Source organism: Quercus robur, chromosome 11 (assembly GCF_932294415.1).
Source record: "Quercus robur chromosome 11, dhQueRobu3.1, whole genome shotgun sequence".
In the NCBI taxonomy this organism is placed as follows: Eukaryota; Viridiplantae; Streptophyta; class Magnoliopsida; order Fagales; family Fagaceae; genus Quercus; species Quercus robur.
In genome coordinates, this window is record NC_065544.1 from 37,132,277 (window position 1) to 37,204,365 (window position 72,089).

At 35.2% G+C, this 72,089-nt stretch overlaps 4 protein-coding genes across 5 annotated transcripts in view; 1 reads left to right on the forward strand and 3 right to left on the reverse strand.

The window, feature by feature from the left end:
* The first annotated feature begins 399 nt into the window (after window positions 1–399).
* Window positions 400–4,677, forward strand: LOC126705676 (DNA-directed RNA polymerases II, IV and V subunit 3-like). Its single transcript, XM_050404797.1, has 3 exons — window positions 400–952; window positions 1,314–1,551; window positions 4,047–4,677. The coding sequence occupies exons 1-3, from the start codon at window positions 510–512 to the stop codon at window positions 4,317–4,319; spliced, it is 954 nt and encodes a 317-aa protein (XP_050260754.1). The 5' UTR covers window positions 400–509; the 3' UTR covers window positions 4,320–4,677.
* Window positions 4,678–23,379: 18,702 nt separating this feature from the next.
* On the reverse strand, window positions 23,380–25,509 carry LOC126706198 (cyclin-D3-1-like). Its single transcript, XM_050405529.1, has 4 exons — window positions 24,755–25,509; window positions 24,455–24,656; window positions 24,201–24,331; window positions 23,380–24,055 (listed from the first exon to the last, which is right to left on the reverse strand). Exons 1-4 carry the CDS (start codon window positions 25,289–25,291, stop codon window positions 23,765–23,767), a joined length of 1,161 nt encoding a protein of 386 aa, XP_050261486.1. The 5' UTR covers window positions 25,292–25,509; the 3' UTR covers window positions 23,380–23,764.
* Window positions 25,510–31,906: 6,397 nt separating this feature from the next.
* On the reverse strand, window positions 31,907–35,721 carry LOC126706071 (leucine-rich repeat extensin-like protein 1). 2 transcript variants are annotated; one of them, XM_050405333.1, is made up of 8 exons: window positions 35,554–35,721; window positions 35,316–35,420; window positions 35,054–35,180; window positions 34,876–34,947; window positions 32,852–32,897; window positions 32,568–32,734; window positions 32,365–32,531; window positions 31,907–32,277 (listed from the first exon to the last, which is right to left on the reverse strand). In XM_050405333.1, exons 1-8 carry the CDS (start codon window positions 35,594–35,596, stop codon window positions 32,240–32,242), a joined length of 765 nt encoding a protein of 254 aa, XP_050261290.1. In that variant the 5' UTR covers window positions 35,597–35,721; the 3' UTR covers window positions 31,907–32,239. The 2 variants fall into 2 exon arrangements, with proteins under 2 accessions (XP_050261290.1, XP_050261289.1); XM_050405332.1 differs by having other exon boundaries at window positions 32,365–32,734.
* Window positions 35,722–67,691: 31,970 nt separating this feature from the next.
* Window positions 67,692–72,089, reverse strand: part of LOC126706716 (phosphatidylinositol 3,4,5-trisphosphate 3-phosphatase and protein-tyrosine-phosphatase PTEN2A) — an 8,765-nt gene continuing 4,367 nt past the window's right edge. The window contains exons 6-13 of the mRNA XM_050406250.1: window positions 70,981–71,157; window positions 70,777–70,863; window positions 70,582–70,646; window positions 70,429–70,505; window positions 69,259–69,305; window positions 68,991–69,121; window positions 68,826–68,895; window positions 67,692–68,601 (exon numbers count right to left, since the gene is read on the reverse strand). Coding sequence (XP_050262207.1) covers window positions 68,059–68,601; window positions 68,826–68,895; window positions 68,991–69,121; window positions 69,259–69,305; window positions 70,429–70,505; window positions 70,582–70,646; window positions 70,777–70,863; window positions 70,981–71,157 — 1,197 coding nt within the window. The 3' untranslated portion in view covers window positions 67,692–68,058. The remainder of the gene's footprint in view (window positions 68,602–68,825; window positions 68,896–68,990; window positions 69,122–69,258; window positions 69,306–70,428; window positions 70,506–70,581; window positions 70,647–70,776; window positions 70,864–70,980; window positions 71,158–72,089) is intronic.

The following is a 72,089-nucleotide window of genomic DNA, read 5'->3' on the forward strand; positions in this document are numbered from 1 at the left end:
TAACTGAATGATAATTATGTTAAAAATGGTAATCTATATTATTAGAAATAGAATATGTATTTGTAATGAAATAACTATTCTTATTTATACGTTTGTTTGTAAAATTGAATAAAACCACAAATCTACATTTCCAAAATAACTTTTTTTTGAAGTTACATTTCTAAAATAACTTGCTTATATAATTTACAATTATTGTGTAATTCAATTATCCTAAAATTACAAATAAAGAATTTTTGCATACTATAGGATAAGTAGTTGTCTTGTTTTTGAATTATAAAGTTTAATTTTTACACCTTTATTGGGTTTATTTTTTTTTTCTTTTTTTCTTTTGGGCCAGAAGAACTACTAAAAGAATTTGAATAATAAAACGGAGCAACCAAGCCCACTAGATACTGCGAGAGAGAGAGAGAGAGTACTGAAAAGAAGAAGCTGAAAAACAAAAACCCCAAATTTTGGGTTTTATCACTTTATAGTTTGAGAGAGAGAGAAACCTCGGAGACAGAAACATCATGGACGGAGGAATGTCGTACCAGCGATTCCCGAAGGTGAAGATCAGGGAAATGAAGGACGACATGGTCAAGTTCGAGCTACGAGAGACGGACGCGAGTGTGGCCAACGCGCTTCGGCGCGTGATGATCGCGGAGGTCCCGACCGTCGCCATCGACCTCGTCGAAATCGAGGTCAACTCCTCTGTCCTCAACGACGAGTTCATCGCTCACCGACTCGGTCTCATCCCACTCACCAGTGACCGAGCCATGAGCATGCGCTTCTCGCGTGACTGTGACGCTTGCGACGGTGACGGCCAGTGCGAGTTCTGCTCCGTCGAGTTTCACCTCCGTGCAAAGTGCCTCACTGACCAAACCCTCGATGTTACCAGCAAAGACCTTTACAGCTCCGACCACACCGTCGTTCCTGTTGAGTTCTCTGATCCCAATGACCCTGGCGAGCAAAGGTACCCTTTTTAGCCCCAAAAAAATACGAACTTTGTTTGTTTCTCTTTGAGTTTTTCAGGGTTTAGAGATTTAATGAAGACCCATTTGGTTGTTTAGTTGATTGGGTTTGAAATTTGTTTGTTTCGGATTTAGAAATTTGTGAAAATGGTTTTGAAATAAAGCCCCAGTTGGTTGTCTGGCCAAAATGAAACCATATTATGATTTATTGATGTTCTTTTATGTCTATGAAACTCTGCATGTGCCTGTGCTTAGCTTAGTTTCATATATTTTGCTCATAGCCTGGAAAAAAGAGGGTTTGGGTAACATTTAGTAACTCTATTTTGAGATTGTTATATTTGACTTGGTTTGTATTGCATTTAGGGGAATTATCATTGTGAAGTTACGTCGTGGACAAGAACTGAGGCTGAGGGCTATAGCCAGAAAAGGGATTGGTAAAGATCACGCAAAATGGTCACCTGCAGCTACTGTCACATTTATGTACGAGCCAACGATTAGAATCAATGAAGACTTGATGGAAACTTTGTCACTCGAGGAGAAAAGAACCTGGATTGACAGTAGTCCTACCAAAGTTTTTGACATAGATCCCGTTACCCAACAGGTTCTATTTTTTTATCCAGTGTAGTAGTGTTATTTTTTAGAATAAAATATATTTGCTCAATCTTATGTTTCTTATGCCTCTTTGTGTCTAGTAATATGCTTGAAGCTTTGAAATGTGGGTTGTGTACTTGACTTGTTCTTTAAGTTTATTTCCTTAGAGGGATTACGCTTTGAGGATGCTATGATTCACTTTTATTTTATTTTAATTTATTGCCAACAAGTTTTAGCTCAAATGCAACCTTCTTCCTTGATAGAAATAAGGTGGAGGCTGAAGTTTGTTGGTCTAGGCATCCTTGTGTTACTTACCAATAAAAACAGTATAGTTTCACTCTCCTGTATGGACCTCTTATAATTTTTCTGCTCATAGGGAAAAAGGTAGCAACAATGTTCTTTATTGGCTCATGTTTGTGCGGCCAAAGCAATATTAATGGTTACTTGGTTAGATAACATTAGAAGCCTTTGGTTATATTATTGTTCACTGAAAAGGCTGAAATGGGTAAATTTTGTGGATGTGCTCTGTTGTTTGGACCAATGGTTTCTCCTTTTTAGTACTGAATTTTCACAATCCTCAAATTTCAGCTTGGTTAGGGATATCTCAATGTTGTCTGTTAAAGGTCTGCAGTAGTTATTGTGGCATCTGGAACTCTTTCCTGACTTTTTTCTTGTGTTGCTGCATGTTGTGCTTGACAACTTCATTAGGTTGTGTGTTGCTTGTGTGTGTGTGTTTTTCAATGATTTATTTCCTATTATCATTGGGTCTCTAGATCATAGTGTAGGAAATATTAAATATTGATGTAATTGGACTTAATAATCCATGAGTATGAGAACTTTGTAAGAAGCAATATCTAACTACTGGGGGTATAAGAATTTTGACTATGGAGAGAGAAGGAGAGAGAGTTTTCGAAAAATTCTCATTCCTGGTATGTACAATGTTTAGAATTGCTGGACAGCAGAATTGGGTGTCTTTTTCTTTTCCATTTTAATGATATAATTGGTGACTTGTTACAGCTTTTTTTTGACATATCAATGCTGCAACAAAGCACACTTTTGCCAAAAGAGATGGAAATTTAAAAGAAAAAAAAGTTTATTTTAAATGGACAGTCCTAGGTTTAAAAGATTTGGAATATTTTCCAGTCTTTTACTTATATAATGTGACGGAACTATTGTTTGGGATTGTTCATATGTATTAGAATCCATATCTCATAAGGATTTTTGTGTGGTCATCTATTGTAATTCAGGTCCTAACATGAATAGGTATTAGGTGAGATGTCTTCTGGTGTGTCTAGGGCTGGCAAATAAGTTGATAGGATGGCTCAGATTAGGCTAATAATGAAAGTCTCAAACTTCAGTGTTAAATAAAATACCTTTGTCCTTTCTCTCTCCCTCTCTCTCTTAATTGCTAGCTGGTTCGTTGATATCTTCTCTGTTTCTTCCTCCATAGACTCTTCTCTTGTTATTTCTTTCTTAAAATGAACATATGTTGAAGTGTTTCTTCTTTTGGGGATATGGACAAGTATTGTTCTTGACTATAGACTTTTGGATAAGACTTTTGAGCTTCCTGCTTGGGGCTGCTATCAAACGCAATTTTTCCTGGTTTGGTGCCATGCTTGTATTAAAAGTAAAATCAAACAAGAGCTATTTGGGAAATGAAAATGTAGGAAAAACTGTGAAAGTTTACTTGATTCTTTGATCAATTAATTAATACAATGAAGCTCTGTAGGGTTGTACAAGAAACCGAACACACCAACACCACTGACAGAAACCAACCCAAACTGGCCTCCAACAACAGCTACAAAAGGTGTGGGAGCCGGTGATCAGCCGAAAACTTGCTCACTGAAGGTGGTGAGGGGTGGTGTGGTAATAGGTAGCCATTTATTGGCTACAGTGATAACAGACTTTCGATCTTGTAGCTAACTCCCCACTAACCTCCTGAGCAATAAGACAAAAGCACATGGCCACTAATCTAACAATCAAGGATTCAAGATACAGAACTGCTACTATTTATAACTGAGAATGCTTTGTAGCTCAACAGCAGCGAGACTTGTGATGGAACAAGCCCAGTGAACAAATTGTTGTATAGAGTAACTACGTCTTGTGTAACTTGTTCACTTGTCTTCTTCAAGCTTTTCACCTTGCTGTTTAACAGCTTTTGACTTCTTTCTTTAATTTAAGTGATTTTCCATCTTTAGTTGAAGATGACTGACAATACTGAAGTCTTAGTTATTTCATTATAATATATGTTTATTGAGTAGAATTCTTATATGAGAGTGGTAGTGCTCTTTAGGTTGCTGACGCACTAATGGATTATTTAATCTGATTTTGCATTCCTAGTGATGATGCCCCTGCAAATGTGCATGAAAGGGTTCATTTTAATAGTGAGAACTTTGTGCATTGGTCTAAGTTCAGTCAGATGTGTACTACATTGCGTGATCCTTTCTTTGATTGCATTGTTTGTCATTGTTGCATGACTAAGTTTATATTGTTCTTTTTTATTAGGTAGTAGTGGTTGAACCTGAGTTATACACTTATGATGATGAAGTGATCAAGAAAGCAGATGCTATGGGGAAGTCAGGGCTTGTGGAGATTGAAGCCAAAGAAGACAGTTTTATATTCACTGTAGAATCTACTGGTGCAATCAAAGCTTCTCAGTTGGTACTCAATGCCATAGAAATCCTCAAACAAAAGCTGGATGCAGTTCGCCTGTCAGATGATACTGTAGAAGCTGATGATCAGTTTGGTGAACTAGGTGCTCATTTGCGAGGAGGATGATGCTGTTTGTAAAAAGAAGATGAATCAATTGTTCCTTTTAGGTTCTAGGAGATCAATTGAATTTCATTAGGTTTTTGGGACTTGGTCATGTGCTGTACTAACTACATCTTCCATTTTTCATGTTAACTTGTGCTGTGCTAGTTACTCCCCTCCAAAACAGAAACCTTTGCTAATCTGTTTAAAGCAATGTATGTCCTTGGATCTCTGGAGAAATTTTCCTATATTTTCTTTGTGAACCTGTCATGTCATGAGACATTACCTACAAGCAAAACCTGTACACTCTGCTTACTAGTGGTCATGGCATTTAGCTTGTACTGCACTGCATATTACTTAACATGTATACTTGTGCTTATTGTAAGATACTGTCACTTCCCCAGTTTGTACTCGTTTTATCACTTGCATAATGCATTTTACTTTGCTGATCACTTGCATTGGTTGCTCTTAGAACTGTTAGGGCCAAAATGATCATAATGTTGGTAACTAAACATTGTAGAATATTTTTCAGTGCTAATGGCTGAGGGGAGTTTGGTTTGAGGGGAGAGGAGGGGAATAGAGTAAAGTTGGTCAAAAAATTCTAATTTTCAGGCAATTCTACTTTACTCTCTTCCACTCTCTCTTAATTCAAATAGACCATCAAGTTCCCCTTGTTCACTTTGTTTTTTTGTGTGGGTATATTTTTTTTCCATTTTTTTAGCGACTTAGAAAATATCATATGGATAAACTGGGTAGGGATATTTTAAGTTGAAAGCTCTATCATGCAATAGTTCAATGAATATGGGCTCTGATAGAGCCAACTATATAAGTATATGATATTTGTTTGCTCTAGGATGTCCTTTGTCTTGGAGGATATTATTTAAAATTTGGAATGAAGATCACTGTTAGTCTGTTAGTGTACATGCTGCTAGTTTGTGTGAAATTTCAGATGATTCCTCGGAAATCTGGTTGAAAAATCAGGACAAAATCATAGCATTTAGTTAATATTTCCAATCTATTTAGACTTGGATTTGGACCGAATCTCTTGATCTGATTTCAGGTTACTTTAGGTGGTCAAGCCTGGTTGAATGGACTTGAGTTGCAACTGCTTTAATGCCCAAATAAGAAATCAAGCAGTGTGCTTGGTTATCAGGAAAAGCATACCTTGGAACTCGTTTTCAAACGTCCACTTATTTGGTGTTTCCAAACAAATTAATAATTTTCAATAGGGAAGGATATCATTTTTAGACAATTCAGCTCTGAAAAAGACTTATTTACGTTAATTTGTTTATCAAAAAAATCCAAACTCAAATCCAAGTTTAGGCTAGTCTATTATACAAGTAAAGCTCAAACATAGTAATACGTTTGTGAATATAATACTCAATTTAACTATATATAATGTTATATTTTTATAGTTATATATGTCTAAAAATATGCTTATATGTATAGACCTGAAATTGGATTATATAAGTTTGTAAATAGGTTTATATTATATCAATTTTTTATTTGTAGTTTATTGATAATATAAATAGTCAACTTGTAATAAAATTTTTATAGATTTATGAACAAGTAAAAAAATTCTAGTCATAGTTTTATACTAGTCATAGTCGCTAAGTGATCCATGGAAAAATTTGATCAATATAGACCGAATTGAATCAAATAAACCAAACTAGACCGTGGTGGACAACATGGACCAAAATGTACCAAAATAGACCAAATTGAATAAAATACTATGCTGATGTGGCTCAGTAGGAGCATAGTAACAATAAATGTTTCAATTAAGCTTTTGAATATTATATAGATATAGATAAATGGAAAAAAAAATAAGTTAATCAAGTAATTCATAAACAAGTTCAAGTTTATTTGACTAGAAAATGAATCAAGCTTAAATATGTAATCTTATTTGGTGATGAACTCTAGTTTGACTTGTATTTGAAATAAAACTAAATGATCATGTCTGAACTTTTAACACTCGACTCGACTCAGCTCATTTACTGTCCTAATTCAATTTTCCCACCTCCACAACATACAAATTAAACACCCTTCATTATCATACTATGCTAACGCTTAAATTATCAAAGCTTTCATTAGGTAATTTGAGCCATTTCACACCACCATATTAGTTTAACAACACGTTGGCGGAAATGCTATTCCTATGTTAGATTTATTCCACCAATTGCTGCGGGGTTTTCAATTCCAGTTTCAATTGTTTTATATTTCAATTGAAATAACAGCACTATAAGTTACAAATTCTAGCTGTGTTGCAACATGTTCACCTGCGTGTGTACTATAGGAAAAAGTCACGGGTTCTGTTCCTAATAAGAGAATATGTGGGCCAAATACCAATTTATCTCCATTCTAGGCCAGGAAGTGGTCTAGAGCTTCTCAAAAAAAAGGAAGTGGTCTAGAGCCAGAACAAGCAAAGGTTAAAAAAAGAACAAACTCTACGATTCTATGGTTTCCCTGATGTTATCACTTAATTTTGAAATCCTATGAGATGAGATTTGAAAACATGTCACCATCATCTACATCCTCTACATGCAATTCTGATCGTGATACTGCTCCCTCTATCTCTTTGGACTAATAGACTAACACCTTGTTTTTGGCCTCTACATCCTTATCGGTTTGCTGTCCTTACTGTGTAGGCCCTTGCAATCACAATTCACAAGAAAGTGAATTTCATGTCCTAGCATTGAGGTCAATTTTTGTAGATTTTGACAAGATAACGATTATGGTAAATGTCTAGAACCTATTATAGATCTTGAGTCACATAATAGAAGGTAAAAACTTGTACATAATTATGCAGTATATCATACTATGACAACAAATATACCGAGCTCAAAAGTATTATTGTGAACCCGAAATGAATTATTTATCATATTTAGGATCTTTTTAGAAACAATTTATTTAGTTGAAATTGAAAACTTATCATATTTAGAGTCCTTTTAAGAATAGTTTATTTAGTTGAAATTGAAAACTTTTTACTGAAAATGTGCTAAAGTATACTTGTACCTTAAAAATAATTTGAAAATGTGAGAAACTACAGAGAAAAAATAAGGTTTTAAAAAATTATATATAAAAGTTAAAAAAAACTAAAAACTAAAAACTGAATTTATAAAATCATACCAAACACACTCTTGATGTCTTGTAGGTGTTATTGAACCGGGTAACTTTGAACAAATGTGGCCTTTTGTTTTACTTGTCACCTTTTTTTTTTTGAGAAACGTTTTACTTGTCACCTAACACTTCAACTCAACACACTGTTTAAAATTCTAATAGTTGTTGATGATAGGGGTTGGTTTATTTTAGCCTGTCAAAAGATACCCAAATCTTTGTCTGCGAAACTAGACATACCTGCAGTTTGGCAGCTAAGCCTTGGGTTGGGACATACATGCCATGTCTGACCCTCAAAACATCTAAAGCTGCTATTGCCCTTTGTTTTTTTCCTGACCCTCTAAAAGGGGCTGTTGAGGCCTGAAAGCAACCTACCAAGCTTAGAAATCAATTTCACCCCTTAATCAAAGGGAAAAGAAAGTTTACTAAAAAAAAATGTAACATTTTTCGTAATGTAATTTTTAATTCAATATAATATCACTTTTAGATTAGTTGATTTTTAGGACAAGGTTTCTCCCAAAACTAATTTGGAAAAAAAATTCTTTAAAATTATTTTTATATCTTTTTATTTGACATGAATCTTGAAAATCTAACGGTTGAATTGCATTTTCTGTATATTTTTAATACGCATGTCAAATTTTGTTCAAATAGAATGTTAAACTATTCGATCAATAAACTTATTTTTTATACATACACTTATATCATAAAAACTTAAAATTTAAATATTTGATTAATGACATAACTATTGATCTTTAATCTTTTTGAAAATTTTACAAGTATAGATAATATAATAAAAACATTAAATCTAATAGTTAAATTTTCAAAATTCAAATTCAATATAAAGATAAAAGAAGCGTTTGAATAGTTCCTCTCCAAACATTTTCCTAATTTGTATTACCATTATTATATATAGATCACAACAAATCACATCAACAGTTTTTGCATCGCTAAGTATTTATCTGCTTTACAAATCAAGGACCACAAACATAGCACTGGCTTGGCCACTTGATAAAAGAGTAAATTCTGAATACATTGAATGCTACTTGGATGACATTTTCCTTTCTACATATTTGACATTACATTTGACATTGTGGGGCAGCCAGTTGGGCTCAAGCAAGAAAATAATTTGAGGTCCCAGTCGAAGATTTTGAATTAATGGTTTAATTGACTTGCATATTTATTGATTTTGAGGACAATGTCATTCAAGTTAGGTACACAAACCCAGATGTCATAAACAGCTTGAGCTAAGTTCATTTACTATTTTGTTTGCTATCAACAATGCTTATCAGTTTAGACTTTAGACAACTCATCCTCACCAATCAGCTTTTCCTCTATTGGCAACAAGTCTGGGAGGTGGTTCGTAAGCTCTTAATAACTTGATAAGAAATAAAAGAGTTACATCGAACATACTTCAATTCTTTTGCTGGGCACCTAATTAATTGCAGGTCAATGGTTCAGTCAACACTGGGCTTCACGGGGTTAGGCTCATGAGCATGCAAGTTTTGGTTTCATATAGGCATATTCATATAGCTTATTTCCTTAAAATAATGTTATATATATAATCTTTGGCAATAATTTGTCACATCAACGGATATGAATTTTTTTTTTTCCCACTTTTGTGTGTTTATAGACGTTCTCCTCGAAATATAATGTAAATTATACCCACTTATTTTTTAGATTCTACAAAATGATGTCCAAATGATTTTTTATAAAATGGCACTCTACTTGAAGTTTGTATAAATATGATAGTTAAATTTTGTGGTTTTTGAATTGATTTTTTTTTTTTTTTGGGGGGGGGGGATACTTTCTCTCTGAGATTTTTTTTCTTTTTTTCTTTTCCTCAACATGCAAGATGACAAGAAAGTTTGAGGTTTTTTATTTTTAATGAGGATTTTTTTTTAGTATGAAATTTCAAAAAATTGTACATAAAAAAGAGAGAGAGAGAGAGAGAGAGAGAGAGAGAGTCAAGCTTTGATCGATCGTGAATATGAAGAATGAGTATTGCCAAGCTCGCAACAATTTGAATAATTATGCTAAAGTACTAGGTCAACTTGTGCTTGGTTTGAAATGAATTATTGGCAAAGCTTTAGCAACCTAGTACTTTTGCTCAAATTTTTTTTTTTTTTTAAATCCCTTTAGCACAAATCCAAGATTTCAACATTCGAACAGCATAATTGAGTTTGGACCACATACATGTCAAAATTTTCCCAAGATGACACCTAAGATATACGAGATCTATAGCATATATATATATATACATGCATCTTGTTGATGATGAATTTGATTGTACAAGTTGAAGACAATTCTTCAGTATGTCATGGTGGCTAAACGGTTTAGGTTTTTGGCAATACATGAGTTGTGACCACCTTGAATAAGATCCATTCCTATCACATTGGATGCCGATTGTGTAGTATCAATATTAACTGTTCACCAGACAATATGAAAAGAAGTTTGGGACAATAATTCGATTCACGCATTGGATGTGCAATGCAGGCAAGTTGACAGTCGTTTGGGGCCTCCATTCTGATTTTCTTCAACGTCCCTTTGCCTTCTGGGACCCTATTGGATATATCATATATCATATTGGATTGGTTTTTAGAGTTTTTGAGTCCTAAATATTAACATGTAATGTAATAATGGTAGAAACTTCCATCAAGTAGAAACATCCAACGTTTCCCCACATATGTTTCAGAGAAAAACATTTTACTTGTTTTAGTTAGTAGTTTCACCATGAAAAAAAAAAAAAAAAAAAAGAGGGATTAGTCGGGGTCAATTTCAGTAATACTCTTATCAAGTATCAACTATGATTCTCAAACATATAAACCGTTTGAATACAAACCAGTTTTTATGCTCAAGGCAGATTGGCTCACTTCAATAAAGAGGATATGTGTTTGGTGCAACTAGGAGCGGAGCTAGAAATTTTAATTTGAGGAAGCCAAGTTGTGATACCAATATATTAATTAAGAGTTAAGACAAACTTCTACACACATATATATACAAATTAATTTACTAAGAGAATTCATCATCTTCTAAATTTTAATGAGTATATTAAAGTTATGTATTTCTTCTATTAGACATGTACAAAAATTTATCATTTTATACATAATTTAATTTGTTAAACCTCTTAAATTATATGATTTTAATATAATTTTTCTTACTTTTAAGAGTACTATCGAAACAACTCAAAATTTGGAGGGGCCAACTTCAATTTTTACATGCTACATTTTTTAAAATGTAAATAAAATGCATACTATAAAATAATTTTTTTAAATTTTGGGGGGCCTTGGCCCCCCACCCTTGTGTGTGACTCCACTACTATGCAGCCTAACTTAATACTACTTTAATATGAAAAGCACAAGTTAACGATGATAACAACGACATTAAAATACTTCCATTAGGATGATGGATATGCTTGGTGTTCCCATAAAATGTAGGATAAATGTGGTCGCGTTTAAATTAGAACATGTTTTAAACTTTCTTGAATCTGTTAAGTTCATTTTGAGAGTTGAGTAATCTCAACACTTGGCCTCATTTTGTTGCCTATAGTTCCCAACATTATAGTGTTTCCATATTTCATTTTATGCTTCCTTTTTCCATGTTGGCTTTTAGCCCATTATAGTCTGAAGTTTAGATCCTCAAGATAGATTAGACACTTATTAATGAACTTACAATCAAATTCACTCTTTAGCCCTAGGGTGATGGGTGTATTAATGGGAAAGTAGATGAGTGAATGAGACTTGTAACTCTTAATCCAAGTCCACATCAAAGAGAGTACTATAATCTTCAATATAACTTTGGGCATTTATAAGCATATATCTTCAAAAGGAGACATAATACATTCAATGACCTTCCTTTGAGTCCCTTCTTGTTTGAGGAAATAAAGGCCCCCTACAACCTAAGGGCCAATCATGTAAAGAGCTATTACACCATAGCCAGTCATATATACCAATTCGTACCTCCAATCACTTCGATGTCTCTAGAACATTGATTCAGATTTTAGGATGTCATTTTCCAAGATTTTTAAATAATGTCCCCTGGATTTTCATAAAATGATATGCAGTGTGTGCTAAACAGCAAGTTTTAATGGGAAAATTAGTTTCATATGGTTAATATGTTTTACCTTTAGGTATCTTACATATGAATTAATTATGTACCATTCAATCGATTATCCAGTATTGCTTTCTTTTATGAGTCATTGATGTAGACAACTTATGATTTTGTCTTGGTCTAGAGTGAGATTGAAAATCCTAAAACGTCACTCTCTCTTCATAAGCCATACTTTAAGATCATAGAGTGCATTAGAGTATTATTTTAAGATACAAGAAAGCAATATTTTTTTTTTCACTGGGGTGTACTTCCCATGTCAAAGTTCATTTTTGGAGGACATAATATTGAAAGTTTGGGATCATAACATTTTGAAATGGCTTCCAGTCAAAAGGACAATTGATTGCCCAAGAGCTGAAGATGGCAGGGTCTATAAAGTAACACAATTGTATGTTCTTACTTTAAATGCCCATTGATGTTATTTCCATCTTCTACAAACAAACACACCCTTCTGAAAAATAAGACTGTGTAAGAGACACTAGAGAGAGAGAAAGGCCTATGGTCCCATATGGTCCTCTTCTTTGTTGTCCTTCAAAGCTTTACAGCTGTGAGCAAGAAAAAGATAGAAGAAATTTTACTTGAAGGTTTTGGTGCAAATTGATTTCATGTGATTTCATTAATGAACCAATAACAATGATAGGAAAAAGAGATGTGACCAGGTCAAAAAAGAGGGTCTTCAGATCACCAAAGCTTTTTTGTAAGAAAATAAATTAAAACAACATTTATAAAAAGAAAACCCCATCATATTATTATTCTGCAATTATTGGAGTGGGGGCAGACTGACCTCATGAGCTTTGGTCTTTGGGAGCAAGCTGTTTTCCTTTGAAAAAACACACCATCTCTCATGAATCATGATCGTCACTAGCAATAGCATGCATCTTCTGCCCTCAATACTCTTCCAACCTTTTAAAGTAGAGAACCAAAAAATAAAAATAAAAGACCAAAGACAATCTTCCCAAAAAATCAAAGATTTTGTCTCCCATATTCAAAATCCCACCTCTTGCCTTTTCAACTTTTGAAGGTTTAGTGCCTATCAAATGAAATCAGAAACAAAGTCTCTCTCTTTGCCTTTGTTTAGTGGGAAGACTTTCCGTTTCTTAGGTAAAATGTCATTGCTTATGAGATTTTATATAAGATTTTTTATATTAATGCTATAGATATAACAAATTTTATAATTCACAACCTAAAAATGTCACTTAATGATAGGAAGTTTTTGTGACTTATCACCATACAAATTTAAGGTTGTAGGTTTGAGTAGTGGCAAGTCCTACTATTACTTGAGTGGTTCCATACCATATCAAATTCGGGTTTGAATGGGTCGGAATAGTGACCACACCTACAAATCAAAAAAGAAAAAATATAATAAAAAAAATTACACTTTTTTATAATTTGTTGGAGTAAAAGTATATAATTATGGCAATATCATTTTTATAAGAATCATCACAAACATCATTTTTATTGTACAAACATCACAATTTATCATTCCAATAATTATGAATTTTTTAAAATATTGGCTATGTTATTAAACTTATTGATATTTTTACACTATTACAATGAATAATTGAAACGCGTTACAAAAGAAAAGTTTAAAATATGTTACCTCTTTAGACTGCCACCATTTTTTTTTTAATGTGAATTATTTAATGAGATAATTATTTTTTGAGAAAATCTTGTTCACCCTTAATGCCCACAATAATTCTTCTTCTTCTTTTTTCTAGAGTAATCACTTGATCAAAAATTTAATTGACATAATAACTTCCTAGTACACATTGCGTAATTTAGATATGTGTGTTTAGCAATAACTATTGCTATCTAGTAAAATTTACAAACAAAAAATTGTGTTTAGATTAAACTTTCAAAAAAAAAAAAAAAAAAAACTTATTATTCTTGTGAGACCATACTATGAAAAATTCTTTAAACATACCTTTTATTATTTCGGTATATATATGACAAAATAAATATAATTATTTGAGTAAAATAGTTATTATCAAAATAATTTCAACACGCGAAAAGCTTATTCAATATAAATTATTCATAAGCATGGTTGTGTTCTATAATAGTGACAAAATTTGCTCTAGTAAAAGAAACTCCTAAGACATATTCCCACTCTCATATCTCAAAGCCATGTGAATGTGGAGAAAATCACGTTTCAATAATTATATTCATTATGTATTTTCTTCGATTTTGTGAAAATAGTATTAGCATATAACACGTGAAAAAAGCTGAGTGAACTTTTTTTTTTTGTTGTTGCTAAAAAAAAAAAAAAAAGATAAAGGAAAAAAATAAAGCAAAGAGAATAAGCAAAAGGGTGAATGGGTAATGCATTTTCCATTAAGAATCCACTAAGATGAGCATCATGAATCTCTACCACCACGCAATATATATGGAGAAAAGATAAGAGAATGTTAACTTTTTTTTTTTTTTTTTTGATAATATGTGAACTTTATATGTGGTTATACCTACTTTCACATTAACTTTAGCTTTGGAAAGATTGTAGGGTTTATTATATCCGAGTTAGTCTAATCCAATGACACTGCATTAAAGAAAGATTGGACTAAATAAAGTCAAGCAGTCATGCAACACAGTGCTTAAAGCTGGGTAAAACTAAAAGCAAACTGAAGCTTGCAAGCATTCTTTCTTGTCAAAAGTGCGTGCACCACAAATTTGATTAATCACGGTAGCAAAAGCATGACGGTAGTAATAACGTGGGTTTTTTTTTTTTTTTTTGGCCTGATTTTATTATCACCAAACCTAAAGATATTAATTAAATAGCATTTAGAGTTTTTGAGATTGGAGTTCAATGCAAGAACTCAAGTCTCCAATACTCAAATTCTAAGTTATGGCAATCAATGTAGATACTTGAGTTCTTTCAATGAACGAATACAGAACATACACACACTCTTACTCTTCGTTTTTTCTCAAATTAAAGAAATTAGAAGTTGTGTTTTTAAATATATTTTTAAGCAAATTAATGCAATTTTTTTATTAAAAAAAAAATAGGTTACAACCAAATTTGTAGAAAAACTTTTTCATTTTTTTTTAATTACAAATGGGACTTAAAATTTTTTGAAAAAAAAAATCACATTAATTTGCTCAAAAATATATTTAAAAACAAAACTGTGGGGTCCAATAATTTATGGGTCCGGCCCACACGCTTATGGGAAGCCCACCGGTCTTAAACTGAAGGAGGCCAGGGCCCAAGCTCGAAACTAGGAAACATAAAAATAGCCCGAAGACATAGCCGATGACGGTTTCGTCCTCGGCGGGCCCAAAATCTCAGGGATAGGAATGAAACACGAGTAAGCTAGAAAGATCAGAAAATATCCTGGGGAAGTTGTCTTTAATACCCTTCCTTGACATGACACTGCCCCTAACAGAGCCGGGATCTTAGGCTTTATGGATCATCTCCAGCAATTTTTGGACTAGACTGATGGGACAGATATCTGTCCAGGAGAGATCGACCCTACACGTGGACGAAGGACAACGAACGTAGGCTAGTATAAAAGAGAATGTTATGTGACCAAAGAAAAGGACTCCCATGGAGCTTCTGGAAAAAGACTTGATGAAAGAGAATGTCTGGAGAATATACGCCGGACACCACCTAAAAACCCGCCGACGGGCAACCGGGGACAACACCATCGCTCCTCGGACACGATCCGAGGAGCCAGATCCTCCTAAATACAAGATTGAAGGGCCTGAATATCCAGCCCAAAGCTTTATCTCATGTTGGTTCATCTAAAGTCCGGCCCGAAATGTCATCCTGTGATCCAACGCTGGCCTTTTAATCCCACTCTCTACAAATATTATTGTGAGGGACTTTCCGTGTGCGAGCCCAACATCGTCGTTGGGCCGTTAAAGATTTTGTGTCCTTACAATTGGCGCCGTCTGTGGGAAGGCTTGCGCGTTGGCGTAGGAGGTGTTTGAGTCAACTCTCTAGCCAGTTAAGGTTTGTGGGATTCCCTCCATCTCCGGCGACATGCCGTCGTTGCTCCGACCCGAGTTTTTGCTAGGGGCTACGCCCTGCAGTGTCAACAGCGCGGACAGCTCTAGGGGCTTCCGGCTTCAGGCCAAATCCCCCCCGCCATGGTCTAGGGGCTGATCTCCAACAAGTAATGGACAGAACCAAGGTCTTGCATGGTCCTCGGACCCAAGCCTCTGGGGAAACCAACTACTTAAAAGGAAGCATACAAGTTTTGGACAGAACCAAGGCCTTGCATGGTTCTCGGACCCAAGCCTCTGGGGAAACCAACTACTTAAAAGGAAGCATACAAGTTTTGGACAGAACCAAGGCCTTGCATGGTCCTCGGACCCAAGCCTCTGGGGAAACCAACTACTTAAAAGGAAGCATACAAGTTTTGGACAGAACCAAGGCCTTGCATGGTCCTCGGACCCAAGCCTCTGGGGAAACCAACTACTTAAAAGGAAGCATACAAGTTTTGGACAGAACCAAGGCCTTGCATGGTCCCCGGACCCAAGCCTCTGGGGAAACCAACTACTTAGAAGGAATCATACAAGTTTTGGACAGAACCAAGGCCTGGCATGGTCCTCGGACTCAAGCCTATGGGGAAACCAAGTACACAAAGGCGCCATCGGAGTTCCCTAACTCCCAGTCGATTGCTCGGATGGAATATTTATAAATCATCAGCCTTGGACGATATTCACGCGCTTATCACAAAATATCCAACTGATATCCCAGTTAGTTTCTTAAGTTTGATTTATTACAAGTTATCGATATAATGCCTGATAGTGCTGTCAGATGAGAGTTGATTAGATTATGCTTCAAAGTAGCTTTATCACAAATATTCTCAAAGCAACACATACATAGAGCACATTCGTTCACAAAGTTGTGTGGCCCACTAAATCAACGCTTAAAACATGTAAATCAATTTCCATTTTTATTACGATGAAGAAATAGTACAGTGTACAAACGAAAAGCTGGAGTCAGCCTACGTCAGAGCTTACTACATAAGCAAGAAAAAGAAAAATACAAGAAAGAAAAAAGAAAAATACAAGAAAGCTGGAGAAAGCCGAGGAGGTATGTCGGAGGAAAGGTTGGCTACAGCTCCGAGACCTTATTCTTCCCCCGCACCCTTACCTGCCCATAACTCAGGCAGCCAAAAAGACCCAACTTGAACCTGACACCGTTGAAGAAAAGGTGCAGGGAGTTGGAGGTGGTGGGGCTTTCTCTAAATATACGCCTACCGCAAAGCAGAGGCGCTGATGGAGGAAAACCCTTCTTCTGCCGCACCAAAACTTTGGCATGGACAGAACCTGCTTCGGATTTTGACTAAAAGAGGGGAAGATTCCTTTCCCCCTCGGTGGAGATGGAGTACTCTCCTGAACTTGTGCTTCCTGTGCCCATACCTTACTGTTATAAGCCTCATGAAGACACGACGCCTCTGCGGCGGAGGAAGTTCTTTCTTCCCAACCCTCGCTTTCGACATGTTATGCCAAGAAAGGAGAGCTCCGGGTATGGGAAGCGTGATGCGGGAGAAAACTAAAAGGCTGGGTGTATATATAAAGCAACCCTCTCTCCCTCCTATTTATTTGAAAAGACAAGATAGTGGCAGTCAACTCACGCGGCGTCCCAAGGAGCGCTACAGACAAGGTGGTCTTGGCTCAACTTCCAACGTCAACTGCAGCCAAAAGACTGAAGGAGCCTCGTAAAGGCGCGCCTCGATCTTTGGGGCGTCAGAGAAGTACTGCATGGCCAGAGGTTGCAGAAATATCTCTTAATCCGCGGGCTCATTGAATTCGCGACCCAGGCCCGCTTTGCGTGAAGGCCCATAGACACCCTGTTTGGCACCTCGGGAAATGCTCAATGAAAGGGAAAATCTGAACTCAAAGTCTTGGACAGAACCTAAGGCTTGCATGGTCCTCGGACTCAAGCTAAAAGGGAAAACCAAGTACTAATGCAGACATTGGTCTCGGACAGAACCTAAGGCTTGCATGGTCCTCGGACTCAAGCTAAAAGGGAAAACCAAGTACTGGTGCAGACATTGGTCTTGGACAGAACCTAAGGCTTGCATGGTCCTCGGACTCAAGCTAAAAGGAAAAACCAAGTACTAATGCAGACATCGGTCTCGGACAGAACCTAAGGCTTGCATGGTCCTCGGACTCAAGCTGAAAGGGAAGACCAAGTACTAATGCAGACATTGGTCCCGGACAGAACCTAAGGCTTGCATGGTCCTCGGATCCAAGCTAAAAGGGAAAACCCAGTACCGATAAAAACCCAAGTCTCGGACTCAAACCTAAGGGGAAAAATCAAGTACATAAGATAAAACGCATACTTCCTGAACAAAACCCAGGTTTTGCAAAGTCCTCGGACTCAGGCTGCTTGGGAAGTCAACTGCCCGAATGAAGAAATTTCTTGGCTTAAATACTGGAAAAGGTTAAGGCTCGCGTATCATGGAGATGGCAGAACGACCTAATGATCGCCAACCTAAGGAGGCCATTCATCCGGTGGGAAACGTGTCCTCGGATAACTACTTCTTGCACCTTATCGAGCATTTAATGCCCATCACGGCTGATTTTAAGATAAGTTTCACTCCTCACTGGTCGGATTGTTATGTTGAATAGTAATTTTGTTAAAGTTATCGTGGCATCTTTTTAGGAACGATTACCTTGGCCTTAGTTATTATTGATCCAAATGCTATACTATTATGCCGAGCAGCGCTTTCACATTTGTTAAAATATATAAACAAGACATACGAAATAGAGTAACAATCACTTTTATTAATATGAAAAATTGTTACAACATACAAGGAAGGGCTTAAACAAGCCTATACAAAAAAAAAAATGAACTGCTAAAACAGTAACAACATCCGTAACACAAATAAGTAAACCATCAAGTGTCTTCTGAACTCGCCTTCAAAGTCTCTCTGAAATCTATGCCTCAGAACTGTTCATATCAGGAGAAGATCCTTATACAAAAATAATGAAGGAGAAGGAAGAAGAATTAGAAGACATGGAAGCACTTCAGCAAGCTCTTGTCACTGAAGAATGCAAGGGAAAAAGAAGATGGAGGATATGAGCGGGAAGGAGGAGAAGAAGAGGGAAGCAATGAAAAGAAAGTAAAAAGAGCAAAAGAGGGAGAAGGGGAGCCATATTAGGTATGCTCATGAGAGAGCGGATGGAGATGACAAGGGAAGTTTTCGACTCAGTCACACCAGAAATGGGGTGTGACGAGTCCCTGCTTCGGATTTTGGCTAAAAGAATGGGGAGGCAAATCTTAAGCCTCCGCCATCCTTGCCCCGATCGAGCCATCTCAAGTTTTGTCAGGACATGGTATTTCTGGGAAAAGAAGGATTTGTTCATGGTGGATTACTATGAGAGAAGTATTATTGAATAGGGAGTAACCGGATGGAGGAAGTGGATTCTGAGAAGAACGTGAGGGATTCAGATATGAGAGGGTCACCCTCAGTCTTCTCTCTTTATATAGGGAACGAAGAAGGGGGTATGCAACGCACTCAGATCCCCAGGGGAATCCAGAGTATAACGCGCCGCTTCGTTCTCCTACACCATCAGTAACCGTTATATCTGGGAGGCCTCGTAAATGGGAAGACATTAAAGACACGCTGCAGATAACCACGCAGCATAACGGCAACGTGCGCAAATCCAGGAAAAACGGCTCGTAGACCGTTGCGTTCCTTGGGGAGGGGAAGAGTCGCCAGTGTTGATCAAGATCCGAAGAAAGTGAACGGCAATAAGGGCTTGACATCATCAAAATCCACCTGTCCTACCATGATGTTGGACAGCAGGATTTTGAGGGGCTAATGTGGGGTCCAATAATTTATGGGTCCGGCCCACACGCTTATGGGAAGCCCACCGGTCTTAAACTGAAGGAGGCCAGGGCCCAAGCTTGAAACTAGGAAACATAAAAATAGCCCGAAGACATAGCCGAGGACGGTTTCGTCCTCGGCAGGCCCAAAATCTCAGGGATAGGAATGAAACACGAGTAAGCTAGAAAGATCATAAAATATCCTGGGGAAGTTGTCTTTAATACCCTTCCCTGACATGACACTGCCCCTAACAGAGCCGGGATCTTAGGCTTTATGGATCATCTCCAGCAATTTTTGGACTAGACTGATGGGACAGATATCTGTCCAGGAGAGATCGACCCTACACGTGGACGAAGGACAACGAACGTAGGCTAGTATAAAAGAGAATGTTATGTGACCAAAGAAAAGGACTCCCATGGAGCTTCTGGAAAAAGACTTGATGAAAGAGAATGTCTGGAGAATATACGCCGGACACCACCTAAAAACCCGCCGACGGGCAACCGGGGACAACACCATCGCTCCTCGGACACGATCCGAGGAGCCAGATCCTCCTAAATACAAGATTGAAGGGCCTGAATATCCAGCCCAAAGCTTTATCTCATGTTGGTTCATCTAAAGTCCGGCTCGAAATGTCATCCTGTGATCCAACGCTGGCCTTTTAATCCCACTCTCTACAAATATTATTGTGAGGGACTTTCCGTGTGCGAGCCCAACATCGTCGTTGGGCCGTTAAAGATTTTGTGTCCTTACAAAAACTTTGGTTTATACTTTAACAAAATTAACTTTCACTTATAAGCATGACATCACTTAAAAAAAAAAAAAAAAAAAACCTTAACTGCCTAAAAGACCTATTTTTAATGAAAAAAGTTAATCAATGTCCTAAAAGCATTAGGTTAGAAAATATTTTTAGAAATATTTTACGAGAAAAAAAAATCTAATTTTAATGACAGTTTTTTATATTTTCTATGATAGTAGTATCAAAACTTTTTTTAAATTGTGTATTAACAAATGCCCTAAAACACCTATTAACTAGACTACTTTAATATTCAAATCTAACATTTTTTTAATGAACTTAAGGAAAGTCGGAAACAATGCAGCGGCCCAGATGGTGTTGAATATCTAAGGTATCTTTAAAAAAAAAAAAAAAAATTGTATAGAAAGAATATATATTCTTTATGAAAAATCCTAAGTATACAACAATTTTTAAGTTGTGAATGGTAATACTTTTACTTTTATATGTTCTAATTACTAATGTTTTTTATTTTACATCTATCATAACAATTAACAAACATACTCATAGTCATAGTTGTGATTAAAAAAAACAATTGTAAACTTTTTATAAGTAAATATTTTTTCTTTTTTTAATATGGTAAAGTCTTTGGGACTTGGGGACCACTCCCAACACCATCTCCTCCCATTGGAGACCGAGAGGTAGAAGTATTATCCAAACAAAGGGTTAGGAGTTATGTATGTAGACTTATTGATTCTTTAATTAATAAATTAAAGGACTAAGACTTCTTCCCCTATAATCATAGAATTTTGTACATAATTAACCCTACAAAGATAGGCTGCGCTTAATAGGTTTTTATTACACATCAAAAAATAAATAAATAAATAAATAAATAAAAAGTTTTTATTATGATATAAGAATGAATGGTAAACACGTATAAGTACAGGAGTTGGTTGGGATGGCCGTAGTTAATTATCAAGACAGAACTTTCTTAATTAAATAACCATTTTCTTTGTTTTGGAATACAGTTTTCAAAATTTTGATGTCTGGAAGTAAACATAAAACACATTGGAAATCCACCAATTTCCATAGCGGGAAATAGTTTTTTTTTTTTTTTTTTTAATGCATTTGGGCTATTACTGCATACATGCATAAAGAAAATAAATTTGATTTGGGCAACACCCTATAGCCAAAAAGCATTGGGAAAAAAAAAATTACCAATTTTTTGTGCTAAAAAGGAAAAAAAGAAATTCTTTGCTAAAAGTGAAATTATTACTCTTTTACTTTTTTCTGTTATCAAAAATTATATGATTTCATGAAGCACAATGTTGGGGGGAAAAGCAATGACAACAATATATCATAATTATCTACAATATGTCATTGTCACCGAGTATATGAAGAAATTAAATATATCAATTGATTTATCAAAAAATATTATAATATATATATATATAATTAAAACTAAAATATCAATCATCACAAAAATAATCCATCTATATTAGCAAAATATTGGTCTAATCAAGAAGATCATTTTAAACCTTCAAAATAGGGATGACAGCGAGATGTGGTGGAAAAAACCTCTTGTTAGACACGAGTGGAACAGGTTAAGATACGACTAAGTGAAAATATTTTGACATCCTTAATGAGCTGGTATGGGTGTAACAAAAATGAGATGAAGTAGAGAACAGAGTAAAATTTTTGAAAGGAGAGAGAGAGAAAGAGAGAGATCTTGGAGTGATGATGATGATGATATTTATATTATAATTAAACTACATACAAAAATAGTTTAAATTAATGCATAATATGGCTTGGCTTGGGTCAATGCTCTAGTGTATAGAAGCCAACATGATACAAATAAATGTTCAAAATTGATCACGCGTTCATATCGTGCCTTATCTAGTGTAGAAGCTTTTGCCCATATAATATATATATATATATATATATATATATATACACTCTCAGCAAGATGAAACAAGTCAAAGACTATAAACGAGCTAAGTTGGGTTGAGTAGTGAAAACTCAAGATTGTTTCTTTAAATTTATATCGAACACAAGTTGAGCTCAAGTTCAATACCAAACAAGAGTATATGTTCAAGTTTTTTTATTTTTTATTTTTATAACATTATATGTTCAAATTTGATTCATTTACTTATAGAACAAACTTTAACTTGTTTATTACTCATAAGCTACTTGATTAACTTATTCTTTTCTAATATATAGAAAACACCATGATTAAATTTTGTTACCCTTTTACAAACATGTGCCAATAATTAATAACTAAAATTGTAATTGAAATTATATTATTTGAGTTAATTAGATAGAATTATATACGTTTATAAATCTATAAAAACTAGATTCAGCAATACTATATTGCTAAGAAATATATAATTTTACTATAAAATGAACTATTTATATTATTAATAAGTTACAAATAATAATTTGATATTTTATTAACTTATTTCAAAAATTATATAATCTAATCTTTAGTCCACAAGTATATTTTAAACTTCTATACATATAAACATATAATATAATATATATTAATCGACCTCATGTTTATGAACACGTTATCATATTTAAACTTAATTTGTTTAATATTCAAAGCCAAACTTAAATTGAAGCTTGACTCATTTGCTAAAAGTTAAACAAGTATTTTTCATAATCAAGTTCGAATTATATATTCATAAACAAATTTGTTTGATTATGAGTTCAAACTGTGTTTGAACAAACTTCAACGTTTAAGTTCTCAAGATCTAACATTTTACTTGAAAATTAGAGTAAATATTGTGAAAATAATCCATACAAAAAGTGCATTCACGCACCTCCTAAGGCGCGTAAAACGCATGTAAACACAGTGACGGGCTCCCACACACTTAAAGCCAAAAAGTGTAGGAAATCTTAGAGCAATAGATGATGGGTGTTTTTTAGGCCAGTGATTAGGTTATAGAACACAGAGAGAGAGAGAGAGAGAGAGAGAGAGAGAAAATTACGGTCATATCTCTCAATTCTCTCAATCTTATTACACCAACAAAGGGGGAGTGTGGGCTCCTGGAACGAGGTCAAACTCCCCAATCAAAAAAGTCTCACATAAAACCAAACCCCTTCAAAACCCCACTGGCCGACAACCTTTTTCTCTCCTCACATGCAAACAATGAAACAACCAAACCCATAAATAACAACATTTTTCTTTGCCTTAATTAATCATGAATACCACATTATTTTTGTTAACTAGATTTTGGGTTTTTGTTTGGGACACCTATCTCTATCGGTCGCACTGTGCCTGTGCCACCACACTAACTGTAGCTTCCCCACCCAAATTTAATTAATGAGAAATGGAACAGAAATCGTATCATACAAATGAACAAAATTTGCTCTGAATTTATTATAGAATATGATCATATAAATATGTCCAAATGGAGTATTGTCTAAAAGAGAGACTCAGTACTAGATGGAGAAGAGTGCCAAAAACATATACACAGAGAAGAAGACGACGAATATATATTGTTCATCAATGCCAACTAATAATATAGTCCCCTTCCTCTTCCTGCAAAATGCCATTCATTTCCCTCTAAATTGCATTTGTTTCCTCTCCAAGAGATTGAACATACGGTGGACACTGTATTGGAAATGCTGCCATATATGGACTGGAAAGCATTTCAGCATGCACCAAAAGAGAAATTACTCATAATATATTTTTCTTTTTTTCTTTTTTCCTTCTTATTTTGGAGAGAGAGAGAGAGAGCTCATGGTGGGCTGCCAACAATGCCTACAGAGACTCGGTTGAGTGATGGCAATTTCATTTGCTGTTCATGGGCTCTGCTCTTCTTGAACAGAGGCTCTGGTGATGAATAAACTGAGGACCCCACAGCCCAATAATCGTTGGAACTATCCGAGCTAAAAACAGCATCAATTACACCACTTGGGCTATCGGGAACTTGTTCATACTTGCGCTTGTGACTCTGAGGGTTATCATGGGCGCAATTATAGGCATTTGATAGCTCAAGGATGAGATTGCAGCAGTCATTTACTTTTTCCTGTTACAATGCAGATGGGTAATCAAGATCAAATCATGTGTATTAATAGCTTCACGCTTGAACATAATTCTAAGAGAAGCATTAAAGTTCCAAAAACTATTTAACTCGTTAGGCCATAGAGAGAGAGAGAGAGAGAGAGAGAGACCTTGCTTATTTTAAGGACATCCAGAAGTTGGTGTTGGTATTCCATGGAATTACAAGGCTCAACTTGGTCTATAACGTGCATCATAGTAGCAGTGGCCAATACAGAAGGAAGATAACCGATGGATCTTGAATCTACAATATTTGACAAAACGTATGCCAAACGATAAGAAACCAAAAGGGAACATTTCTTTGGTCTTTGTTTTTATCGATAAGCTTTTGTCAAATGGGATTTGAGGAACCGTTATAGATGCTTACCTGAAACCACAGAGAGAAGAAGAAGCTCACAGCGTCTCAGGAATTCCCAGTGGAGATAGGTCTTCAATCCAAGCCTCCTTATGATGTGATCAAGAAATGAGAGTGGAGTCACAGGGTGCATCTTCCACTGAAGGGTTGAAAGCACTAAAAGCTCCATTCTTTGAATAGCTTTGGTCTCAAACACATACTTTGAATCCTCCACCTGAAACAGAACAAGAGTCAGATTTGTCTTTCAAAAACAACAAAAAGACACTAACTTGGATGATACATATAATATATATTGGTTGCATTTGAACGTACTTGGAGGTCTAAAAGGAGTGGCACATCGGTCTCTTCAACTTTTGCAGCCAAAGATAGACAGGTCACAGCCACGAGCTGGATCATCCATGGCTTATCTCTCTGAAAATGAAGGCTTGTGAGAAACCTGTCGAGATAGTTAATTGCTAAGATTGCTGTGAGAGCTGAGAATCCGTAATGGGAATTGACTTTGAGCATCCACTCCACAACTTCACGACGAGCTACAGAGAGAGCAGAGTCTGTTTCCACATTGCCATGGTTTAGTTGCTGTACTAGTTCTTTGGAGAAGAGAGATTGAAGCTCCTCATCTTCCCAGAACAGATCTTGTTCCAACAAGAGCAAAGGAAATAGAGAAGGGTTGTTGACATTATTATTGTCTGTGCTACTATAAATCCCACTCTCTCCATGTGAAACTTGTACAACTTCTTCTTCTTCTTCTTCCCATCTCTCTTCCTCACAGTACAAAGCATCCAGCAAAAATGAAGGGTTTTCTTGTTGTTGTTGTACTCTTAGTTGCTCGTTTTGTTGTTGAACTGCCATCTTCTTCTGAGAAGAAGAGGTTTTAGTTCTCTGTTCATTATACAAAAGAAACGCGGAGTCTCAGTCTCACACCCATGACTGACTCTCTTTCTCTCTCTCTATGCTTTTTTAGTGAGTGAGAGAGTGCAAAAATAGCAAGAGAGGTAGAAAAGGTGGGAAAGAGGGATTGATTTTAAGCAGAGTGAGTTTCACGCTTGTCCTTTTTATATATATTGGGTTTTGGAAATCTTTGTGCTTTCGGTGTGTTTCGTTGGCGGGCAGAATTGTAACGGCACACACACCAAGCCGGACCCCATGAAAACAACCTCTTATGGAAGCCAAATAAAGAGACACTGTACTCAAGGGATTGGCTGTGAAAAAACAAAAAGAAAAGTGAGAGAGAGACAGTCTTTTTATTTTTTGTTTTTTTTATAAGAGAAAGAGTCTCTTGGTAAAAGGGTTTTTTTCTTTTTTTGCTAATTAAGAATAATTCTTTTTTTTGGGGGGGTAAAAATTATATTATCCCAAACACTTTTTTTTTTTCTTTTTTTATGAGGGCATTGAAAGTTCTTATCAAGTTACTCTTTTCACATAGATTAGATATATGGGTAAATACTTTCTTCTTTTCTTTTCTTTTTTTGATGAACAAAAAAGGGGTAAATACCTATTCTCTTAAACATCATAAAATTACATGAAGAAATTCTCTCAACCAATTGTTAAGACTAAAGTATCTCTAACCAATTTTCTTTTTTTTCTTATCCATTAAACATAATTGAAAAGCAAGTTGATTAGGTGATTTAGGTCTTTGCTTTTCTTTTTTTTCTTTTTCAAATTTGGCACAAAAGGAAAGCAATTGTTCTGAGCCTTTGACCCAAACGTTAGAATATTCCACCACTACTGTTCAATTCTTTTTTAAAACGTATAATCCTCAAATATGTTTCCTTATCTTTGTCTTTTATTGAGAGTTCAATGTTTATATATTCTATTTCCACTTCGAAATTATCGAGTCTCTTCCCCCACATAAAAGATGATTGAGTGGAACGGTGTGTTGACTGTTGAGCATGAATAGGTTGTCATCGACTAACATGTACCTATTTATTAGGTTGTCATCAACTCGAATTTAACCTATTTATTTATTAACATTTTTAAAAAAAATTTATTTTTTCCAAATGCAATTCTAGTTTTGCCCATTTCAACAAATAAGTAACAAAATTATTTCAAACATGCTTACTAACATATTATTAAACCTGTCAAAATTGGACGCAAATCTGTTAATATATCCAAATATGGAGAATAAAAACAAATGTAGATAGACGTGTGATAGTTTTTTTTTTTTTTTTTTTTGAAAAAAACACTTCACATTATCTCTCTCAACCACTCCTTTCAATTGTATGGGCATTTTGAATTGGGTTTTATTAATGGTTGGGTTTTATCTTCAATTCCACAACCCATGACTCCTCATCCACGAACATAATAACAATGAGTTCCCATGCCAAATTCAGATCGTTGAAGAGCGAATCTTTTAGAAAACATTACAGTGTTGGCAATGGATAGCATCAGTGGCAATATCTTAAGTAGTGTGTTTTTCATTAACTGTTGCTGAAAGAACTAGTTGGGAGTTAAAACATGATGTGGCTTTGTTGACGTTTAGATTTTTAATCTATAAATGCTTTCATCAAAAATAAATCGGGGAGAATTGGAGGATTTTTAATGGGATAGGAGTTGAGCCCTACTTATACAAAGATAACATTGTAGAAAATATGAACCTAAGTCCTAACATTAAAGAAACATGAATAAATGTGAGTTTGGTATAGCTAAACATCAACTTTTAAAAATTATACTTAGAAATTTTTTACATTTTTAAAATAGGTATAGTTAATAGATATTCTAAAATATTTGATAAGGAAATATTTAATGCAATTTGGTATATTCTGTTGCAGTCATTTTTCTATGCTTTTATGATATAACGATAGTATAGGGGCACTAGTAATTAAGAGGAATTGAACAAAATTTCACTACATTTAGAACACCCACAGTAGATGTAGGATATGTGCCAAATGTTAAATATTTGGCACATATCTCACACCAAACACAAAAAACAGCTCCCCATCAAATATTGCATATGTTGTAAAATTATACCATTTGTGTTTGTACCATTGCAAATTTGTAACGGTACAAACACATATTTGCAACGGTATGGACAGATGTGGTAAACCAAAAATTATTATTTTATTCAACTTTTCTCTCTCCTCTCATTTCTTTATTTGATTTTCTCTCTCCCTTCTCAAAATCTGTCTCTCTCTCTCTCTCTCCCAAGTTCCCAACCCATTCTTCCTCTTCTCATAATCGAACGTGAGCAAGGAGAAGGCAGCGCAAAAGAAGGCGGCGGTGGCGGCCAAGAGAGGAGGAAAGGCAGTCGTGACTTCGTCAAAATCGGTGGCAGCGTTGGATTCGCAGAATAGAGCGGATTTGATTTTTGATTTTTGATCTCTCTCTTTAGCTTGATTTGTTGGGTTGTGGGTTCACAGTTGTATGATGATGGTGACTAATTAGCTTGATTTGTTGGGTTTGCCATGGTGGTGAACGGCTAAGATTGTGGTGGTGGCGGTTCGCGAGCTTGTGGTGGCTGTTGAAATCAGAAGCATGAATGGCTAATTAGCTTGATTTCTGATCTCACTCTTTCTTATTGTGTTTGGTTATTGGTTGATTTGGGTTTCGGTTTGTGCGATGGGTGGGTTTTGGTTTGTGTCGTGTGTGGTGGCTTGCGTTTCGGTTTATGCAGTGGGTGGGTTTTGGTTTGTGCCGTGTGTGGTGGCTTGCGTTTCGGTTTGTGCCGTGTGTGGTGGCTTGTGTTTCAGTTTGTGTGGCTTTTGTGGGTTTCGATTTGTGTCGTGTGTGGGTTGGGATGTGGAGTGGGTGGTGGCTATGGCTAATTCGGCGGAGCTATGGCCGTGGCTAGTTCGACGAGGCTGTGACTATGTTGGATAGGTGGTTGTGTCGTTGCGGTTGATGATGATAATGAAGGAGAAGATAATATATTATTTTAATGTATAAAATTGAATTATAGAACATCTGATAAATAGAATATTATAAAATGATGTAGTAAAATAATAAAATAGGTCTTTGATATGACAAAATGACATTTTTTTTTCCACATCTGATATGGATGCTCTTAGTAGTTGTAAAAGCACGTAAATAGATATTGCTTTAATTGACTTTTGTGCAATTCTCAAAAATAAAAAATAAAAATTAATGGATTAAAATAAAATAAAATAAAAAATCTACCTTAGCCAATACCGACGTCAACACTCATTAATAAGAAGGTTTTTATTTTTTTATTTTTTTAGGAACATTAATAAGAAGTTTATACTATTACAAACAAGCTTATAATAATAATAAATAAATAAAGTTCTGACACCAAACCTACCATTGAAAATTTTAAACCAAAATTCGGCTCTTTATGAGTTGGAGAATTGTATTTTATCAATGACTCAAAGACGGTAAACAAAAAGACAAAGAAAAACCAAATAAAAAATAAAAAATAAAAACACGTTTAAAGAAGATACAAAAAAATGACAGGTTAAACCCAGTCCATGGAAGCGAACAATTTATAGAAGATTACAGCAGGAGAAGGACAAGTTTCTAGTGTCTAGTTTCAATAGTTTTCTACCACGCGCAATTTTGGTTTTGGGAAATTGAGAGAATCAGCTATATTCCTATGTATCCAAAGGGTAAAAGAGAAGGAGTATTATTTTTTGTGTAAAAAGATGTACTGTTTGACTCTCTCTCTCTCTCTGTGTCGTTGGAAAGTCATAAATGTTGCCGTCTTGTCTGAGAGAGAGGACAAGGGGAGGGAGGGGGCTAGTAGGGCTGCATCATTGAAGCCGTATTCGTACGCTTCTCTTTGACGTGCACATAAGTCTTAACACTATGCGTTTTGGGCACTTAACCTGCAGTGACCACCTCCATTTTTTTTTCCTCTATTTTTTTTTGTTTGTTTATAAAAGGAGATATGTTGAACCCGTGACACAAAAATGAAAAATAGCACGGTACATGTCGATGAAATATAGCAGGTACATGTCGTTTGAGTTATGTAACTTATAAGGAGGGTTGTTTAAATGAGGATCACACTTCTGATCGGTTTGTGAGTATTATGAATTAGATTAGAGATTGTAAAATTTTCTATATCTCTAATAATTAAAAACTATAGGGATGAAAAAGAGATATATTTAACCTAATACAATATTCATACTTCACGTCTCTATTAGTTAAAAAGTTTATATTATATCAAAGATTCAAAAAAAAAAAAAAAATTTAGAGAGTTTTAATTTATGACATCTACTTTTAATAATAGATTTTTATTATCAGACTAAGATATTAATTGATTTTTGGTGTAGGCGAAAATTAAACCTCATATTTTTTAATAAATTATCAAAGATTCAAATTAATAAAATATATTCATCTAAATATCAAATTTAATGCTCTTTTTATATAAATAAAAATAAGATATTTGAATTGATATTTTGACTTCCTATTTTAATTTAAAAAGTAAAAGACTTAAAAGCCCTAAATTTTTAATGATAGATTTTTATTATCAAATCAAGATATCAATTGATTTTTGGTGTAAACGGAAATTAAACCCCAGATCTCCTAATAAATTATCAAAGATTCAAATTAATAAAATATATTCATCTAAATATAAAATTTAATGCTCTTTTTATATAAATAAAAATAAGACATTTGAATTGATATTTTGACTTCCTATTTTAATTTAAAAAGTAAAAGACTTAAAAGCCCTAAATTTTTAATGATAGATTTTTATTATCAGATTAAGATATCAATTGATTTTTGGTGTAGGTGGAAATTAAACCCCAGATCTCTTAATAAATTATCAAAGATTCAAATTAATAAAATATATTCATCTAAATATAAAATTTAATGCTCTTCTTATATAAATAAAAATAAGACATTTGAATTGATATTTTGACTTCCTATTTTAATTTAAAAAGTAAAAGACTTAAAAGCCCTAAATAAAAGTGCATATCAATAATCAAAGGAAAGTAGGATTATTTAATCAAAATAACTTAACAACAAAAAACCTGACAGTGCAAATAAAATTGTGGGGTTCAAGTTATTTTTGTTGTTGACCTAATTTATCATTTTGGCCTGCGTTATAAGCCCAACCCAAACAGATCCCCCTAACCAAAGTGAACCAACCCAACTTGAACAGATTTTATTCGGGGCCCTCACTTATTCTGTCAACTTTGAGGTGAACAAATTGAAAACCCACCACTTCTATTTGGAACGCATTAATTTTACAAGTAAATTCAGCATTTGAGTTAGTGAAGTGTGTTCCACCTCCCTCAAATTTGCAGGGACATGAAATAACAAGGGAGATATTGTGATTTTTAGAGCCTTGGTGATGGATTGTTTGTGGAGCCTAAGGAACATAGCTCTTCGTGAAGGTGAAAAAGTTATTAACTTGGAAAAAATATTTTAAGGATCTCATGGTAGATGGAAGAAAATCTATCGGTTTTGTCTTAAGCTCAAATCCAAGCGAACCTTTCTGCAAAGTCTTAGTGGGCTCCCCCTCCAAGCATTCTCAAAATTAATTGTTGAGGTCGGAAGTCAAAACCATGCTTGATTAGCAGTAGTTTTAAGGGACAACATGGGTCAGCAAATACAAGCCTGGATAAAAATCGTGTCCCTTTCCTTAACAAAATAAGGTATTCCATGTATATAATACCCTCTCACAATGTGAACCCTATAATTGTATGGGATCCACACGCTGTGAAAAGAAATAATAAAAAAAAGTTACATATATCAGATGCATAAAAGAATTATTAGCTTATCAGACCTTATTGAATCTTTGACAATTAAGCGGCCTTTCGCGAAGGCTTGTGAAATAGGAATAGGTAATTTAATTGTTGAAGGTGATAACAAGGCAGTATGGAGGGGAGTTCCAGCAGAATGTAATGAGGCAGGTTGGGACATCTCATTTTCTAGGAGGATATCAAGTCTTAAGAACCAGTTTTCTTGTTGTAATTTGAGTTGGGTTAGAAGGGTATGTAATTCAGCTACAGATGGGTTAAGGAAATGGCGTCTAGCACCAGGTTCTCCCGTTGTTTTTGATGTGGTTTAGGCAAGAGGCTTTGGTGTTGAGGAATGGGGTTGACTTGCTTAAAGAATGCAAAAGGGAAAACATAACCCTTCAAGATAATACTCTTGGAAGAGACTAGCTCTAGGCTGTATTTTAGAAATTCAAATCAAGACTGACTACATGTGCAATAGCTTTGTTTATTTATAGATGGCGGGAATGCAAGCTGCATAAGGTATTCCATGAAAATGATATACGTATTGCTGTCTTTTCTTCGTTTGATTCTATTATAAATTAAAGGTCCTGTTAATGACATCCTCACGAAAATTGTTAATAAACTACTTTAAAAAAAATTTGATATCACTTTTATAGAAAATATAAAAAGTCATTAAAATATATATATATATATATATATTATATAACAAGTTTTAAAAAATATTTTCTAAATTAATGCCTTTAGGGGTATCCATTAACTTTTCCCACAACTTAATCTATTCATAAAATAAAGAGTAATTTCTTGTGCTGCATAAGCTGCCTGATGATAAAAATAAATTTTAGTCATAAATGAACTGTGTTATAGGCTTATAGCCATTGTTAAGACCTATCATATCCTGTTGGTTAGCCTTTTGGACATAAGATCCTAGCATCTGATTATCCAATCTTGTAAGTTGTAACTTCTTACAAAAGATCAAATACAAAGAAAATAAAAAAGGAACAGAGAAGGAGATTTTTAAATTAAAATCTCATGAAACATTTAAAATTCTTGTTAACTACAAAAAAATGACCTTAAGTGTCAACCACCCGCAACCAGCATAAACTAAATATGTTCAATCTTCACTCCTTTCAATTCCAAATGCACAGTCAAGCCATTCTTAGTATCGTGGTGGAGGATATGCTCCAGAATAAGGACCTGATTGAAAAACAGAGGGAAATTTAGTACAAGTGATGAGTTAAATAGTAGCAGAGCAGGAAGCATGCCCCTGGAAAAAAGGTTTACCTGGAGGATAATACGGTGAAGCTTGTGGAGGCGGTGGATATGGAGGTGGAGGATAAGCTGATGTTGGTGGGTATGGTGGGGGAGGATAGGTAGATGGCGGTGGTGCCGAGTATAGGGATGGTGGATAACCTGCTGAATTAGGTGGGTATGAAGAATAGGGAGATGAGGTTGGGTAGGCTGAACTGGTTGGGTAGGGAGATGAGGTTGGATAGGCTGAATTGGTTGGGTAGGGAGATGAGGTAGGGTAGGCTGAATTGTTTGGGTAGGGAGATGAGGTTGGGTAGGCTGAATTGGTTGGGTATACAGGAGCTTGGGGTACAGGCGGCATTCCATATGGTGGTGCTGACGGAGCACAGTTTGATGCAGGTTTCTGCAATAGTCCAATACAATTCTTAAGCTCCATAAAAAACAACCGCAATGAATTAATACAAGACCAAGCTATTCAATAAAAATGCAAAGTACTCTAATGTAGCTTAATGTAACTTACAGTGGCATTAGAATAATGCATTATTAGTCGCACTTCTCCTGCGTATCTGCAACGGAGAAAAACATACATTAATACCATAACAACCAGCCTTGATAGACAAATAAATTAATCCATGACATGATCTGGGACTGCTATTAACTTGGGAAAATAATATAAAAGTATTTGAAGGACTTTTGGGGATAGAAATGATGTATTCCTCTTCAGCCCAAATCTTATTTTGCAAAATTTATTCCCAAATGGACACAGATCATACAGTTTTAAGATCAAACCATAACTCAACCTAAAGAAAGATGCCTTTATTATACTAGCTACAAAAGTAAAGGAATCTCCTTCTCTCCTATAATATTATCAACTACCTTCTTTCCTTCATTCAATTTCTGCCATAACTCTTAAAAAGACAGTTTATATATACATAATTAAAAAGAATTTGTGACTACTCAATACAGCTAGAACTTGAATTGTCAGATAACTCATATAAGGAATTACAAGTATCTATACATTGAATACAATATATGGAACATCATATCCAAGATAATTTAGTACTAACTAAGACAGAGTAATTTACTTAATAGTCCAGGAATTTGAATAGCAACACTATCAAATGAAACATAGTCAAAGGTGAAAAGGCACTTGCCAGAGTGAAGTGAGGCGCTGAACTCTAAAATATTGTTATTATACAAGTAATGAACTCAAATAATATAGATTCCATGCTTGTTAGGCACAGTTTGAATTTTTCAAACGGGTAGGAGGCTCTATTAATTAATCTATGAGCAACGATCTTATATTAAAAATTTTCTTTGAAACAGAGAAAAGAGACCCTCACTAACTTGAATTAAAGTGTAGAACTATCCTTTTTTGCTAAAGTACAAAACTACCTTCTTCTTCTTCTTTCTTCTTATTTATTTATTTAATTCTTTTGGAGCTAAATTTCATAACGTCTCAAGCGCCTTCAAATCTGTCAAGGTGCTCAAGTGCTAGCCTAGGCTTTAAATGTGAATGACTCACTAAAGGCACCTTGCCTCACTATAGTACCTAAGCAAGCACCTAGCTCCCCTATGACTACACTCAATGAAATGCACATATTTATCCACAAAAGCTGCCCCACCACCCAAAAAAAAACCACTGGGAGGCAATTCATTTGTATAGGCAGTCCATTGTTCACCAGTAATCTGAAAGGTGCTTACATAATCTAACAAGACTAACATGCTCTCTGTGCTCCTAAAATGCTGCTGAATTTGCAGTCTTTCAACATCACAAAGAAACTTAGGAAGTCATGGTCCCAGACCCCATTTGAACAACTATTAGAATCTATTGAAATGCGTCAACTATTCTTTCTCATGATTCCAGAACACAAAAGCAATAGGCCAATGGTGCAAACTAATGCTTTAAAAACTACTTAGTTTACAAGAACCCTGCCCTTCTCCAGAAGAAGAATTTGGCTCTTTTTTGTCAGGCTGTCAGCGCAGTAATCTATCCACGCATGACGCCGATAAAACCAGCCTCCTTCCATTAAACATTAATCGAGAGATGAACTAGAGAGAGTTAGGAGTTTTCTCAACAATATTAAATTTTTCGGCATTGTGCATACAGCATGTTAATTCTAACACATAACTGTCCAAGGGCATTAAGTTCAGGCAATAAGGTCTAGAGAGGAAGAGTGGGACTGGGTTTTCTTAGCTAAATAAATACATTAAAAATTGGATTCAATATAATAAACACAGAATGCATTTGGAAACATGAAACCAACTAGGAAAACAAAAATTAAGTTAAAATTTGAGCATTGTAACAACTTCTACACACAGTATTCTACGGGTAGCAATGAATTTAATTTGATTGTGTTACTATATAATCCAAACTTAGTAATATATCAGGGCTGTGAATTAACTCAATAAAACTATCAAAGTCTTTCCACTACAAGAACATGTGAAGATTCTGTTAATTTGAGCAAACTTAAACCCCTCCATCCACTTAAATTTTAGACACAGATTATAAACTTAAAAGGGTTAGTAATTTATAGCACTCACCTCCCAGTTTTAGTCTGCAGAGGCCAAGTGGTGTCGTCGAAACCCTGTGAAAGAACCTTCACCAATTGAACCCTATCAAAAAAAAAAAAAAACACCCCATTAACAAAATTGATCCAAAAGGGTCTAAAAAGCACACAAAATCAATTCAAAAAACAAAAACATAAGACAATGTAATTACTTTCCGCTGCCGATGAAATCGTCTACTGTAAGGGTATTGCTATTCCAAACTGCAACATTTATTTCTCTAAGGCCTTCAATTAACGAAAACACAAACTTCTCTTGGAATACCGGAGTCTTATGTCCATCTACACACAAAAATCAACATAACTCACTATAAATCTATAGAAGCCTCAAAAATATAAAGAGAAATTAAAGGGGTAAAACTTGATATTCAGATTTGAGTTTGACATAGAGAGAGAATGGGTCAATTGGGAACGTACCAGTACAAGTTCTGGTGCGGAACTTGGTGCTACCATATTCTAGGCACACGTACGGGTCTTGCCGTGAAATCCACTCGGTGTCTTTCAATTTGTTGCACCCAACGACTGTACCAAACCAAAAACGAGATTGAACACAAAAGACATGGACAAGGGATTGAGTTTGTTGTTGTTAACATTGTTAGTTAACAACAGAAATAAAAAGGCACAAAATTGAAGGGAAAATAGTGAGTGTTATTACCAGTGACCTCAAGAAGTTGGCCTTGAATACCAAAATTCGACATGGGATGGTGAGAACTCGAAGAGTTTTAAGAACGAACAAAGTTGGATGTTGGAGCCTGAGATGCAGGGTCTGATTGACCTCCCCTTCTTTGAGGTCTTTTCTTTATATATATAATAAACTATTACGCGTCGCCTTGAATGCGGTAATTGGACCTAGTTTATAAAGGTGTACGACTTTATAAAGGTACTTTTAGTTTTACCCAATCAACAAAATAAAATAAAATAAAATAAAATAAATCCATTAAAAATTCAAAACCGCAAGTTTACAACGTATTTTACAAAATAATTTCATTAATTGTTGAATTGGCATGGTCACAATAAAATGGTTTGTCGTGAGTTCATGTGAAAATCATGAAACAACTTAACACTGTAAAAATGTGTGAAAAAGGTTGTATTTACATAACTCAAACACAAATAATAATAATAACTCGCCTCGGAGCACACGCGCGCTTGCATTTATTATAATTTGATATTTCTACTTTTTCTAATCACACAAAAAAAAATAAATAAATAAATACGTGAGGTGAGTTTTGTAGATAGGAGGAGTTTTAAAACTAATAAAAGAGTAATTCTATTTTGTAGAGAGTTAGAGAGTAAAAGTAAGAATTTAAATTAGCGTAAAAGTAGAAGTTTATTAGAAGCAAGAAGGCGTTTTACCGTAGAAGTAGGAATTTATTATTTTTGTCAATTTACTATTATAACCCCATTTTTAAATTTTAGGTAGGGGTATTTTTGACAGTAAAAAAGGCAATAACTAACTTTCTTTTGTCAATTTACTATTTTAACCCCATTTTTAAGTTGTTGGTTAATTAATTTAGATGTATTTTTTACAGGAAAAAAAACAATAACTAACTTTCTGAATCCTCTTAATATATACAGATAATAATAATCATATTGAAAGTAAATGGAATTTATTGATAGTGACCTAACTTTAAAGAAACCAACCATGACTGGTTCAAAGTTTTTTTTTTTTTTTTATAGGAATTGCTCAAAGTCTATCTTTTTTCTTTTTTCTTTTTTTTTGGATAAGGCTCAAAGTCTATCTTTGTTTTTACTAATAAGGACAAAATCTTTTCCAATCTAATTGGAGTCATTTTCTAGCTTATTCCACGTGAGATAATTTTTCCTTAAAATAAAATTGAAATTCCCAACTCCATTCTATTTTTGAAGGACTGAATTTTCTTTACTAGTTTAAAATACATTTCTTTTGCATGAGAAACTTTTTCCTCCAAAGTAAATCAAAATTTCAGAGCGATAATAATTATGCTTATATATATTTTTTAGAGTAATGCTACTGTAGGGACATGTTTTGTGTCAACCCGCAATAGAGTTGGGTTCGCACATAAATGGACCCATACAATATCATTTGTAGAGAGTGGGATCGAAAGGCTAAGTCGTGTTTACCCGGCGGTGGTTTTGTTAAGGAGCTCATATATGGTTCAGGTGTATTCACCTCTGGAACCCCCCCCCCCTTTTTCCCGTGGGATTGGAGCCTTTTCTTTAGGTTACATATTTTTCTTTTATACTAGCATGCATTCAATTTCCTTCGTCCACGTGTAGGGTCGACCTTTCCAAGACTGATACTTATCCCATCAGTCCCAGACCTAAGTCGTTGAGAGTTGTTGATAAAGTTAATGGATAAGGCTCTGTTAAGCGCAGAGATATGCATGGAGAATGTGGCAAAGGAAGCTTTTCTTAGATATTTTAGATTTCCCTTCAAGCACGTCCCTTTACCTTTCTGCCCTTGTTCTTGGGTCAGCCGAGGACTGCACTGTCCTCGGCTGCTTCTCCGGGCCAATTGGGCCATACTATTCTCGAACTCTGGCCATGACCTTTTTCGGCTTAGGCCTTTGGACCCTTCATCAGCAAATGGGCCTGGCCCGTCAATTATTGGACCCCACAGCTACCAATATAAATTATTTTATAACATTTTTACAAATTGTTGATGTAGTTTTGGTATTTTCCAAATAGTTATTATAAGTAAAATATGATGTTAGTGATGAGCCTATATTAAACTAGTAAGAATTTATCATATCAGTAGTTTGTAAAAATGTTGTAAAATAGTTTGTGTCTGTAATATTACTCTATTTTTTTTTATATAAAATACAATTTAATACTAGTTGAATTTTTTTTTTCTTTCTAAACTTTGAGAATATCAACTTTTAGAGAAAACATTTTTGGAAGGAGCAAACTTGATCAAAATTGGACATTATTTTGATTTGAAGGCCTAAATCAATATTAAGATGACTTTTCAAAATCAAATCGTCTAATAATGCTCTGTATAATGGTGAACGGCAACTAAGCTTAACATATCAAAAAAATTTATTTACAGGCTGCTCATTCTAAGATTCCCAAAGACATTGCATCATGTTTTTCTCAACGTTGTACTATTGTTTATTTCTATTACATCATTATGTTTCTTGGTTTGGGTAAAATACGTTTTTTGTTTATTAACTTTTGTAGGTTTTGAGTTCAAATTCTCCTAGCCCTACTATCGATGTATAAAATAAATAACTACTTTTGAAGTTTTTTTTTTTCTTTTTTTTGGGATGTGGTTTTCTTTTTTGACCCAAAAGTCACAATTTTTAAGGGTTTAGCTTAAGAGCTTAATACAATTGAGATGTGTTCAAAATTGATTATGTGTCTACATCATAATCAATCCAATGCAATAGAGCACCGGACCAAGCTTTATGTTTTTTTTTTTTTTTTTTTTTTTTTTTTTTTTTCATTTTTTACTTAAAAAAAAAAAAAAAAGGAAAATGTTAACCAACGCCCTAAAGGCAATGGTTTATAAACTGTTTTTAGAAGAATGATAAAATAATAAATATTGTCGGTAGTTTTTTATATTTTCCATTAAAGTCATGTCAAAACATTCCTACTATAGTTTATTAACAATTATTCTAAGAGCACCTTTTAACATGACTAAAAATAATAATTTTATCATTATAACGTGAGGAAGGGGATAATCGAACCCTGATTCGTCTCAAGAAGAAAAGTAAGTAATACACATGAGCTACAAGGTTATAATTATGTGAGTTCTAAGTGGATAAACAAATAGTACATCTAGAATATCCCTGAAATCTTAGCATAGAAGAAAAGTAAGTAATGCACCGAGTTATAAGGGTATGCTTATGTCACTTAGGTAGAAATCTAACAAGGGATAAGAAAAATATTTACAATAATTTTACAATAAATTTAAGGTGGTAAATTGTTACTATAAGCAAAAAAGTAATTTAGTAATGAATTCAAATTAAAACTAATAGCAATTTAACACCCAAAATTTATTATGAAATTATTGAAAAAATATTATCAATGAAGCATTAATTTTTATTGTAAAATTATTATAAAAATATTATCAACCTAATAAATTTATGGTCCATTTAGATACAGTTTATTTTTGCTGAAACTAAAAATTGAAATTAAAAATACTGTAACGAAATAATTTTTAAATAAGTAAATAATACTGTGGGACCCTTTTTAATGAAAAAATTATTTAAAAGTGTAATTTGTGAGATATGTGAACAGTATATAAGTTTACTGTTCATGAAATAAACAGTAACTGTAACTGCTGAAGTCCCACGAGACTGAAACGCAGCTTAAAAAAAAAATAAAAAATAAAACACAAACGCAAAACTCAAAACGTGTATTCAAATCCCACCTCAATCTCTTGCTTCCTCTCTCTTTCGAGTGAAAGACGTGGAATGTGCGTTTCAGCGTGCAATAAAAGGTGACGCGTCTGCGCGTCCAAGAAGTTTTCAGCGCTTGCCCGCTACTACTACGTTAGGATCAGCCAAGAAACGATTAGGAAAAAGACAAGACAAAACAAAAATTAATGTCCACGTTAATAAAATAATATAAAATTCAAACTCTAAAAAATATACATTAATACCCTTTCTTTTTTTTTTTTTTTTTTTTTTTTTTTTTTTTTAGACATTAAAATCGAATTCAAACTCTAAAAATTAATGTCCACTTTTTTTTTTTATATACATTAAGTTTCTCTTCTTTTGAGATAAAAGATGGAAGCCACACTTTCTTTGGCCCTTGTGACCACATACACCCACACCCCAATTCTATTATATATGTCCGGATGTCCCTAGCCCCACGTAATGGACAACACCGCTGAAGGTAACCTGAAGCCACACTTACAGAGAAAAATACAAGGGCTCTTCTGGTGTAACTCAGGAGGTGGTTTGGGAAGCTACAAGACGCTGGTAGTCCTCCAGTAGTCCCTTGGCGTGACCCATAATTGTCCTTTGGCTGCATCTGAACCTTCTCAAAGTAGTATTTATTCCTAGCATTCCAGATTGCCCATGACGTCGTGGCCCACTGTTCAAGCTCCTTCGTCGTTAGCTCATCCTTCCGCGTTCGAAATAAATGAAAAAAAATCCTGCACCTGGTTGCTACATTTCTGCACCCTTCCTTTCGATATTGCCCACACGTTTCGTGCCATAGGACATTCCCATAGCAAGTGAGAGTTTGTTTCAGGCTGTTGACAACAGATGTCGCATCTCGAGTCCACCTTAACCCTTCTGTTCTGCAGATTATCCTTAGTGGGGAGAATGTTTGAAAACGCTCTCCAAATAAAATTCCTGACCTTCGGTGGTACCTTTAGAGCCCAAATTGTCTTCCACACCTTACCATCCATACGAGCACCCTAGTGTTCAGCACCATCTTGTTGTATGAGGCGAAGAGCAACTTGGTAAGCCGTTTTAACTGAGAACCTCCCTGCTTTGTTCGCCTTCCAAACTAGCTCATCCCTTCTGTGTGTTGCATTCAGTGTAGGGAATTAAACCAAAATCCCAACTTGTGAGAAACAAAACAAATAGAGAAAACACACGCCAAAGAAAATAATCATACGCACAAGACAATATTTACGTGGTTCGGCAATTTGCCTACGTCCACGGAGTTGCAGAGATTTTACTATTATCATGGAAAATACAATAGTGCACAAGAACACTCTCAAGAAACCCAAATCTCAATTACACCCTAGCACTCTCTCACAGAAAAATAAGAATAGAAGCTGGCTGCCTCTCTTTTTCTCTATTTTCTCTCATGCGGCTGCTCACTAGGTTAATTGAAATTTCTCTCTAATCTCACTGCTACACTTAATCTCAAACATAATAAATATATATAAATATATATATATATATATATATATATTTATGTCAAAGTCAGTTGTTTAGGAATTGCTATTCCTAGTTAAATTCGGTCAATAGTGACCGACTTAGGTGGACGTGGGCTTGTGGCAATTCAAGCCACACACACGGCCCACTTCAACAAATCTCCACCTTGGCTTGAATTGATCAAGTTACACGAGCAAACTCCTCCATCAGCTCCACCTTAGCCCTTAAGGGCTCACAAGCTGCAAACATTAGCCACAATCCTCCATAACACAATCCCTCATCCCTGCAACTCATCCTCCTGTCCTCAAGCTAGAAGACCAATTGAAACTGCGCACAGCTTCAACTTCTCAATAGTGACACCCTTAGTCAACACGTCTGCCGGGTTCTTAGATCCACAAATCTTCTCAAGTATTACCAACTTATCTTCAACAAGATAACGAATAAAGTGATATTTTGTCTGTATGTGCTTCGACTTTGAATGAAAAGCCGAATTTTTGGCAAGAAAGATTGCACTCTGACTGTCACTGTGTAGAATGCCCATCTCCTACTTCTTACCCAATTCATCTAAGAAACCATGTAACCAAATCATCTCATTTCCAGCTTCAGTTGCTGCAACATACTCAGCTTCTATAGTAGACAAAGTAACAATCTTCTGTAGCTTTGAAGCCCATGATATAGCTGTACCACCCAGAGTGAAAACAAACCCTGTAGTACTCTTTCTACTATCAATATCACCAGCAAAATCAACATCTACATAACCCTGCAATTTCAAACTTGCATATGTGAAGCAAAGATATGTATCTGATGAACCCTTCAGATATTTCAGAATCCACTTGACTGCCTCTCAATGCTGCTTTCCAGGCCTACTCATGAATCTGCTCACAACTTCCACTGCATGTGCAATGTCTGGCCTTGTACACACCATAGCATACATCAAGCTGCCAATAGCTGAGGCATAGGGCACCTTGCTCATATGGTCCTTTTCTTCTTCTGTTTTCGGTGATTGTTCTTTACTTAGTTTGAAATGACTACCCAAGGGTGTACTCACTGGTTTAGCTTCATTCATGTTGAACCTGCTGAGAACTTTCTTCACATACTCTGACTGCGAAAACTTCAATGTACCATTAGCCTTGTCTCTAATGATTCTCATACTAAGGATTTGCTTTGCAGCTCCCAAATCCTTCATTGCAAACTGTTTGGACAATTGCTTCTTCAGATTATTAATCTCCTCAATGCTAGACCCTGCAATAAGCATATCATCCACATATAACAGTAATATAATGTAAGAATTGTCAAAAGACTTAACATAGCAACAGTGATCAGCTTCACATCTCTTGAACCCAATTTTATGCATAAAACTGTCAAATTTCTTATACCACTGTCTAGGAGCTTGTTTTAGGCCATACAAGCTCTTTCTCAGTTTGCAGACTAGATTCTCTTGTCCTTGAGCAATGAACCCTTCTGGCTGAATCATGTAAAGGTCTTCCTCCAAGTCACCATGAAGGAATGCTGTCTTCACATCTAACTGCTCAAGATGTAAGTTTTCTGCAGCCACCATCACAGTACTAGTCTGATTGTTGACATCTTCACAATTGGAGAAAATATCTCTGTGTAGTCAATACCTTCCTTCTGCTGGAATCCTTTAACAACTAATCTGGCCTTGTAACGTTTGCTACCATCATGTTCATTCTTTATTCTGTATACCCACTTGTTGTGCAAAGCCTTCTTTCCTACTGGCAATTTAGTCAGTTCCCATGTTTGATTCCCCAACAAGGAATTCATCTCATCCTTCATGGCTAACTCCCACTTGCTTGAATTCTCATCTTGCAAGGCTTCATCATAACACTTTGACTCATCACCATCAGTCAACAGGAGATAATTTAGAGTAGGTGAATAACGCTGTGGAGGTCTAATGTTCCTGGAAGATCTGCGGACTTCAACTATAGGTGTACTCAGATCTACCTGTGAATTTACATTCTCCTTATCTTCTTCACCCTTTTCTGGACAGTACTTTCAGTCAATTCATCTAAGTTGACAAACTCAGATTTCTTTTGATCTATCTCTGTCACATCTGACACTACAGTTGACCTGTCCTTGTACATAACCTGTTCATTAAATATCACATTTCTACTTCTGATGATTTTCCTATTTTGTTCATCCCAAAACCTATAGCCAAATTTCTCATCACCATAGCCAATGAAAAAACATATTTTAGACTTTGCATCAAGTTTACTACGAGCATCAGAATCAATATGAACATAAGAAACACAACAAAAAACTTTTAAGTGTGAAAACTTTACCTCTTTACCGCTCCAAACCTCCTCAGGAAGTCTGAACTCCATGGGAACTGAAGGTCCTCGGTTTATCAGATAAGCTGCAGTGCTAACAGTATCAGCCCAAAAAGTTTTTGGTAGTCCAGCATGCAACCTCATACTCTTAGCACGCTCATTGAGAGTTGTTCATGCGCTCAGCCACACCATTCTGCTGTGGTGTCCCAGGAATGGTCTTCTCCATCCTAATTCCCTGTGCAGCACAATACTCACTGAACCCTCCATCTATCTACTCTCCTCCATTATCTGACCTCAAACATTTTACTTTCAAACCTGTTTCTGTCTCAACCATGGCCTTCCACTTCTTAAAGGTTTCAAATACATCAGATTTATTTTTCAGAAAATAAACTCATACCTTTCAGCTTGAGTCATCAATGAAAGTGATGTAGTACCTTGAACCTCTAAGGGATGCAATCGGAGAAGGCCCTCACAAATCAATGTGTACTAACTCCAATTTTTCAGCCTTCGGTGTCCTACCAATTTTCAAGAAGCTCACATTTTTCTACTTTCCTAAGATGCAACTTTCACACATGTCAAAATCAATGGACTTCAATTCTGGTAGTTTTCCTTTTGACAGCAGCATCTTTATCCCTTTCTCACTCATGTGATCAAGTCTACGGTGCCATAGGCTTGTATCAATACTTGCATCAACAACTGCAATTGTGTCTCTTGGACTTGAGGTCATGTACAAAGTACCAATTTTCTTTCCACGAGCTAATACCCTAGCTCCCTTTGTAACCTTCCAAGTACCACCAACAAATAGAATTGCATGCCCTTCATCATCAAGTTGTCCAACAGAAATCAGATTTCTCCTTAGGTCTGGAATATGTCGAACCTTCTCCAGTAACCAAACAGATCCATTGGGCAACAATATTCGGACGTCTCCCATACCTACAACATCCAAGGCTGAACCATCAGCCAAATACACCTTACCAAAATCACCTGCAACATAATTCTGTATGATTTCTCGGTGTGGAGTGGTATGAAACGAAACTCCTGAATCCAAAACACAATCATCAAGTGGACTGTCTACTGCAAGAAGTAATGCATCCTGTACCTCTTCTGTTACAGCATTAGCAGAATCATCTCCATTCTTCTTCTTAGGACTTTTGCATTGATTCCTAAAGTGACCTGTTTTCCCACAGTTCTAGTATTGTATTTGTTGGCCTGATCTAGATTTACTTCTGTTCCGATTAGAATTTTTGGATTTTGATCTGCCCTGGTTTGAATTTCTGTCATTACCTCTGCCTCTTGTCTCAAGGTTTGGAGCAGAACTAGATCCTGAGGTTTCGCCTGCATCTCTTCGGCGAATCCCCTCGGCCAGAATTAAATCTCATATATCATTGTACTTGAGCTTTTCTTTTCCTATAGAATTGCTTACTGCCATCCTCATTGCCTCCCAACTGTTTGGCAAAGAAGCCAAGACGATCAGAGCACGAATCTCATCATCAAAATCAATTTCTACAGACAACAATTGATTTGTGATAGTATTAAATTCATTCAGATGTTGTGCTATTGATGCATTCTCTGCCATCTTCAGATTGAACAGTTTCTTCATCAAGTGCACCTTATTGTTTGTTGACGGCTTTTCATACATACCAGACAAAGCCTTCATCAGATCTGCTGTGGTCTTCTCCTTTACAACATTGTGTGCAACAGACCTAGACATAGTTAACCTGATAACTCCTAGTACCTGTTTGTCAAGAAGAGCCCATTCCTCAGCCTTCATAGCCTCAGGTTTTGTCCCCGAAAGAGCCAGATGCAATTTCCTCCCATAGAGATAATCTTCAATCTGCATCCTCCAATACGCAAAGTTTGTGCTGTCAAACTTTTCTATTCCAGACGCCTTTCCTGCTTCCTCTACCATTGCTCCCACTCAAACCTAACCCTAAGCTCTGATACCAGTTGTAGAGAATTAAACCAAAATCCCAATTACACCCTAGCACTCTCTCACAGAAAAATAAGAATAGAAGCTGGCTGCCTCTCTTTTTCTCTATTTTCTCTCATGTGGCTGCTCACTAGGTTAATTGGAATTTCTCTCTAATCTCACGGCTACACTTAATCTCAAACATAATATATATATATATATATATATATATATTTATGTCAAAGTCGACTATTTAGGAATTGCTATTCCTAGTTAAATTTGGTCAATAGTGACCGACTTAGGTGGACGTGGGCTTGTGGCAATTCAAGCACACACGGCCCACTTCAACATTCAGCAGTATGGCCAAGGTCTCAATCCGGGTGCTGGGTGCAAATAAGTCATGGACCTTTTGTTTGTTTCACTTGCTCGTGTCTTCATCAATGAGCTCATTGACTAGCATAGTGGTCTGGTCTTCCCCAATGAATACTGGTTTGTGTGTCAGCCATTTATCAACTGCCACTTTAATTCTTCTGCCATCCTGTCAGTGGCGACTCTAGGAATTTTGTCTAGAGTGTTCCTATTCTACTTTGAAAAAATTTCGGGTCATTCCAGTCTATTTCAGGTGTTTTGGGAAACCGGCCGAAATTCAAGATTTGGCCGGCATGAAGTTTGTGCTTAAAAAAAAAAATAGTTCTTAAAATCCAAACAAATTTGCATTCTGTACACTGAAAAACCTCAAAAGGAAAAAAAAAAAAATGAAAATAAAAGAAATGAACAAAGTTACCTATACAATAAACTATAAGTTCATTTGAAATATTAATAAAATTATTAATTATTGTTGTTTAGTTGTTTCATTAATTTGTTTGTCTTTTATAAACTATAATTTGTTATATTGTTGTTTCATTAATTATAAAATTATTAATTTTTGTTTAGCCTAACATAATTTAATTTGTTTATCTTTTATAATGTATTGATTAATTAAATTATTAATTATTGTTTATTAGTTGCTTCATTATTTTTCTTTACTAACTATTAGCACACACCCCATTCACCCCTCTCCCCACTCAACAGACAAGCCCCAATCATAAGAGCCAATCAGAAATTTACAATCACCGATCACAATAAACAATACACTAAAAGACAAAAAAGAGAATCAAGCAATCACAAATATTAATAAAGTTACAGTAAAGCTAAAAAAAAAGAAAAAGAATCAGCCAATCATAAATATTAATAAAGTTACAGTAAAGCTAAAAAAAAGAAAAAGAAAAGAATCAGCCAATCATAAATATTAATAAAGTTACAGTAAAGCTAAGCAGTTACAGTTCAATAAAGCTAAGCAAGCCCGTATCAAAAAAATAAAATAAAATAACGCTAAGCAATTTCACCCAAAAAAAAAAGAAAAAAAAAGAAAAGAGAGAGAATCAGCCAATCTAGTCTTAAAGAGAGTGACTCTCACTCCACTTTCATAATTTCACTCTTCAAATGAGAGAAAGAGACAGAGAGAAGTAAGAGAGTAGAGAGAAAACCCATTAGAGAAAAAGAGAGAGTCAGAGAGAAGAAAAGTGTAAAGTAAAGATGAAATACCTTAAGGTTGAGGGAGCAGGGAGGCTAAGGCTGAGGGACGGCGCCGTCGGGCTGGGCAGCACGTCGAGGCGACAAGGTGAGGAAGGAATCTCTGATCTGATCTGTGCTATTCCGATCTCCGATCCGACTGGTGAGGCCGAGGCGATGACTGATCTCTGATCCGATTGGCGATGAACGATGTTGCTCGAGTTTGAGGCGGAGGCGAAGGCGATGAGCTCTGTTTCTCCGTTTCTAATTTTAGTTTTTGCTGCCATCCGTGGGTTAGGTTTGCTACCATCTGTCTTTAGGTTGGGTTTTGGTTTTTTTTTTTTTTGGAGAATTCGTGGCCCATGGGTTTGCTATCATCTGTTGGGCTTGCCATATGTTGTTTTTTTTTTCTTTAGATTGGGTTTGCTTTCTCATTTGTTGTTTAGGATTGATGTTGGGCTTTGGGTAGTGGGCTTGCTCTGTTACTTTCTTTTTCTTTTTTTTTGCTTGAAAGTAGAACAGATAATTTTTTTTTATTTATTTATTTAAGGGTGATCTTGATTTTGGTTAAGGGTGTTCCTATTTTCTTTTAAAGATAAACAAATAAAAAAAAATTAAATTATTATATATAAAAAAAAATTATTTTCAGGTCAGGGTGTTCTTGGGAACACCCTGCCCTCAACGTGGCATCGCCACTGCATCCCCTAACTTCCATTGTGCCCCTGCCCTTATAATGTCTCTTGCAGCTAGTAGGCTACGGCAGACAGATGAAGGATTGTGTCCTAATTCAGCCTCCATAAACGAACAAGTTGGGAAATGAAGAGGGAGTGACTGGACAGTGACAAATGGTTCTGTAATATGTTATTAAGTGGATACATTAACGTTTATTGTTATTGACACTGACACACACAGTGACACTAATGATATTATTATATGCTACATGATAGTATTTTGGGAGTTGAACTCTTATTGAGGCAATTTCAAAATATTTTTACATGGTGAATGAAATGAAAAAATTTGGATAGTTTGGATCATTACTATTTGGGTGAATAGATATTTTTATGTGAACATATTTTTTTTTTGTTGAACAGTTTTTTTTATGTGAACAAATTTGTTGAACAATTTTTTTTTTTTTTTAATTTTTTTATGTTGAACAGATTTTATGTGAACAGATTTTTTACACAGGTTTTACACAGATTTTTTGCACAGATGGCTTGCTAAATAAAAAAACTCTTTGTATTTACTTGAAATCTTGAATAGGTTGATATATTGATATTGGGCTTGAAAGCCCAATTTTTTATTATTAAAAAAAAACAGTTTTTTTTTTTAATATTTCAAATCGACCAAACCGACTGCAAAAAACTGCACCGCTATAGATCGGAAAACCAACCTTAGGCGGTGTGCATCGGTTCCAATTATAAAAAAACCTTTCTCTATCGGTTCGGTAATAAATTTGGAAAAAAACCGCCCCTACCGAATTGCGCACACCCCTAGGAGTGAGTGTTATGTATCAATCGCCACACCTGTTTTGCTAGCAATGCCAAGTTGAAGGCTTGGATGTCTCTAAAGCCCATACCCCCTTTTGCTTTTGGCGAGCATAATTTTTTCCAATTTATCCAATGTATCTTCTTCTCCTTCTCTGTTTGTCCCCACCAATATTTGGCCATGGTGGAGTTTATAGTATCACACAAGGTCTTTGGAATTTTAAAAATGCACATGGAGTATGTTGGTATTGCTTGCGCCACGGTCTTAATTAGGATTTCCCTTCCTACCTTCGAAATCAATTTTTCTTTCCATCCCATCACCCTCCTTGTGATCTTTTCTTGTAGGTCTTTGAAGGTATTCACTTTAGACTTTCCGCTAGCCATTGGTAACCCAAGGTACTTTTCACAATCCTCCATTATTCTGGCCCCCATCATATTCCGTATGTGTTGCTTTACATCTATTCTTGTATTTATACTAAAGAACAAGGTTGTTTTCTGCCTGTTTATAGCTTGCCCCAAAGCTGCCTCATATTGCTCTAAGATGGCTAATAATCGTTGGCATTCCTCCATTGTAGCTTGGCAAAAGATTAAACTATCATCTGCAAACAAAAGGTGGGATAGGCAGACCCCACCATTGCCGGATAAAACACCTTGCAAATTTCTAGCTTCCTTTGCCTTTCTAATCATAGCGGACAAGCCTTCAGCACACAACAAGAATAGATAGGGAGACAACGGATCACCTTGTTTTATACCCCTTGTGGGGGTGACAAAACGTTTTGGCTCTCCATTTGTGAGGACTGAGTAGGTAGCTGTGCATATTCTTTCCATGGCCAACTGTACCCATTTTTCATCCAATCCCAGTTTGAGCATCACCTTTCCAAGGAAAGCCCATTCTACTTGATCATAGGCTTTACTGATATCAAGCTTTACTGATATCAAGCTTTACTGCCATCTGCCCCTTTTTTCCCCTCCTTTTATTTCGCATCTAGTGTAAAACTTCAAAAACTACAGTAGTGTTATCAGTAATAAGTTGGTTAGGGATAAAAGCACTTTGGGCATCAGATATCACATTTGGTAGAATAATTTTTAGCCAGTTTACAATAACCTTTGATACAATTCTAGAGACCACATTTTCCAAGTTAATAGGGCAGTAATCAAATATATATTGTGCTTTTTTTTTTTTTTTTTTTTTTGGAATCAAAACAATATGAGTAAACTTCATTTTCCATAAACAGTGACCTGAGTGGAGTACTGATAATACAGCTTCTATCACATCTGGACCAACAATATTCCAATATTTTTGGAAAAAGAAAGGAGACATACCATCCGGTCCGGGTGATTTTGATGGGTGCATTTGAAACAAGGAACTCCGAAAATGCTTTTCTTCCAAAAATGCATTTTAGTTCCCAAATGTATTTCTGCCCCACTCCACCAATGCTCCTCAGCAATTTTTTTTTTTTCAAAGAGATTGTACATCGGACTACCCATGGAAACCGCATTTGTCCATACTGCTATAACAACCGTTTCACACTCTGGATGGGCTGCCCATTTCTCTTCAAACCACTTTGGCACTCTTCTCATTCTTGGTAGTTGTCACCTTGTATTGTTAGTAGAATGGGTATGTGGTCCGAATATGAGGCTGTAAGATGACATACCTGTGCTCTAGGGAATAATTCTCTCCATTCTACCAGCCTTTGTTGTACATATGCATCACCCCCACGATCATTATTCCATGTAAATCGGTTTCCCATGAACCCTAAGTCAATCAATCCACAATGTAGCAACACACTTCTAAACTCTTGCATAAGGTTTTGGGCTTTCGATAGTCTGCCTTACTTCTCCTCCGAGACCAAAATTTCATTATAGTCCCCTATACACACCCATGGATAGGAGTGTTTAGTCTGCAAGTGCCTTAATAAACCCTAAGTCTCATGCCTGAGATGTTCCTCCAATCTACCATAGAAATCGGTAATTCTCCATGGCTTCATCAAGTTGGCGAGTATAAGAGCATCAATATGGTTCTGGGTATAAGTTTGGATATGCAAATCCACTTCTACTTTTGTCCACAGCATCGCTAAACCCCCCCTTTCTCCCTAGGTAAGGGACTGCTAGCATTGCATCATATGGTAATTCTGCTTGAATACTTCTCATTTCTTCCACCGTTCTTTTTGTCTCCAAAAGAAACAATATTTTGGGAGTTTTTTCCCTCACCAAGTGAGAGAGCACCTTCACTGTGCATTGGTTCCCAAGCCCCCAGCAGTTCCAACTTAGGATCGTCATTGTGTTCGGCGAGGCTGATTAATAGCCACCATCGTTGAGGGTACATTAGTGCTATCCTTCAGAGGCTTTTGTCTTTTATAAGCCCACTGATTTCAGCTGAGTCATCTTCATCATTTTATTTATGCCTTCATTTCATTCCTACACTCACTCCACCGTTTGGTTCGTCATCCATAGAGGTTGCAATTCGTTCCATCTTTCTCCATGTTGCTTGTTTTTTGGTTTCCTGTGCTTTCGGCTTGTGTTTATGGTTTGGTGTTTGTTGCTTTTGTGTTTATGATACGTATCTAGAATTTGGATCTTCCTCCACTACATACAAGATTGGTACACTGACCAAATTACCCTCAGTTGGTGCCGTGTGGGACAATAACTCTCCACATTTAGTGTGCACGTTATGTCTGGGAGCTGCAGTTTCAGAGCCAACGTTATTTGGAATAGATACTCCCATGTCAGTTACATCCGTGATACTCACGTGTGACATATGTGTTACCATAACAGTCCCTGGAATTTCAAGATTTCTCTTTCAGTGCTAGGGACTTGGCTTCGCCGATGGCTATTCAGATTCTGCAGAAGTCATGGACCATGTTCCTGAGTTTGCCTCCACATTCCGTCGTGGTGGGCTGTAGTGGTATAGGCTCTCTCTATTATTTTGTTTCTGATACCCTCCTTTTAGCCAATCCCCATATTGGTTTCCATAACCTTCCACATCCTTAGGTTTGCCACAATTTTTTGCTTCATAGCCCAACCTACCGCAGTTGAAACATAATCCAATCAATCTCTCATATTTGAAGGCTATCCACACCATGTCACCTTCCAAACCTTGAATTTTACTGCCTCTACGGATGGGTTTATCCAATGGGATCTCAACACAGATTCAGAGAAAGTGAGCCTAGTCTGAGGCTATCGCTTTTGAGTCTACATCAACCACACGACCCAAACCTTTTCCATTATCAATTGTAACCTCTTCTAGGGCTGTCCACGGGTCGGTCCGGGTCGAGTTTGTGCCCAACCCGGAACCGACCCGCCAGAATCGGGTGACAAAGAAATGCACCCGTCGCCGACCGCCGGAGTAATCGGATCCGACGAATCAGACCATCAAAAGGGCGGCAGGCGGGTCGGTCGGGGTCGGAAATCCAGAAAACGGCGAAAACCGATGTGAAAACGGTGAAAATAAACACATGAAAACGGCCAAAATCCGGCCAAAATCTTCGAGGTTTCTCCAGATCCGGCCTAATCTAGGCCATTTTCGACAAGATCTTGGCTAGATCCGACGAAATCTCGCCAAGATCTTGACGGAAATGGTCTAGATCTCACTAGATCTACCAAATAGCGCCGGAAATCTTGTGGGTCGGTCGGGTCGGTTTGATCAGATTCTGGAGAGGGAAAACCAACCTCCGACCTGCCAAACTCGGGTTTTGGAGAAACAAACCCGTCGTCGACCACCGGAGAAGTCGGATCGGTCGACAGTGGGTCGGGTTCGGTAGGCGGCGGCGGGTGGGTCGGGTTGGCCGGGTCTCTGGACAGCTCTAACCTCTTCATTGAACAAGTCGAAAGGTAATCCCCATACTTGCACCCAAATTGGTAGGTGCGTGAAAGTCACCGAATTTGCCGTCATGCCTCTCTCACACCTCTGGAGTAGCAGTAGGTGGTTATCAAAACTCCACGGTCCATTGTTTACCACCCATAGTAGCTGGCTTTCTATGGTGAATTTGAACTGGAACAGCTCATCACCCACCTCAACTATTTTTAAGTCATATCCCAACTTCCATGCCAACCGTAGGAAAGTCTTCGTTGCCCATTTGTTGTAAGGTCAAGTTGTATGGAATTTCCCCAGAAGACTGAGGGTGTACTCCTTAAGGATATGCTCACACTGGCTCGGCCGAACTTTGATAACTTCCCCCTCTTCCGTTGTTAAATTGATATGTTTCATTCTTTCTATGATGTCTGAGTCCATTGAGTAGAGTACAAAAAGCCACCACGAGGGTGGTAGGATTTTGTTGGTGAAAGGATTTTTGGCTATAAAGGTAGATAAGGAAACGCTCACCTTTTGTGAGAAGAAAAGCTCCTAGCAAGAGGAGAGAAAATAACCCACTATAAGTTTCTTTTTTTCCTAAGGTTGTGGCATTTTTTAATTTGACTATCATTACAAATTAATTTTTTTATTTTATTAGAAATTTCATTATCAATCATTAGGCATAAAATCAAATTATTAATTTCATTATCAAACATTAAGATATATATATATATATATATATATATTGAAAAATCAAAAAATGGGGCTTGCGTGTGTAGTCATTGCCCTATGCCCCGTTAGATAAGTCTTAGGGCACCGCTAGTACACAACAAAACATACCACCACTCACACCCACATGACATGTTTGGGCTAAATGCTGAAGCAGAGATATATATATATATATATATATATATATCTTAAAACTAAAAACTGGAAGGCTTATCTAGGGGATGAGGTTGATGAGGTGGACTTTAATTGTTTAATAAGATACATCATTGGGTCATGAGAAATTTGACTAAAAACTATAGCCACTTGTAGGATGAAACCAGGTTGGGACCAACTCACCAAAGGGTATCTCATGTATCCGAAAGAGAGATGATGTCTTTATTCGATTTATGAGATACCTTAGTGCCCAATCCTTCTTCTTTTCTTATCAAATTTAATTATTTTTATAATAAATGTTAAAATTAGCCTTCATAGAGAGTCTTTTAGTCGAAAGGGACTAAAAAAAACCCGACTAGCCCATAACTTGTTGAGATCCTCTAAATAAAACAACTTGTTAACACAAATAATTTTTTAAACATTTTATACAGTTTTTATATTTTATGCAATTAAAATCTTAATCCCTAAGAAATTAAGGGTAAATTGAGAATACGAGACTAAGGGCTTTCAATTAAGACTTACCCTTTTATTTATATTTTAATTTACTTTATTGCACTTATATGTGTGTGTGAGCATGCACATCCTTTTTTATGTTTCATATTAATTTTTTTCCCCTTCAAAATTTGTATGGAATGATAATAAATCCAAAGTATACATTCATCATCATTTCTTTTTCTTTTTGAGTAAACAATAATACTTATTAGAGCACACACGAAAGTAATAATAGTGTTTTAAACCGGATTTATAATATATTACATAACCAGAATACAACTACAAAATGGCCTAACCGAGTTTATCATCATTTCTTTCTTAATTGTGCTAAATGAATGGTAAGAATTAATTGTTAGGTCTATATTTGTTAAGTGTTGGCAATTGTGAAAAAATTGCTAGTCTTGTGAGCCATAGAGTTGTAATTCAAGATCAAGACGAAAACCTAAGATCAATTCAAGAAAAAGGAAGTCATTGTCTTCTCACCACACATTCAATCAATTGAGTTATATGCCTCAACGGACTCCCAATCAATTGAGTTTTGGGAATCTTGAATGTCAATCAAGCTCATTAAGTCGGCTCATAACTTGGATTTCGAGCACTACTTGCTTAAGTATTTAAGGGATCATAAGAGTTGACTAAAAACAAGGAGAGAGAGAGAGAGAGATTTATATGTGTACCTAGGGTTTATACAACCTAATGCTCTATGTTCACCGTCTAATCCTAGATATCAAAGTGAATATGAAGAATGGTTCTTGAAGAGATTAGAGATCAAGTTGAACTCACAGAGCCTACACAAACAAGCACCTGTGAGAATATTTGAGGTGGTTCTTGAAGTTGCACACCTAAACTTCGTTTTTGACAGAATCCAAATTCGAAGAGTCTAATAGACTTGGAGTGATTACGTTTGTAAGTTACTATTGGAAGTATCAACTAAAAGTAAGGGTTTATTTTAGTGGTAAAAACTTCATTTTGCTAATGGATTTTGCCTCGGGGTTTGGTAATCCCTCGTTGTGTTATTTTCCTGTGGTTTTGACTATAAGTTTTTCACATTGTTAACAAATGACTTATGTTATTTACTTATTGCACTTTATTTTACCGTGATTTGTTGGTGTGACTAATTAATCGAAAGTTCCTTGTGAAGGGAATATACACAAAATTACCACATCTGTGAGATGCAAAAATAGAGAAAAAATATATGTCAAAAAAAATAATAATTACACATAAGACAGTATTTACATGGTTTAGCAATTTGCCTACATCCACGAAGTTGTAGAGATTTCACAATTCTCAGGGAAAAATACAAGATGTGGCAGTACAGTTTTCTCACTCAAAAACAACATCAAAACCCTAATCTCCAAAACAACAGTTTTTATATCATGTGCACAGGATTCACAATGGGCTACAAAATGGGCTAAAAATTTTCCGCAGGGGCTTGGGCCTATCAGCCTAAGCCTCTGCTCCATGGACCAAGTCTCAGAAAATCTTTCATTAAAAACCATAACAATATTATATCAGGTTAGATCATAATCCAAATTAAACACAACCAGACTCCACAAAACCCAACAAATCTCCCACTTGGAGACTAGTTCCATCACCAACATCAACCACAATCCTCCAAAGACAATTCTTCATCACTGCAACTCATCCTCCTGTCCTCAAGCTAGAAGACCAACTAAAGATACACATGGCTTCAGCTTCTCAATAGTGACACCCTTAGTCAACATGTCTGCCAGATTCTTAGATCCACAAATTATCTGCAATAAGGTAACGGATAAAATGGTATCTCATCTGTATATGTTTTGACTTTGAATGAAAAGCCAAATTTTTAGCAAGAAAAATTGCACTCTAACTGTCACTGTATAGAATGCCCATCTCCTACTTCTTACCCAATTCATCCAAAAAGCTATGTAGCCAAATCATCTCATTTCCATCTTCAGTCGTTGCAACATGCTCAGCTTTTGTAATAGACAAAGTAACAATCTTTTGTAGATTTGAAGCCCAAGATATAGCTATACCACCCAGAGTAAATACAAACCCAGTAATACTCTTTCTATTATCAATATCACCTACTAAATTAGCATCTACATAATCTTGCAGTTTCAAACTTACATCTGTGACGCAAGGACATGTATCTGATGAACCTTTCAGATACCTTACAATCCACTTGACTGCCTCCCAATACTACTTTCCTAGCCTACTTATGTATTTACTCACAACTTTCACTGCATGTGCAATGTCTGGCTTTGTACACACCATAGCATACATCAAGCTGCCAATAGTTGAGGCATAGGGCACCTTGCTCATGTGGTCCCTTTCTTCTTTTGTCTTCAGTGATTGTTCTTTGGTGTGGAGTGGTATTAAACAAAGCTCCTGAGTCCAAAACCTAATCATCAAGTGGACTATTTACTGCAAGAAGCAGTGCATCCTGTACCTTTTCTGTTATAGTTGTAGATACCGCATTTTGTACCCGTTAATAAATTTTGGCCCTCAGCCCCAATGATGAGCTTGACATATGTCAACCAAGGGTAATTAAAGAGTTCACAATAGTTTGGAAGTAATCACAACTCAAAAGTGCTCAAATCAATTTAAAATTGATACTAAAAAATGACATTTGTTCACTGTTTTGACCATATATTTTGATCCACAAATAATTTTTGAGTGAGACTTATTTCATTGGAAAGTAGACATCCTGGACTTCAATTTGAACATAAATTCCTAATTTGGACTTATATTGAGTAATTTATGACCATTTGAATTTGAGCCAACTGAGCAATCCAATATTCTGGGTTTTAAAACTTCATTTTAAGGCCTAAAACATTATGATTTGATGTGGACCGGCCCATAGACCCTTGATAACATCCAAAGATCAGTAAAAGCCCCAAAAATCCTAATTTTAACATATAAATACTCATCTTATGCCTCCAATCAAAACGCTAGCTAGAGAGAGTTATTTTTTAACCTCCATCTTCTCTAAAACCCTAATTCTCTTTTCTAAAACTCACACACAGCCTCTTAGTACATTTTTTTTTTTTTAATAAATAAAGAAACCTCTCTTTAGTTAGTTCTAATGCAGAAACTATTTTTCCAATTTAATTTCTCAAAACCTTTTTCAAAACTAATCTTGTGCTTGAGTTGTAATTATAAAAAACTATTGTATTTTTTAATTCTCTTGTTCTCTCAACTTAATTTTCGTGTTGTAGGCATTGAGGGGTCGGTTAAATATCAACCAAGTTGTGTTCCATATGTAAGGTGAGTCTCTCTTCATGGTTCTCCCTTAATTTGGATCTTTTTAAAACTTGTGTTCATTTTGTTCTTAATTGATATATTCGTTATATATGTTTTAATATGCTTGTTCAGTTTAGGTTAATGTAGTTTTCGTGTTTTAAAGTACGTTAGGTTGTTAGTTTCCTTAGTTTTCATTTCTGCTTTGTTTCTGTGTTTCTAGGTTAGAGTTTCTAAGGGGCATGTCTGCACCAGCATAATTTTGTATGCGCACACAAACTTGAAGTATGTGTACGCATACAACTAGCCTGCGTATGTAGGCTTATTGTATGTGCACGCATACTTTAGCCCAGAAACCCCAAACCAAGTTTTTCTGCTTCTTTTTCTTTGTTTTCTTGTGTCATATGCCTCTTTTTTGGCTCATTTTTATGTTTTTGAGTCTCTGTTCCTCTGTTTATTTATTTATTGTCTTTAACATGCTAGATTAGAGTTTTCTTTTCTTTTCTTGTTTTAATACCATAAATATGCATTCACATGCCCATTCATTGATGCATAAGTGCTGAGATGCAGTAAGGTAAGTCATATATCCACATGAACATGCATTGGATATATATTTAACTAGTTACTAACCCGTGCAATGCACGGGAATAGCTATGGAATGAGATTCAGGGGGGGAAAAAAGCCATTTTTTTTTAGTTGGAGTAGTAAGCAAAAATGCATGAAATTAAAAAAAAAAAAAAAAAAAAAAAAAAAAAAAAAAAAAAGATATTGAAAGAAATAACACTAAATTTTATTAGTTAGGTAGAAGATAGTAATATTGTTTTATTTATTAGTTTTTTGTGGGAAGGAATAAGATTCTTACATAATGCAAGATTAATTACTTTTCTTCCTATTGTGTGTTTTTTCTTATAATGTTTTGTCTTATTGTTGCTTTTATTTTTAAATATAATTTTTATAGTTGTTTTGATTGTATGGTAAAAATAAAGAAATAAACATGTATTGTTTATTAAAATCACAATCTAATACAATTTTTTAAATCCCAAAATTTCTAATAATTCCCATGGCACTAAGATTTCCTGGTCAATTCTCCCATTCATGTTAACATGCTTCTCTTCTTCATACTCACTGAACTTTCATTAACTTTCATGAAAGTTAATACAAATATCTTTCAGATTTGAGTACCCAGTCAACTTCTATAAGGAGCATCCCATGGGTTTAATAAAGTGATCAAAGACATGTCATTTTACATAAGCAAATTAAAATTCATAAAAACAATCTATGAAGCCAATTTGATCTCCAAGACCCTAAAATTGATGTTCCTTATGCATGAACTAAACATGCAATATGCATAATGACCTTTATATAATACTTACACTAAATCTGTGATGTTGCACATCCGTCGATCAATGATTGGGTGTTTAGAATGGGTTTTTTGTTTTTAATTGATAAGAATGGATTGGTGATGAAAGTCGTTTTCCTTTTTTTGTTGTACGTGGTAGTGTGGTTTTGAAGGCTGGTGTTTATTAAAAAAAAAAAAAAAAAAAGTCTCGTGCTTATCTGAATGATGTCACTTTATGTAGACAGGATTTTCATTTAAATAAATTGTAAAACCTTATTTATATAAGATATATTGTAATATATATATATATATATATACCAAAAGGTGTCTATTTGAAAGGTCATAACCCTTTAAATTTGAAATAACAAATGGTGTCTATTAAAAGGTCATAATCCTTCATATTTAAATATAGGCGAAAATACACTTTTGGTCCCTAAATTTTGGACCTATTGTCAATTTGGTCCCTAAATTGATTTAGCTCCTAGGTCAATCTCTAATTTTTAAAAATCTTTTTTAAAATAGTCCCTACCATCAACCCAGTGACAGAAAATGCCGAGGTAGACAACAGAATGCATTGTTTGTTGACATGACTAATAACATAATAATAAAAAATATATTTAACGTTTTTTAAATGCCATGTCAGCATTTAAATTAATAAAAAAAAGCCAGCCCTAAGAAAATTTTAAAAAAATGTAAATTAAATTTTTTTAAAAAAAACCTTAAATCTAATTTAAACTAAAATCATTTCTTAAAAAATAAAAATTCATAATTCTTTTTGTTTTTGTTTTTGGTTAACCTCATCAGTTTTAAAAAAAAAAATCTTCTACACTCTCTACCTAATCTCAAACTCCCTCTCTCTCTCTTCACCCTACACTCTCTATCGGTATCAGACGAAACGACGTATCTTAACAAGAGCTCGTACACGAGCTGCAAGTGTGGCCAATAAGGTTCGAGATACAGCTCTTCTTCTTCAGGATCAACGGATTCTTGTCTGGTGTTTTCATGCAAAGCCGGCGGCAAGCACCGAAAAACGTTGACCGATACCATCCGAATCATTTCCTCTTGGCAAGTTTCGGTGATTTTTCCTGAACCGGACTGTATGAAATCGACGAGCTCCATGAAGAACATGAAGATTGAAGTTCATGTTCTGGGTTGGAGGTTTCTGGGTTTGACATTTTTCTAGATTGGAGGATTGATGATTTTTCTGGGTTGGTTTTCTCATGTGGGTTTGGGTTTGATGATTTTAGGTTTCGGTGGAGGATAGGGATTTTGTATGAAATTTTGCATTGTTCTGGGTTTGATTGTTCTTGGATTCGGGAAGAACATGTTCTTGTGTTCTTACCTCTTGAAAAATAAAGAAAGCAATAATAATAATAATAATAAAATTAGATTTAAAAGTTTGTTTTTTAATTTAAAATCTGACATGGCTTTTTTTAATTCAAAAAATGCTGACATGTTATTTAAAAAATGTTAAATATTTTTTTATTTATTTTATGAACCACGTCAGCAAACAGTGCATTCAGTTTGCCACCTCGGCATTTTCTGTCACTGGGTTAACGGTAGGGACTATTTTAAAAATCAGGGACTGACCTAGGAGCTAAATCAATTTAGGGATCAAATTGACAATAGGTCCCAAAATGTAGGAACTAAAAGTGCATTTTCACCTTAAATATACCAAAAGGTGCCTATTGATTAAAAAAGTATATATTGAATAAAAATATGCCTATTGATTGAAAATGTGTTTATTTAATGAAAGGTGCCTATTGAATGAAAATGTGCCTATTAACTGAAAAGGTGCCTATTGAAAAATGAAAAGTCACAATTGGTCAGTGTTTTTAAATGTATATGTGGCAATAATTTATGTAGCCACGTGGCACAATGAGGAGTGGTCAACAAAAGTCAAACATTTCGACTATTAGTTATTATATAAATATAGATGATGAGTATGAACATGCTTCATTGGATGATGTGTTCTTGATGTCTAGAATGCAATCACATGTTTCTTTGATATTGTCATATCTATGTTTCTACCCTTGTGATATCTTGTTTGTTTGCTGCTTTGGATGAGATGATATTATATGCATGATAGATGTATGCTAAGCTTGATGTGAGTTGCCACGATAGATGCATGTTAGGTTTTTGGGATGATTGATGTCATGTTGATTGCTAGATGTATGCTAGTGTGTGTGTGGGTATAGATAACAATATTGAATGAGGCTTTAATAAGATTAAGACATAAGACACAAGACACAATGACTAGAAGTCGACCCACGGGTCGGGTGGGATTGGGTGCCTAACACCTTCCCATCCCTATACCTAAACTCCGAACTCATACTCTAGTAGTAAGATCAGTCCTTCCACGTAATGGTGTTATATTTATGGTTTTTAGATCTAATTTAGGTGGCGACTCCATCTTTTCTCTGTCCTAGTCCACTCGGCCGAGGCGTATCCCCCTTTCCTAAGGAGAAAACCGCTACGCCGACAACAACATTAGCAGAATCATCCTCATTCTTCTTCTTAAGACTTTTGCAGTGCCTCCTAAAGTGGCCAGCTTTGCCATAGTTCCAACATTATACTTGTTGACCAGATCTAGATTTACTTCTGTTTTAATTGGAAATTCTAGATTTTGATCTACCCTAATTTGAATTTCTGTCATTACTTTACCTCTTGTCTCAAGGTTTAAAGCAAAACTAAATCCTGAGGTTTCACCTGCATCTCTTTTGCAAAGCTCTTCAACCAGAACTAGATCTCGTATGTCATTGTACTTTAACTTTTCTTTTCCAATAGAATTGTTTATTGCCATTTTTATAGCCTCCCAACTATTCAGCAAAGAAGCCAAAACAATCAATGCACAGATCTCTTCATAAAAATCAATTTTTATAAAAGAAAATTAATTTGTAATGATGTTAAATTCATTCAAATGTTGTGCTACTAATGCATTCTTTGCCATCTTCAAATTGAATAGTTTTTTCATCAGATACACCTTGTTGTTTGTTGATGACTTTTCATACATTCCAGACAAAATCTTCATCAGATCTGCTATAGTCTTCTCCTTCACAACATTGTGTGCAACAGACCTTGACAGGGTTAATCTGATAACTTCCAGTACCTATCTGTCAAGAAGAGTCCATTCATCATCTTTCATAGTTGCAAGTTTCTCCCCTAAAAGTGGTAGATGCAACTTCTTCCCATAGAGGTAGTTCTCGATTTGCATCCTCCATAATCCAAAGTCTATGCCATTGAATTTTTCTATTCCAGACGCCTTTCTTGTTTCCTCTGCCATTACTCCCACTCAAACCTAACCCTAGACTATGATACCAATTGAGGGGAATATACACAAAATTCTCAGATTTGTGAGATGCAAAAATAAAGAAAAAATATATGCCAAGAAAAATAATCATACACAAGACAGTATTTACATGGTTCGGCAATTTGCCTACGTTCACAGATTTACAGGGATTTCACTATTCTCAAGGAAAAATACAAGATGCAGTAGTACAGTTTTCTCTCTCAAAAAACAACATCAAAACTCTAATCTCCAAAACAACAGTTTTTATATCTTGCGCACAGAATTCACAATGGCTACAAAACGGGCCAAAAAAATTTCTTAGGGGCTTGGGTCTATCGGTCCAAACCTTCGCTCCATGGACTAAACTTAAGAAAATCTCCCATTAAAAACCGTAACAATATTATTTTAGGTTGGATTATAATCCAAATCAAACACAACTAGCCTCCACAAAGCCCAACACCTTAATTATAATAATTGATTAATTAATTAACTTTCCTTAATTCTACTAAATTTAATCTATAAGGTCTAAAATGTAACCTTCAAAATAAACAAAGAATTTATACTTGCTTTTTTGTTTCTACTACAAGACAAAGGCATTTTCAATAATATATGTCGTCAAAACTAGTCTTCGTAACAAAAATATAAATGATTTTTTAAAAGGACTATTTATTTTTGTATATTGGCAAGAAAATTACAAGAAATTTAGAACATAATCAATCATAAATTATTTTTATGATACAGAGAACGTGAATTTCCATTTTGATAAATAATTGACTTAAAATGTATTGAGAACCTTTTTTTATTATAAATAATTTAAGTGTTACAACAAATGGAAATGAATGATTCTAACCTCTCACAAAGAAGACCAAACAATTTTACTAAAACCATAGCTATAAGGCTCTTGATGAAAACAATTCCTTTGTATTTTTTTCTTTTATTTATATTTTTTCAACATTGAATGTACACTAATTCTACCTTTCACAATACATTTAGCCTTTGAACTTAGTATATTTTTCATTCTACCACCGCATCTCCTTGATGCGATGGTCACTCCACAAGTATAAGTGTTTATAGGGTGTGGGGGATAAGGGCAAGAGTTCAAGTCTCCAAGAGAGAGTTTCAAACACATATACACTTAGATTAGGCTAGAGTAGAAATTCTATCTTGTATAAAATATATATATATATATATATATATTTCATTCTTAAATTCTTAAAACTTTTCATTCTAAAAAAAAAAAATCTAAAAACTTTTTAGTTAATGTTCCACACCCCCACCCCAAACTAAAATTTCCACTGACCACTTGAACAGGACATGTTTAATGTATAGGTTACTAGTTAACAACGTGCTGAAGATCTAGCAACCTTTTTTAGACTGTGTCATGGTTTGAGAATTTTCTTAATTTCATTAAATAGTTGCCAATGAAATTATACGACTCATTCTGGCTTTCGGGTAGGGGACGAAGTAAACTTTTTCTTTATTGATTGTTTATCATCTCCAGAATGAGCTTCCCAAAGATTTTCAAAATGACTTTTGCATTCGGTTTTAAAAGCAGGAGACGTGAGAAGCACAAATTCTAAGTAGGTGATACCAACAAAAAATGTTCAGTGTCACCAACCGAGTTAAAGACTTAAAAGTGGAAGGATGAAATATCCTAGCAAGTAGCAAGATGAATTACAATTGTTTAACAAGTCGTATCATATTAAGAAATTTTTATACATCTACTTGGCCACCTTTGTATTAGGGGTGGCAATTCATGTTCGCGTGTCGGGTCCGTGCCGAGTCAACTCATGAGTATCTAACTATATGGGGTCAACACTAACCCAATATATTTATTAAACTAGTCAAGGTTCCTCAACCCTAACACGACCTATTTATTAAACGAGTCAGTGGTGTCGATCTGTTTATCAAATTTTATCAAAATAAAAAAAAAAATTATGAAAAAACAAACAAATAAATATTTTTAATATAAAATTCAAAACTAACGAGTAACAGCAACACAAATAATCATTCAAAACTAAAGTATATCTCAATATCACAAATAATCAATCACATTATGTCAAAGAAAGTAAACCATAACAATTAATAAGTTTATATACCTAGGATTTGAATGGTATATTAGTAAAATGTCATTTAATTAAAGGGGTTAAATGAGTTCTATAGGTTGAACACTAACCCAACCCATTTATTAAACGGGTTAGTTATGTTAACCCAAATATGACATAAACTCATTAAGCCTCAACCCATAACTTGCTAATTTTGTGTCGTGTCGTGTCATGTTGGGTTCGTGGGTCACGTCCAATTTTGCCACCCCTACTTTGAAAGATAATAATAAGGGAAAAATGCCCACACTACACACTCCCTAGATTTTAGAGCAATGGTCATTATAGCCCCGAACTTTTATTTTAGCTAATTTACTCTTTCAACATCACACATTTGCCAAATCACTACTTCTGTTAATTGTTGTCAAAATTCTAACAAAATATGCACTTGAGGCACACGTGAGGTTTAAAATACCTAAATAAAAAAGTTGAGAGAGAGAGAGAGAGAGAGAGAGACGGGTTAGAACCACAGTGGCCAAGGTCGGCCCAAGGCCTAGGCCTAAGGCCCCACCCAAAAAAAAATCCCCTTAGGGAAAAAGGCCCCACATCCCATAGTTAAAGGCCCAAATTTTTATAAAATTATATATATTTTTTAAAGGTTATGCATATTTTTTAATTAGTGATATTAAAGATACTATAAATTTTACTATTAGCTTACAAATTGTCATGTTACTAATCACAAAAAAGTGATTTAAACATTCATTAGTTAAATTGATGAATTTCATCAATGAGAGGTAATGTCACATCACATTGTGAATATTTTATAGTGCTTTTAGCACATTTTTCCTTTTCATTTCTATTAAGACTCTCAATGTACAAGACCAATAGAACCCTCACCCAATTGAAACCCTAAAATGTTTCAAAAAATGTTGCAAATATGTTAAATCATCAATTATAGATTAATCTCCCCTAACAATTTGAGACTTTAATTTTGTAAACTCATATCCTACAAAGTTACACACCAAATAATATCTATCTCTCTATCTTAAAAACAAAATATAAAATTAAAAATTAGTGATATTAAAGATATTATAAATTTTACTATTAGCTTACAAATTGTCATGTTGCTAATCACAAAAAAGTGATTTAAACATTTATTAGTTAAATTGATGAATTTCATCAATGAGAGTTAATGTCACATCATATTGTATGAATATTTTATAGTGCTTTTAGCACATTTTTCCTTTTCATTTTTATTAAGACTCTTAAGGTCCGTTTGGATTGAACTTATTGTTGCTGAAACTAAAAACTGAAAACTGAAAACACTGTAACAAAATAATTTTTAAATGTGTGAATAGTGTTTTGGGAGCCATGAACAGTGCATGAACAGTGCGTAAACTGTGTTTTTTCCCCTGCACAGTAAAATCATGTGATTTTACTGTTCACGTGCAGGAAAAAAAAAACGCAAAACGTGGATGCCACTTTCAGCTGAAACCAAACAGGTACTCAATGTACAAGACCAATAGAACCCTCACCCAATTGAAACCCTAAAATGTTTCAAAAAATGTTGCAAATGTGTTAAATCATCAATTATAGATTACAAATTGTCATGTTACTAATCACAAAAAAGTGATTTAAACATTCATTAGTTAAATTGATGAATTTTATCAATGAGAGTTAATGTCACATCACATTGTGAATATTTTATAGTGCTTTTAGCACATTTTTCCTTTTCATTTCTATTAAGACTCTCAATATACAAGACCAATAGAACCCTCACCCAATTGAAACCCTAAAATATTTCAAAAAATGTTGCAAATGTGTTAAATCATCAATTATAGATTAATCTCCCTTAACAATTTGAGACTTTAATTTTGTAAACTCATATCCTACAAAGTTACACACCAAATAATATATATCTCTCTATCATAAAAACAAAATATAAAATTAAAAATTAGTGATGTTAAAGATATTATAAATTTTACTACTAACTTACAAATTGTCATGTTGCTAGTCACAAAAAAGTGATCTAAACATTCATTAGTTAAATTGATGAATTTCATCAATGAGAGTTAATGTCACATCATATTGTGAATATTTTATAGTGCTTTTAGCACATTTTTCCTTTTCATTTCTATTAAGACTCTCAATGTACAAGACCAATAGAACCCTAACCCAATTGAAACCCTAAAATGTTTCAAAAAATGTTGCAAATGTGTTAAATCATCAATTATAGATTAATCTCGCCTAACAATTTGGGACTTTAATTTTGTAAACTCATATCCTACAAAGTTACACACAAAATAATATCTATCTCTTTCTCTTAAAAACAAAATATAAAATTAAAAATTAGATTACAACTTTACTTAACTATGCATCATCGTATATCCAAAATAAAGTATCTTTTTTAATTGTAATATATTTTTATTTATTTTTATTAATATTTATGGTTCAACTATGATATTCAATTCTCTATATGAAATTAACATTAGTTTAGTTGGTATTATTCATCAAATTATGTATTTAATGTATCAAATTAACCTTGATTTGATTAGTATTAAATAATTTTGTTTAATTAATATTTACATATTAAAAGTTCCGCATAAATTTTTCACCTTAAACCCCAATTATGTTGGGCTGCCCCTAATCATGACATCCCTCCCTCTATCACCGAACATCTTTGTCCCGTTGTCCTTATTCCTGTTGCACTGTTCAACCGCAAATATGGATCCCCTGTTCAATAGCCACCATTTTACAAATATTTGCATTCCAAAGATTTCCCAAGAGGCCTTAGTTTCAGGACTCTGTTTCCGAAGGAAGCTTGGAATATTGGACTTCACTTATCTTTTACCCTTCAAGCATTGTGTGGACGAATTCCTTAGGAGCTGTAAGCTTGTAATCAACAACCAGACCAAAATCCAACAATCCCAATAGCCGAGTCCCCCATTTATATTAACAATCATTACCAACCCAACAAAGAAAACTAACCAAAACCCAACAATCTAATTTCAAATCCCAACAACGCACATAATTAAATTCCACGAAATTCATAAATAAATAAATAAATAAACTCAGCTTGTTTATCAAAGTTTGTGGAGCTTCAAAGGTGTAATCCCTCATGCTGAAATGGGCCAAATTCATTATAAGAGCATTCTCATCAAATATCTTTAAAATTTTAGGATTTAACATCTAAAAAACTGACTTTATAACATATAACACATCACTTTACAATATAACTTGCATCAAAACTTCTATTTTTTTTTATACTTCATTTAAATATTCTTTCTTTATCATTTTTTATTCCTCTCTCTCTCTCTCTCTTTCTCAACCCAACTATTCTTAGCACCGCCGGCCACCACATCCACCTGCCCATACAACCACCACATCCACCCACCATCGCTGCCACCTGCCACCAACCAAATCCACCGCAACCACAAACAACAGCAAAAAAAAAAAAAAAAAAAAAAAAAAAAAAAACCCCTCCACATCCACCCACCACACCCACCCATACCATAACCACCACATCCACCCATCATCGCCACCACCAACTAGATCCACCGCAACCACATCCCAGACCCGATTCTATGACCTAGACCCGATCAACCCACACCCACAACCACAACCACAAAACCCACAAAACAAGCCACAGCCTCCACCATAACCTAAAACCTCCACAATCCACAACTTCCACCACAACTCACAAAACCCACAACCTCCACCACAACTCACCACAACCCATAACCTTCACAATCCACAACCTCCACCACAACCCACCAAACCCACAACCCACAAAACCCACAATCCAACCCACAAATACCACAAATCACATGCCCACAGTGGCAGATCGAGAGAGATGAAAGATTTGGCAGAGAGAGAGGGGAAAAAAAAAATAAGACGTAATCCTCCATCTTGGAACCCAAACGATGAGACAATGCCTATCTCGGAACCAGAACAAGACGACGAAGGAGAGAGAGACAAGAGAGGGACAGAGAGAGAGTCTGGTGAACCAAAAAAGACAAGAGAGAAGTCAAGTTCCAGAAGAAAAGAGAGAAAATCGTGTGAGAGAGAGATGATATTTTAATGGAAAGGTTAATAAAATATTATTTTTTTATAAGATTTGAACTACAATAGACTGTCATCTTTGACAGTCTACTGTCGCTAAATTGCTAAAAATTTTACATATATACCACTCTTGATGTAACGTGTTTTTTGTGAATTCAGGTGCTAAAATTAACATTTAGCATTTATACCACTTTTGATAAAAATGCTCTAACCTTCATAAAATTGAAACCAACTTATTTTAAAGATTTGAGACTTTTTTTTTTGGGGTGTGTGCAATGCAAATCCATATACGTGGTTGAATGGTGTGGCAAAGGGAAAGATGTCGTGGTAGCTCTGACTGACCATGTCTCTCACTCAAAAAAAAAAAAAAAATTGGCATTTTAAACATCATGTCTCATATTCCGTTAGAATTTTGACAGCTAAACTAACAGAAATAGTAATTTGGCAGATGTGTGAAGAAGTAAATTGGCCAAAATAAAAGTTTAGAGGAAGTATTGACCGCTACTTTAAAGTTCAGTGGGTGTAGACATTTTCCCTAATAATTATAATAGGTAAAATCATGGATTCAAGACCAAGTTTATATGTAGAATTCAAATGTACTGCAACAATGAAGAGTATTTACACTTTAGAGTAAGGTCTATAATAAAATTATTGGGCAAGTTCAACGTAATTTATACAAGTTCCAGATGTACAGATGCACAACAGGGAAAACACACCATATAAACATCTACTTTTCCCGTGTGGACATTAACATCTTAAACTTTTTTTGTTCTTCATTGGAACTAATAAAATAAATTCACTATTTTCAGCCCCATAACATAAAATTTTAGTCACAACCAGCCAACTTATTTAACAACAGAACCAGGCGATACATTAGCCAGGAAACAAATGGATTGAAGGTGAACCTGTAATCAGCAATTTGTGCATTTACAACTAGCAAGCCATTTATGTACAGAAGCTCTCATTCCAAGCCAACAATGCACCCTCTGATTTACTCACTTTCATAGTCCTCTTCATCTCCAAATGTAAAAACAGATGCATCAGCCGCCATTGCCTTGAATTCACTTTCTGTGTTGGGAGCCTCAAGGCCTGAAATAGCTCCCCCAGCAGCATCACTTTTAGGCTCACTGGCAGCAGCATGAATCTGAGTTGAGCCGCTGTTTCCAAGAGACATATGTTCAGTTGCACGAGCTACACTAGCAACTTGATCAGAATTTGTCTTTGTTTCAGAACTGGATGTGGTAATGGGGACAGTTCCTCCTGCTCCTGCTGCAGATGCCATTTCTGCTTGCCGGCTCTTTGAAGCAGCAGTTTCTTCGGCCTCACTATCTGAAAAAACATCATCTTTATCATGACTTTTTGAGTTGTTATTTTGGCTTGGTTTAGCTGTACCCTCATCAACTGATGCAGGAGCAGTTCCTGAGCTTTCATCCATTTTTTTGGCAGAAGTTTCAGTGTTAGGTGTTGTAGGAACAGTGTCATTATAATCTACCAGCACAACCTCAACCTGAAAGCCAGGGGAAGGCAATTTCCTCTACAGACCGGAAAAATTAGAAAGCGTTACTGTGTTATACAATAATCAAAATTTTCCAAGAAAGCTAAGAAAACAGTGATACTGACAAAGGAGCAAACCACATTTTCTAATTCAGGGGAAGAAAAAACCAAACTAATACAGCTGCATCTTGTAAAGAAAGATATTTAAGCGCAAGGTTTTTAAAGCTGTATGGGCAGATAAGCACATAATTATTTAATCTTTACCTTGTCAAACCCGTCAAGATCGTTGGTGTTTAAAACTTTTCTATTTTCCGACATTGTTGTGTTTAACCAACTGAAATTAAAAAAATACAAATTTCAGATTCAGATCAGACAAGCATAACAAGATTACTAGAGATTGATTTATTGGGATGAAGCTGAATTACAGACAAGTAAAAATCTCCTTGGCGGTCGTGAAATTGGACTTTGAAGTCCCCAACCAACTCTGTCAGACCGGGCTCCCCTGGCAAAGCAAAGACCATTACCCCCTTCTTGGGGGCACTAAACCAAAAATCTTCTGGCTGCAGAAAATAGTATAGGTTTATGAAATCCCAAATTGGTAAAATATTCCATAGCCCCAAAAAAAGAAATGGAATATCAGAAACACCCATTCTTAACATCTCTAACTAATTGCTAGCAGATAATCAAACAGACGTACCGAAAGATCCTTGGTTCTTGGATGCTTTTTTGCAGAGAAGAGAACACCTATGCATTAGAAAAAGATCAAAGAAAAACCATACAGTAAGCATAATGATAAATTATATAGAAGTATGAAGAAATGCAGTGCTTCAGAGATGACAAAAATGTTAATTAAAATTGCAATCTTGGTTCATAGACTGTCAATTACAACAACTATCAGCACAAAAATCCAGAAGACTGTAGCAAAGTAAATTGTGCCATCAATGGCAAGAATCCCAATGTTTTCTTCCCCATTCTATGTGTCTAAGATTCAAGAACCAGGAACCCAAGTAGTTCAAGTTAACAAATGAGATCCTAAGTTATATTATGAGATTGCTTACCTCTGTTCTTGACAACCTAAAAAGATAGAATACAATATTTAATGTCTTTTCACACAAAAGTAGGGTTAAAAAAAACATAAGAAAGACAATAAAATGAATAGTGCACAAAGAGAGTTGTAGCCCCAATACAGGGGAAATACAATATAAAATGGCAGAAAAATACAAAAAGTACAAAATAAAAAATAGAAAACGGCTAATTCCTAGAATCCAACAGACCACTCAGACTAAGATGAGTTAGTGGCATCCATCTACCATATACATAGAACAGAAGCTTCAAATCCAACACTAACTCCTCACAAACCAAAATTCTAAGCATTCCTCTGACCCTCCCTCTCTAAATGAACCACTTAAGATACAAAGGGGCAACCTCACAAACAACCAAAATATGTTGCCTGCAGAAGACCTAAGTCAAACTTGCAAAACACCAGCTACCAGAGTTCTCATTGGAAAAAGTTTGAAATCAACATGGCAACCCATCTGCATAAGTGAAATATCAGCACCAAAACATGCCAATGGGCCCTTGGTCAATTGGGCCAGCACTATAAGGTTAAAAGGTCATGTATGCAAATTATTTTTTAAACAATATATTGGTCTCATAGAAGAATAATCCAATACACGGCAATCATGAAGGAAGAACAATTATGATGCAGTACAGAACTAGATGAAGTACTGAAAATTATATATATACACACACGCACAGCAAACTGGGGCGGGGGGAATGCAAATTATGAAAATGAAATTCTGTAATCGTCTACCATAAGAGAGAAGGGAAGGAAAAATTTAAACAGAACAGAAATGCCAGAACAAACCATTATGATCTGAGACAGTGATGGAGGGCCTTATCCAATAAGGGCATCTGTGAAGCCGAAATCCCCTAAGCATGCACCTGCACCAGATGTGATGTCAATAACCATGCGAACATACTAAGATGCTACAATAAAAATACCATCTCAGAAATATACCTACGGCCAGGAGGGTTTTCCCCATTGAAGTATGTTAGCACTCGTTCAAAATATTTGACATATCTCTGAAAATACATAAATAAGAACATATAAAGAATGCCTATCACATAGAAAAGATACCCTATCAGGTAAGCTCAGGTGATAGAAAAGATATCAAGAATTCAGAAGATTATCACATAGAAATAAAAGACTAACAATCTGACTGGGCAGAACAAGCCCTTTTCCATCAAAACATCTTTTCTGATTGTAGTAGTCAATTGACTCCTCAGCAGTTGGGAAGAACTGCAAAGAGATGGCAAGTACATCCACAATTAAAACATTTAATAAAACACAAAAGTTTATCAAAATTTCCAGCAAATGCATTGTCATATGATTCAGGAATATACTATGGAATCTTACCTTCAGGAATAGAAGAAGACTGGAAATCATCAACCCTGTTCTTGCCATTCCAGCCTTGCAGTGCACAACCACAATGTTCTCAATATCCTCCTTCAACCATGAGTAAGCACTTTGGCAAAATGATATTATCAGTTGAATTGGGGGACAATTATGGTCATCAAATGGGAAAGAAGCCACCTGGAAAGAATTAAGAACTTGAGATATAAATTATAAGTAGCTGCAACAGAACATTTTTCATAATACCCTTTATGTTACCTAGTCATATGTTTTACCATATAGGATCCAACTAGTACAGAGTTTAAATCTTTTGCAATGAAAAATGTGATATATGATTTCTTAATTGGTTGACACTTAAGAGAGTCAACCCAGAGCTATATGCAATACTTTTCCAAGCATAATCAAAGATATGACAATAGTGTTGGTAGAAGTGTCAAGTGCACTGTGCACAAGCCTCTTGGAGCCTAGGTGCAAAGCACAAATGTGCTTAATTGAAGTAAAGTGAACACTTTTCAAATACAATATATAATAATTACTAATATAAAGATTCATAGAATATAATGAAAAAATACATAAATCAAAATAGTAATGTATTTTTCCTATTAGCTAAAATAGCTAATACAATTGCACAGAGTTTATAATTCAAATTCTACATATGTTCTTTCAATTTCTTACAATTTTTATATGGTAAATTTGAACAAATATAACAAACATTTTATATAACCCTCTTGTACTTATAAAATTATAACTGTGATAGTCATGATCAAACAAAGTATAGGTTCAATCAAAATATATCCAAAAGGCAAGACCAAAGAGCATAAGAATAGTAAATTATCATGGTTTGTGGCTTTTTATACATAATTTTTTGAGTGTGTGTATAATATAACACCTTATGAATAGATTTTTAATAATAAATGATCCATGTCATTTCCTTCAAGATCGAGCAATGAATTATAATGATTGTGCTTCTTCAAAAAGCACCAAACAAGTGTGCTTGACGTAAACTTTATTAAATGAGCTTTGCTTCGACCAAGCAAAAAGCTTAGACCTTGGGGCTTTGAGATTTTAGCTTTAAGAGCACTTTTAACAACAATGTATGCCAAATATGAGAA

Bases quoted from the DNA above. Each gene is read 5' to 3' on its own strand.
- LOC126705676 (XM_050404797.1), top strand. From the start codon at position 510: ATGGACGGAGGAATGTCGTACCAGCGATTCCCGAAGGTGAAGATCAGG. The intron at 953-1,313 runs GTACCCTTTTTA...TATTGCATTTAG, and splicing joins AATGACCCTGGCGAGCAAAG to GGGAATTATCATTGTGAAGT. The intron at 1,552-4,046 runs GTTCTATTTTTT...CTTTTTTATTAG, and splicing joins TAGATCCCGTTACCCAACAG to GTAGTAGTGGTTGAACCTGA.
- LOC126706198 (XM_050405529.1), bottom strand. From the start codon at position 25,291: ATGGCAGTTCAACAACAAAACGAGCAACTAAGAGTACAACAACAACAA. The intron at 24,657-24,754 runs GTACGTTCAAAT...GTTCTGTTTCAG, and splicing joins CACTCCTTTTAGACCTCCAA to GTGGAGGATTCAAAGTATGT. The intron at 24,056-24,200 runs GTCTCTCTCTCT...GCATTGTAACAG, and splicing joins ATGTCCTTAAAATAAGCAAG to GAAAAAGTAAATGACTGCTG.
- LOC126706071 (XM_050405332.1), bottom strand. From the start codon at position 35,596: ATGTCGAATTTTGGTATTCAAGGCCAACTTCTTGAGGTCACTG. The intron at 35,421-35,553 runs GTAATAACACTC...GGTTTGGTACAG, and splicing joins CCAACTTCTTGAGGTCACTG to TCGTTGGGTGCAACAAATTG. The intron at 35,181-35,315 runs GTACGTTCCCAA...TTTTGTGTGTAG, and splicing joins CCGCACCAGAACTTGTACTG to ATGGACATAAGACTCCGGTA.